The following is a 69,397-nucleotide window of genomic DNA, read 5'->3' as shown; positions in this document are numbered from 1 at the left end:
TGTTTGTTTATACTTAAAATATATATAATTTTATCATAAACGAATGACATATATATTATGAAGTATTGGAACATAATGAAAACATGGGGAACAAGCCTATAATGTATGTTCATTTAAGTATTCAATAAGTCTCTTACAATTTATTGAAAAAAATAAAATTCAAAATTAAAGTTATCTATTTTTTGTCTAAATGAGTTGCAACCTAGGTGGGTGCCTAGGCGGGTCTGGGCGGGTTAGGTGGTCTAGGTGGGTGCCTCAGCATCTGTAGGCGTCCTTTCTTAATTTTCAAAGGCTTAGGCATTAATTAGGATGGTGACCAGCTGTTTAGCGCCTAGGCGGCGCTAGGCGGGGATTTTTAGAACAGTGAGAGCTACACATGCACATCTTAGTGTCAATTCCTAATTTTCAATTGGTTTGCTTTATATCAAGTTTGGGTTGGAATGGATTTGACTGCATATCATATGCGAGTCGGGAGGTATTATGAAGCAACAAAAACAAATGCATATATAAAGTGGATGCCAATTGCTTTGTGATTTATACATAATAGCATATATGAATGAAATCTGTATATATATGAAGATAGCATTCGTGCATAGACGTTGTAATTATGGGCATGCGGTTTTATCTATATCAAATAGAACTTGCACAAGTTCTCTGCATATTGATGCATGCATGCATACAACAAAATATATGAACAGATTAATATATAAGGTAGATGTTTTATTGACCGCCTACAATAAGTCTTGCGACAATAAACTTTTAACCATTTACAAAATGTATATTCTATTATGAATCGGAAAGCAAATAATTCTTTTATCATCTTGTTGGAAATTCATAAGATTAATGATATGGGGCTATCATTATTTTCTCCAATGACTTGCTTACGAATATGTATATAATTGATGATGATGTTGACAATGAATTAAGGGCATGAAGATTTTTAATTTGGATTATTGTCGACTAATCTTATCATGTATATATCGATGCATGCTTATTGTATATGTATATTTGTGATTTCATGATGCATGCTTCCCACTATTATATTTTGGTTGAAATCACAAATAGGGAGGAAGATGAACTTTGAGTTCTCCAGAAGAAATAGTGGTCTTGATTATCTCGTTTTAATCAAGACATATTGTTGTGATATATATCCAGACATTATTAAGATTTGGTTGATCTTGCTCGATGGATATTGAACTAGTTAGGATCAAATTGAATGCAAATATATTGTGCTTGCTATTCTAATTTTGATCATTGTTGAAACTGGTGGTTTTGGGTTTATGTGAGATAAGTTTTTTCCGAATGGATTGTGACTATCTTTTGATACATAGACTGTTTGCATAATGGTTTAGGTATATATGACTAAACTGAGATTATGCAATTGGTGAGGAATCAGGAATCAATTGGTTCATATCTCTGGTTTCTTTATTGGTTATGCAGTACATTCGGCTTATGCTTAAGTGGAAGAATCGTATGTTCGAATGTAAGCATAAGGCTAAGAGTATTTAGGCCAGCCATTATAATTCATATGGATGCTTAAAAGCCAGTTTATGGTTTTATTGAAGCAATGGGTTGAATTATTTGTGTTACTTAATTTGTTTAAGTAATGAGAAGGATCCTATTATGTTAGCATTCAAAAGGAAACAAATTTGGTTTCCATATGGATTCTGATTAGTCATTCATTGTATTGGAATGATTTTTGGTTTATATAGTTGTACTTAACTTGTACTTAACTTGATTGTGTTAAGTATGGCCTAGTTAAGTGGGAGCAAAATGGTTTGGTTTTACTATTTTGGTTCACATAATTACAAAATGCAAATTAAGTATGTTGTGACTTTTGAGTTAATTCTGCAATGTAACAGAAAAGATTCTTAAGTTCAATACTTTAAAATGCATAGGTAAGTTGTATGTGAGGTTAAGCTTTTGTTATCCAAAAGATTTGGTGATCACTTTTATGAATATGATAAAGTTGCTGATTGGATCATAATTGTGTTATTTATATGAGTGGGAATAGACGTCTTGGTTTATATTTGAGCTTAGATACATTGCTATGAACATGAACTGGATATTGTGATTTGTAAATTAAATCTGTATTTTGTGTTGCAGAGGCAATTATAATCACATTGTTTTGGTTTATGTAAGCTGGTTGTGTCTATGTACTAGTGTGTTGATGAATGACTTATGTGATCACCTTTATATTGAATTTGAGATGATTATTTATTGTTGTGAATCATACTCAAGTGAGAGAATGTTAGAGTATGAGTGTGATTCTCACAGTTTAGGCCATCTCCAACTGAGGGCTGGCCAGAAAGCTCGTTTTAGCCCTCTGGGCGTTCATGATATTAATATTTTAATGAATAGTACATGGCCATATTTGCCTCCATCTCCAACCAAGGACCAAAGGGCCATAGGGCTCATTTTAGCCATGTCACAAAAAACCGTCTCCAACCGAGGGCCAAAGGGCCATAGGGCCAAACATAATTTATTATTTAAAAACTACAACTTAAATTCAAATCCAATAGCTAAGTGACGTCAGCTAGTTGTTGGATTTGAATTTTTTTTTCTATAAATAGGTTGGATATTGGGTTATAATTCACACAACTTTGAATTCAATCTCTTTCAATTCAAGTTTGCAATGAATTCCAACTTTGGATCCTCTTCGGATTCCAACCGGGGGTCCTCATCCAATTCCAAATTGGAAGAAAAATGGGCGCAAATGAGACGAGAAGATGAGGAGTCTGATAAAGAAGTTCAATTAAGACGCAACAAACAAAACAGAGCAGTAGTCATGGCTGCGGCCATGGTGTGTCAGCCAACTGAGGAACAACCTCAATGGGGTGGCTCTGTTACTGGTCACTCTTATAAACCACTAAATAAAGCAATGACGCATGTCAATTTTATGAACAACTTCAATCCCAACTCGGTGTACACAGAAGAGGATTTCAGACATCGCTTTCGGATGAGGCGTTATGTCTTCGAGCGTTTACATCGTGATGTTCAGCAGGTCAATCCATACTTTTGACAGAAGCGAGACAGAGCAGGCTACTCTGGTTTCTCACCTCATCAGAAGGTTATTGTTGCACTCTGAATGATGACCTATGGCTTCCCATTTGATTCGATGGATGAAACCCATGATATATCTGAGCCTACATGCCTTGACACTCTTGAACAATTTTGTGACATAATTGTTTAGGTTTACAAAGACGAGTACCTCTGCGAGCCAAATCAAGAAGATTTGAATTGGCTCATTTGCAAAGCTGAAGACCGTGGGTTTCCGGGCATGATAGGGTCATTAGATTGCATGCATTGGGATTGGAAGAATTGTCCCACCGGATGGCAAAGAGACTTTAGCGGAAGGTTGAGAAAGCAAACTATTGTGTTAGAGGTGGTTGCCTCATATGACACATGGATCTGGCATGCTTTCTTTGGAGTCCCTGGATCCCAAAATGACATTATAGTTCTTGGGCGTTCACCCCTCTTCAATCGCCTAAAGGAAGGTAAGGTAAAGCACCTCAACTTGACTATTATATCAACGACCGTCAATATAATATGGGGTATTAATTGGCAGATGACATCTACCCAAAGTGGGCGACACTTATCCAAGCAATTCCAAACCCTAGGAATGACGCGGAAAAGTTGTTTACCTTACACCAAGAGGCATACCAGAAAGATGTTGAGAGAGCTTTCGGTATTCTACAAGCACAATGGAAGATCATCAGTGAACCGGCAAAAGGGTGGAGTCGAAAAAAATTTGAACTCCATCATGATGTCTTGCATCATATTAGACAATATGATAGTGGAGGATGAGAGAGATAGGTATATTGATGGAGAGTCTGATGACAACCAAGAAGATCCAAATAGGTCAAGAAGGGCTCGTGCAAAAATATATGATGGGACTAATTTGCTTTTCAATCCAAGAACTAGTAGTATCTCTATAAATGAGTACATGAGTCGCTATACAATGATACGTTCTCGTGCCATAAACAACTACCTACAACAGGATCTTGTTGCATATCTTTGGGCCAAAAGAAGCATGGAGTAGGCGTTTAAGTTTTATATTGTTAAATGTTTTTAAAAATGTTGTTTAAGTTTCATGTTGTTAAATATTTTTTTATGTTGTATAATTTTTATGTTGGTTAATGTTATTTAATGATGTTTCATATTGTTTAATGTTGTTTCATGTTACTTAATTTAATTTAATGTTGTATAATGGCTTAGGAAGTTATAGGAAAAAACTAGAATTAAAAAAATAAAATGAAACAAATTTTGTAAAATAGAAGTTATATAGGAAAAAAAAATAGAATTTAAAAAAAATATATGAAACAAATTTTGTAAAATAGAAGTTATAGGAAAAAAACTAGAATTTAAAAAAAAATATATGAAACAAATTTTGTAAAATAGAAGTTATAGGAAAAAAATAGAATTAAAAAATATATATATATGAAACAAATTTTGTAAAATATAAGTTATAGGAAAAAAATAGAATTTAAAAAAAAATATAAAACAAATTTTGTGAAATAGAAGTTATAGGAAAAAAATGAAATTTAAAAAAAAATAGGAAACAAATTTTGCAAAATAGAAGTTATAGAAAAAAATAGAAGTTATAGGAAAATTTTTGTAAATAAAAATAAATAAATAAAACTGTAAAAAAAAAAAAATCTAAAATAACGGCTAGCTAACGTCAGCTAGCCGTTATATTCAAAATTTTCCATGCTATTGTATCGGTTATAACCTACACTATTTCTTTTATTTTTGTCAGTTATAGCCGACAGCAAAACCGACAGTTTTAAGGGCTGGCTGGCTGCATGTGGCCAGCCCTTTGGCCCTTTCAGATTTCGTGGGGCCCACGAGCCCTCTGGCCTAGCTCTCGGTTGGAGATGGTTTTCAGGCTATTTTCGGCCCTCTGGCCCTCTAGACTCTTTGGTTGGAGATGACCTTAGTTATAATCATTGTTATTTCAGACTCGTATAAAGAGGTCTTAATGTGTTTATAAGAGTTCATTCAACTTTGGTTTGGATTGAGACTCTACTATTGGCTTGAGAATAGAACTCATACTTGTACAAGGATTTGGTCTTGTTTTCCTTGTAGAATTATTATAGGGTAATCTAGATTTTGTCGTATAAAAAACAAAAGCCCATGCTCTCACAAAGTACGCTCTTATTGTTCCAATTACCTATAACTTGGAGAGCATTGAGTTTTGCAGAGAAGAGAAGGTTGTGTGTAGATTCGTTCATGGCTTCTTCATCCATGAACATGTTAACATAGTTGAAAAGCTTGCTGAAATTATACAAAGATTGGAGTAAGGTGATCTGAAGCTTACAGTTCGGGCTTTGGAATTTGAAAGGGCATTCCAGTGGGTTGCAACTGCCCAGGAGACTATTGGGAATGCGAGTTGAACTTACTCATGACCTAATGGCATACACACATGGGAAAGACTTCGTCAAACAGTCTGCAGGTATGTGTTGCAGATATTATTTCAATATTTGCATATACAGAATATATTTGGAGTCATGATTGTGATTTAGTTGGTTAAATATTATATTCTTGGCTAGTTTGTTATAGAGCTTGTATAGTTGCTCTTACATGCTTATGGCGCAAGAATTAGAGTATCCAACCGATATACGATGTACATCAATTTAGTACAACTTATATTGATTGATGTGAAACATAATGTACCGTTGAACTTATCGGAAAAGTTATATCATTCAACTTAAAATTAAGGGAAAACTAATAAAAAAGGTTTAAAAATTTTAAGTTTTAACGATAAGGACAAAATAAAGGGTAAAGTGAATAGTACTAGGATTGACATTTTAGTGTAAAAATGTGGGTTTTCATTAAAATGAACAGTACCGGGAGCTTTTCATTAAAGTTCCCTAAAATTAATTGGTGTACATGATGTGGTGATGCTTGCGATATTATTATTCTAATTAAATGTATGCGTTGAGCTGAACCCTATACGAACAATCTCGTAGTTTCCTATATCATGTGTTTATTTGGTAACTAAAAAGTAATGATATCTCTTGGTGCATACCTCTAATGTTGTTGCTTCAGTCTAATTTGATGTTGAATTCGCAATTCATGAGATTCGAATATAAAACCTCTCACTTCTAAGTAAAGAGGAATACCATTAGACTGTAGTACTGAGTGACTGTAACATTGTTGTTTTTGTAAAATTGGTTCTAGCAAATAAGATGGTGACATGTATATGGACCTTGAAACTAAAGAAAGTTGAGGTTCCACCGTAAAGGTAATTAGCAATACGAGGAATAGTCCAACTTACTTTATTTATAAACTCATGCAAGATCTCTCATCTCATCCATATGGGACTCATGCTCAACAAAAACCACCTAGTGAAGAAATTTAGTGAATAAATTTTGATGAATCACAAGTATAGTACTGTTTGGTTTTCTTGCTTCTAAAGTTTGCATGCATTGTGCATATGCTTGCTTTTAAAAATCTAGATGCATGCATTATGCATATAAAGCATTCGGTTCAAAGCTTATGATTCCCACGGGCTGACCGGCACTCAGTGCTTAACAGATTCTTAATTTAATTCCGAGGAATGTTATTCATATCATATTTTTGTACCACATTTTCATATCATCGTAGATGACATTTGATGTGGAGAGCCACATCATTTGAATTAATCAGATTTTTTAAATTTAGTTCATTATTTAATAAACTAATAATTAAGAAAAACTAGTTAATTAAATGATGATTGTGGTATACAAGGAGTCTTTCTCCTTCATTTCCTTGGATTTTGTAAATTTTTCAAATGATGTGGCTGTTCACATCAGATGCCACTTAAAGTGGTATAAAAACATGATATGAATATCATTACTCTTTAATTCCATCTAAAATCAACTGAAGGTGATCAATCTTGGCAGGCTGCTTTCTAGGTAATAAAGTTTTGTCAACCGCACCTCCTTCATCTCAAATCAAAGCCATCAATACCAGATAATTACACTTAAGTACAGCACACATTACGAATATATTTTTGATACACATGCTTATAAATCCTTACTTCATAGATAATTAGTCGTCGACCTAATGTATAACTTCACTTTAACAACCATTCAAGCGATAAGAGAGATAGATACGCTAGTTGCATAGATATTTGTGCTTTTATATATCACTATAACAATAATTCACCTGATGGGAGAGATAAAACACGTTAGAACCCCACACATATTCACGTGATAAGAGAGATAGACACGTCAAAACCCGTAGTTGTATAGAAGTTTGTCTCATAGTTGCCATATGAAATAGGACTTTCAAAAGTTAAATTAGGGTTCTCGTGCATTAAAATTTGTAAGTTAGATGGTTAGTCGCCCCAATATAATTTAGAGACACTTACGTAAGAACCCGTAACACAGTTACATTAACGGAAGCTTTATCTCATAGTTGCTATTGGACTCTTTCACATGTTGAAGTAGGGTTTTCATGCATTACACTTTGTACTATAACACGGTGAGCATGGTTGTTAATTAAATATGTTTGTCCAACTTATGAAGAAAATTGGTGACTTGAAGTTGAACCGAGAAAATTGGTTGAATATAAGCAATATTGTCGGTTCCTTCCCTTCTTAAGTTCTTGCAGTACCTAAGCTGGATTTTCCTGCTAGGATACTAGAAATAAGTGCAATAATACATATATATTTTTTATTTTAAAAGAAATTAATTTGGGAATTTATGAACACACAAGAAAGTAGATATTCTGACACTTCATTCCTATATTGGGGAACTTGATTGAACCTTCATGAATAAATTTTCAGAGAGAGAGAGAGAGAGAGAGAGAGAGAGAGAGAGAGAGCATAAATGAATGGAAGAAGAGGTGGGTTGGGAGCATTTAACAGAAGGAAATAAAACCAGTGCTGGGTGCATGGTGAGAGTGACGATCGAAGTGAGGGTGGTTTCAATGGTCATCCTTGAATTCTGCATTTAAGTGAATTCAAGATGATTTAATGAAGGCAGGTGAACAATACTTGAAACCCTCTTCCCCTCAAATTCTTTGGGACCCTTTAGTATTTTTTTAATTAGATTTTTTTGGTAATTATGTATTGAGAAATCTAGAGTATGACTTCTACCTAATTCTGAGTATTGGTCCTTAAATTTGTGATAGTGTGAAGTAATGATACTTTTTTGGGCAACATCAATAAAACTTCCATCAAAATATGGACAAAAGTTCTAACATAATTAGTTACTCAAAAGACTATTATTTCATATTGTGACAAGTTTAGAAATCAATGCTCACAACTATTTAGTTCATGGACCAAAAATACAACTTGACTAAAATTCAAGGACTAATCCCATCTCTTATGTTGTTGTTATTAGCATTACATAAATCTCATTAGCACTCATTTGTTAAAAATTTGGAGTGCTAGATGACCTTTCTAGAGTGCCAATAGTAACCCTCTTTTCTTTTAAACAACGATACTCTACTCTAGAGAGAAAGTATTGGATTAAGTCAAACAATGTACCAGCCATAATTCAAATTCAACACAAACATTATGTTGAGAATGAATTCCACGTTGATGGGAGGAGGGACCTTGCATGAGCTTATAAGTAAGTTGAGCTACTTCCTATATTACTAATTAATTTTATGATAGAACCTCAACTTTCTTCACATTATACATTCTCGTCATCCATATGAATAGAACTCAGCATAATTTCTCTTCTAATTTTTCTTCTTCTCCACTTACATTCTTGTTTTCAATTTGGTGGCTACCTTACAAAAATACCCCTTTGTTAGGAAAACTAGTTTTTGTGTCCCAACTCTTTTGACTAGTAGCAAGAAACAAGCATGGTATTTATGTTATTAGTTGTCTAGTCTATTAAGGGTCCCTCTCCAATTTATATTTGGTTGGTGAATTTTGGCTAAGTACACCCTCCTCTCTAATGTCCTTATGGCTTCATCCTTCACGAGTATGCTTAGATCTTTCCCAAACAGAGGAACTTATTGCCCACCAAAACTTGCAATCTTGTTTTTTCTTTTGCTCTTTGCACTCAATCCCAAAATTGCACTCTGCTATCTATACCACATTCACGATAAATAATCAAGAAGTAGAAGAGAAAAGGCAAAACAAATAATAAAGAACCGGCAGTTAGATAGGGCCAATGAAAACTCAATTAACGTATGCTTTTTTTATGTTTTGTTAATATGAAGGATACGAACAACTTATATGACATGGGTACATCGCTACGTGACGTCTTGTATTAATGAAACAAAAACATGTGTATACAAAATTATACATATTTTTATTTCATTTGCACATGACGTCACTATAGTGATGAACTCGTGCCATATAAAGTAATAGGTACTTGTTCTTTTAAAGTAGGATTCAACTACCTAATCTATTAGAAGGAGTACAGATCCTCTTCGGATCTTAAAAAATGGAGCCTAAGGATCAAATAATCCGAGCCATTGAAATTTGATCTAACGGTTATAAACAGAGGGTCATTCTAAAAATTATAATAATTGTAACCGTTGGATCAAATTTCAACGGCCCTAATCATTTGATCATTGGACTCCCTTTTTTTAGATTCGAAGAGGATCTGTACTCCTATTAGAAGTACACCGATTTTAAAGTATTAGATAGTTGTTCTTTTAAAGTACGCTGATTTTTATGTCTTTTAAAGTGGTATTCCACCCAGGATACATAAGCTACGTACTTAAATGTTTAATGTAACATGAGGCTTATAATAAAAATATTTAATGTAACATGCACACAAATTTTATATATATCTGCTTAAACAATAATTAAAGTAAAGGCATTTGATTACTTGTTGGTCCAAGAATAAAAAGGGATTCTGATCTTAGGAGCAAATAGATACTTTTGGGTCATGAATGCAGGGTATGCTTTATAAAAACTAGCAAAGAGAGCATACATTTTTTGTATGTGAACAATTTCTCTTAATAAGTGTAAATTTATCAAAAACGAGGGTAAAATTGAAAAAATAAGTATATGATTGTCATTTTCTAAAAAAAAAAAAAAAAAGGTAAAATAAGGAAAATAGGGATATGATTGTCATTTTCTCAAAAGATACAAAATTACTATTTTGCCCTCTTCATGTTAATATTGTGTATCAAAAGTGAGGGCAAAATAGGAAAAAAGGGGCAAAAAGTTGACAAGGAACGAGTAGGGAAGGGCAACGGTTATCACAAGCTGCAATTCAAATCTTAACATGTAGTCCGTCTCACCTAATTCTTCATACATAAATCAAGTTTTCTCCTTTTCAGTTAGTAATCTCTTTACCATCATATTACATTTTTTTGAACAAGAAATATTATCTACACAAAAGGGCATGAGGGTGAGCTTAGCCTCACAATGGGCTGCAATAATGTGGTTCAAATTCGCCTTTAGCGAGAATCGTATATAAGATCTCTCACTTCCAAGCGAAACGAATACAACTAAACCATAGTACTAAGTGACTGATCAATATATTATTAACTTCCCTAAAAAAAGGCGGATGGTATTGAGAGCTTTAAAGGCAAAGTTAATTAGTTGCAGTGATTAGCTAGTTTCATGGCTTACGGCAAGGAAAGGTGGTGATCGAGAGAGAAAGAGAGAGAGAAGAGTTTGGGTGTTGAGAGCTTTAAAAGATTTTGTTGTTTGAGTAACCCAATCGTGGGAAGTTGGAGTTATTGTGTATATTAAACATCCATAGACATTCAAGACCTTCCTTCAACTGTATACAGACTCTCTTCATTTAATGACCACTCCAAACACACACCTCTTCCCACCTCTTTCCCATCACACCGCCTCTCATAAGTATCATAACTTGGTATTTGGTGTGCATTTGTTTCATCTATTGGCTTCTAACTTGGCTAGCTTACCTCACTTTTAATTAGGATTAAATTGCTGTTAGCACTTTAAAATAGGCATCATGAATTACCTTCTTGTAGAAACTAAGGGAGAAAATGGAATTGGAGGACTTGAATGAGTGCATGATGACTGTTTTATAATGCTTATTGAGCGTCTTACTTATTTCCAAGACATGGAAAACTCAATGAAATTGTTTATGTTGCGTGTTAGTGTTTAGTGACACATTTGGATAACTCTCTTCATTTTAGGGAATGAGTTACGTTAGGTTGTTCCTGCCATGTGAAAATGTTGCATGATGAGGTGCGTCGGCAAACAACAAAATGAGGATCCTTCAGGTGCATCGGCAACAAAAGGTTAGTAATGGGGATCCTTCAGGTTGGGTGAGACCTCCATTCGGGACTATGAAAGTGAATTGTAATGGTGTGTGGTTAAAGGTATCTGAACAAGGAGGGTATGGATGGGTGGCACGAAAATTCGTAGGTATTTTTCGGAGGGTGGGGGTAGTGGGGAATTTTTCATGCGAATCTAGTCTAATGATAGTGGCAGAATCGGTGCGGGCGGCTTTGTTGGCTTGTATTGATATGGGGCTTGATGCGTTTCAGATTGAAGCAAATTCTAAAAGACTTGTGGATATGATTAATTGCAAGGCTCAATCAAATGTTGCAATTGAATCATTCCTTCTTGATATTCAATATGTGAAGTAACGGCTGAGGTCAGTGGATGTCATTTTTGCTCCTCATATTTGCAATACAGCGGCACATCTAGTGGCTGTTTTCGCCTTACAGGATGGAGGCTCTTATGGATTAGACTATTTTGAACCAGGATGGTTGTTTAACATTTTGACTTCTGATGTACACATTTCAACTTGAATCTTATAAAATTCTTTCCTTTGATATATATAAAATAAAAAATAAAAAATAAATCAAGTTAAAACTTGGAATTTGGTGTACGTTTGGCTTTCAACTATTACCTTCTAGCTTGACTAGCTCAGCTCACTAAATTAATTCCCGAGACATTAAAAACTTATGTGATGTTGTTCCTGCCACAAGACACTACTAAGTGTCAGTTAGATTAGACTTACAATTAATGTGTTTTATAAATTAAAAAATCATTCACACATGTCATGTTTTAACTGAATCGTTGAGTTAGATAAAACTTAAAATTAAGGTGTTTTATAAATAAAAATGTCATGTTTTAACTAAATCGTTGTGCCACATTGTAATGCCACGTGGCCAAGTTATATATATGTATAATATTTTGTTCCCTCGTACAGTACGGTCCATGGGGAGCAAATTCATTGCTAAGATTTATATAGTTGGGTGTGTTGGGTGGCATCAGGATCGGGGGGGTTGGGGGGTATTAGATCAAGGAGTCGAGTTGGTTAGAAATTCACATCTTAGGCTTTAATAGAGAGCTGGCTTGGAGCTCTCTCTGCTATAATAATCAGAGTTAAAAGGGATCGCCAACTTGGAAAGCACGTCATGCATGGGTTAGGCCGGGTTTCTTTTAGTTGTACCTTCAAATTGTGCCCCTATTAGATTCTCCCGTGCAGTTGTGGCCAAACTCCACCAGCCCATATAACTACCAAAACTTTTTCCCAACCATTTGACGTATAAATCCATTCCAACTCTCTCAACCTCTCAACTCTCCCAGCTCTCAGCTCTGTGTGTTTGTTTGTATAACAGAGAGAGAGAGAGAGAGAGAGAGAGAGAGAGAGAGAGAGAGAGAGAGTAATACTACTACTTATCTCTGAGTGATTAAGCAGCTAGCTAAGCTAATAGCTATGCTTTCTTTTCAAGCTCATCCTCTTTCTCCAAACCAAAAGAAGACAATCCCAGATTCTGAGAATTCATCCAAGAAAAGGAAATGGGACGACGAGCCATACGTTAATATTGAGCAACTTTCCGAAAAACGTTCAAAAGTACCACAATGCAAACCAAATTCCTTGTTTGATATTGAGCTTCACCTAGAGACTCCATTGCCTTCGGAGTGGCAAAGATGCCTCGATATTCAGGTATATCACATATATGCGTGTTTCAATTATATAAACATAATTAACAAAGATATCACACCGTTTGATAACCATTTCAGTTCTCAGTTTTTAATATTTTTCCGAAATCAAAACAAATTTTTTCTATTGATTGTGTGCCTTCATTCTTGTGCAGTCGGGACAGATACATTTTTACAACACAAGGACTCAGATGAAGACTTCAAGGGACCCAAGGAGGAGCCCTGAGCCACCAACCAGTCCAGCTGCTGATCATCATCATCATCACATGAGCCTAGACCTGGAGCTCAACCTAAGATCATGTGATCAGTCTAGAGCTAATTCAGACATTTCAACACACAGCTTGAGTGATTTGTTCATGGAGTCCCATAGACCAATTCAAAAGAACCCTAATAATTTAGGGTTTCCAGTTGATCGCCACCACCACCAGCAGCAGGAGATGGTGGCAACTGTGTGCATCAAGTGCCACATGCTGGTGATGCTGTGCAGGTCTTCTCCTGCATGCCCTAATTGCAAGTACATGCACGCACCTGATCAGAGCCCCCCAACCCTATTCAATTTCAAGCCAAGGTGTACTAGTAGCTTCATGTGTTAATTAATTAGCTAGTAATTAAGCTTCAGTTAATTATATATGATTTCTGTGCTATAGAGCTAGTCATCCTTGGAGGCTTTAAAGTGCTCAGTGTATTAAATCTTCATCCTCCTCTATCAGAAAAATGACTGCTGAGAGAGAGACCCACACTTTTTACCTAAGGTCAATATAAATGAAGCTTAATTATCCTACTACTAAATTTGTTTAAACCATGGGTGTCGGTAATCATGGTATGCTACTGATTAAAATGCTCTACTTTTCTTAATCCGTCTCAAGATTTTTTTTTTTTTTTTTTCTATGCTTATTAATTATTTTGCGAGATATCGAACTCTCAACCGTTGCAAATTAAAGACGGTTTATAGTGGAGGTCCACACTTTACTATCGTAGGTATCGCCATCGCATTTATTATTATTTTATGGATTAGTAAGTTTTTTTATATGATTATTGTGGTTAGGCTGAAATTGGTGTCAGCATAAAAGTACACACATATCTTATTCTTTTTGCCTTTTTATTTCTGATAAAATCTCACCACATACGTTTCCCTGACCAAACAAGTTACCGTTTTACTTTTGGACGAGTTATACATAAAGCTTACCCAAATGTTTTATAAGCAATTTAGGTTTAAAGTGCGATCGAAGTAAAAAAAGCTAACAAAAGAGATGAAGTTCTGGCCAAAAGAAAATACCAAGAGCAAATGCTGCTCATGCAGCCAGCTGATCACTTTAGAAGATTTTTTTCATGGTAAAGATCATAAAAAGTAAATTATGACCATTGATCAAAGAAAATCATGTTTGTACGAGTGGCTATCATTCACCGCCAAAACATTACATGTCGATATCCAAAAATCCATTTAAATCCATTAAAAGAAAGAACATTCTAAACACGATTCCATACGCCTCATCATGTAATACATCTCGCTCTGAACAGCGAAAAGTAATGATTAACAGGAATGGAAAATTTTCACCTATAGAGCAGCATTCAAGATAATCTGACAAAGAGATGAGGTCCCTGAAAAGTTACCATGGTAGAAAAGAAAAAAGAGATGAATTGTCACTGTGTATAAGGAAGAAAGTTTGAATGATAATCTTCCCTTCTGTCTTCTTCTGTGTATGTAAACTTGACCTAAGTCGACCAAACTGTAGAGATCGATGCTAATCTTACATCTTCTGTGTATTTTCATGTATCCTATGTAAGTAACTTTGTGAGCTGCTGGTTTTCTGCAAAAGTTTTGAATAGAATTTGAATCCATTCTGTAGTGAGTACCGGACTAATCTCTCAATCATCTTCAGCTTTCCTGTAAAACCTTAATGTTGTGCAAATGTGGGTGCTGCCCTAGGCTTTCCGGAAGAGGTTCTGAGCTCCGATTGTAGGCGCTCACCTCAAGAGAAAAACTCGCCATGAGGGCAATATGGTCTGATGACCATTTATCTGATGGAAGGCAACCTTCTATGTCAAGAAGCTCCAATACACTGTCAAGCCTGAGGCTAGCAGCTGCAGAAAAGCATTAGACATACAGTCAACAAAAATGATGAGTAAACAAAATTCAGAATTGGAACAAACTCAGAAAGCCTAAACAGCAAATCCATATGCTTATTGCTCATACATCACGAAAAATGCAATTACTCTCATAATGTAGTCCACTATGCACTATAACAAAAATGTTAGATTAGCAATGCCTTGGAAGCCAAATAAGGAAGAAATACATCGTCCAACAAAATGAACCGATGAGAAGTTTTCACAAGATTTTAAATTCATCCAATTAGATATAGTCTTTGCTAGAAACGTCTAACTGAACTAGGAGCGGCAATGCAAAGACTAAAACATCATAAGAAAAGTAACCAAGCTTAAGGGCCAAGTTCTACATAAGCAACCATGGGAGGTCAAAATATTCTTTTTCTGAAGTTTACCCCATAAGTTTCGTGAATCAATTAAACAAATTGTCGAGCAATAATTTTAGGAGAGACACGAAACCTACTTAGATTTTACTTAGAAAATGTTTGCAAGTAAAGCTATCCTTTTTCTCTCAAAAGTCCTTGGCTACTAAATACATCAAGGCACAATCCATATTACTGCATCTCACATACCATTGTAAGTAATGCAACTTTCCTGATACGATTGTCTGATTATCATACCAGTATTTTGGTAGAACTTAATCAATATATACATCAAAGTACGCTTTTGGAAAATAATTTAAGCCTCCCTTAAGACGCCTGGATCTCTCTTAGGGGAAAAAAGAGAAAATACCTAGCTCTCAACTCTCAAGTGACAGACATATAAGTAGAGCACAGAAACCTATGTGGTCCTTCAAAAGTACAAGTTGTTAATACAGATCCATATTGAACTTTCAAGGACTCATAATACACGTTTCGCTCAAAGAAAACATATATTAGGCTGAACTTTATCAGAAAAAATCTGATACATAATAAAAGTCATGAATGGTACCTGTGTAGAATATATAATCTATAGTTCCAAAAAAGGATGGTGTAAAGTTGGTGAACACAGGCTCCTTGGTTCCAGGATTCATCATCTTCTCACGCTGGTGATCCTTGACCCCATCGGATTGAAAAAAAGTTGCATATGCGCTTACCTGGAAAGGAAAAAAAACTTTTCTGCACTTGAAAATGACCACAAAAACCATAAGCTCTCCAGATTCCAAATTCTTGCAAGAAGTAACCAACTCAGTAGCAATGCAAAATGTTCAGTAGGAGCTAAGAATTAAAAAAGGAGCAGAGAATCAGTCAGTAGGGATACATTGGCCTTACCAGATTCAATGAATGAGAAAGCTTGAGTGTCTGCAATATGCCCGATTGATCAGTTTCTTTGCTGGGAAGAATCTTAACTCTGCCCTTGCTTATGAACGTATAAGGATCACTACAATGTTGGATGCGAATATCAGTCTAACCTTCATTTCTCATCCCAAATAGAAATCGATATTCACCAAAGTTAAGAAGAAAAATATATTGGATAGAGGAGGGTTGGTTTGCTAGGAATAGTACCAAAAATCAATACAGTAATATTAATATTTCTAGTTGGATATATTAGTTCAAGAGAAACATGGATCAATAAAGGAGTACAAAATCGTAAATGGAAAATCAGGGAATCTATCAATTCTTTCACTATAGTCTCAGAAGCCAGTCAGTAACAGCAGATGGCTAACCTTTGAGGCACAGAGTTCAAATCTGCACAAATCAACAGGGGAATCTTCAACTTGGCAATTTTCTCAAGTGCATGGATGAGTGTTACAACCTTGTATCAGAAAAGAAGCGAATTAAGTCAATTCTACTCTTTAAGCTAAAAACCAATAGAAGGAAGAGTTGCATTTTACACGCAGCACCTGCAGTAATTTTATGTCTGGATTTTTTACATTTGCATGTAAATGGGTATTTGACTGTGGCCGAAAGGGACAACTATGTCAGCGGTCAGCACTTGAGAATTTATGATATAAGGCTGTAGAATTTGAAATAGACATAGTACCACACAAATTCTAGGTCGATTTCCATCAGAGGAGTCCTCATTTTCCACCATTTCTAATATAACAACAAGTGCAACATTGTCCTGAAAAATTGCATACAAGAAGCTGATATAACAAACAGATGGGAAGCAGAAATAAGAAACCCACTGGAACAGAATGCACAGTAAAAACTATACGAGAGTTAAGAGATGTAAACCTTCAGCAGACGGCGAGCTTCACTTTTCTGTTTACCAACCAATGAATCAACAAAGGGCTTTGCTGAATTATTAAACTCAAGCTGCAAAAGAAAATCAGAACCATTAAATACTGGCAGCATACATTTACTCACATAGATTTCCTCACTTTTTCTCCATTTTCGTGGTAAGTACAAGCAAGAGCTTCCTCACCTCATATGTTGCAATCTCTTTGAATCGTTGACAGCGGTAAAATGTAGCACATCCATCAGTTGTATGATGGGACTTAAACGAATATGTCTGAAAGACATCCATTAAACTCATATTACCATGATATAATGCCATCGATTATTTGTTAAGTGATTGCCTTTAGACCACATAAAGCAAAAGATGTGCTCCCAACTTTTATAGATAAATTTATATATCATATTCTGTTGAAAACAATTTGCAGAATGCACATAACATTTGGGCAGGGAGCTAATTAATATGATTAAAGAATTAAAATGGACAAAACTTATATTGTCAAAAATATTATTTTCATTATCTGCAGCGCAAAGCAATGCAAAAATCAATATTACTTGGGCGAATGAATTGAATGTTTTAAAAATTGGCTATAGAGTATCAGCAAGTTATATAGAACTGACATCCTGTTACCGAAAAACTTATATTGAACAACCTCAAGGATGCTTTGTCCAAGTCTTAGACGAAAAGGACAATAGGAAGGTGGCTATTCTAATGTGTCAAAGTATTGTGGACACAATTAACTAGGGCAATGAGAGGACTACAGGGCCTTTTACCAGAATTTTTTACCAGTCCTGCCTTGTAGCATGACATTGTTCATACAGGATTCAATATGAAACTCAACCTACTTACCAAATGCTGATGAATACAATCACAGTGCAAAGCAAGCAAACCAATATTTATCGAACTATTCAAATAAATTTTAAACGTTAATTACTCCAGATGAGCAGTTCATACTGTATAGTAATGCTTTATTACAAGTGAGGCTAATGTTGGTTAACAGAAACTCAAGACCAACTCGATCTATATACAAAAACAGGTCAAGCTCAAAATTTTATCACAGGCGCCCTAAAATTTTGACTTTCAACCTACTATTGTGAAGTTCCATACACCTTGCAATTCCTCTAACAGTAGGAATTGGAGGTTTCAAACTGCAGGCTCATACCATGTTAGAAAAGCATTGAACTCCAAGAGCTTAAGTTGTTGAGGGGTGGACCGACAATGTATAATACGAGGCAACAATTTTCTGGTTTTTCTACTGATAAAAAATAAGGACAATAAAGTAACAACTCAGAACAAAAATAAAAAAATCTAAGCTACGCTCCATAGAACCATCTTAACTCATTCTTCTCTGTGATTCTATCCGTGGATGCAAGGGTGCATACGTTAGGCAAAGGGATACTATTCTAAGCCGAAAAGTACATCCTGGAAGTGCATGTATTTCTATTAAACATGCCATATCACCTTACCTCGAACTTTTTCTTCTTGTATATAACTGAGTATCCATATTTTGCCAACTCAGGTTTGAGGAAATTCTCAAAATGATCTTTCTGTAGCCGCCCATAGATGAGGAAAAGTATAAAAACTAAAACAGTCTTGGGCAATGATCTCATAAAAACATATGCGTTTAAGAACTAGTAGTTACCTCTTGAAGACATAGGATATCTGCGTCATATTCAATGATCTCATAAAGTAAATTTTGCAGACGATATTCCCATGAAAGAGCCCAATCTGGGCAGTAAAAGTGCCAGTTACTACCACTAGTAGCAAGATGATCAGCGAGGATATTATAGGACAGTACCCTAAAGGTTACATCGTTAGAAGAGTGTTCTTTGAGGTCAGCGTTGCAAGAGTTCCACATTGTACAACACGGTGGATGAGGAGGAGGATAAATCATAGGATCCGTCACTTTGATTCTTGCTGGGAACAATTGTGTAAACGTTGAAGAATCAACAACTTCAAATTTGAGCCTCAGACAAAATCCAATATCATTCTCTGTGGGTACATAATATTCAGAAGAACCCACCTCAATCCATGTTTTCCCATCTTGTTCCACCGTCTCATCAGGCTGCGAACCATCATCCTGATAGTAAGGTAAATCAGGATAGGAGCCATAAGGCCCAAAACTCTTGATAATTTTCACTGCTTGTGGATCAGGATTTGGAGCTGCAAAATGATGATGCACCTTGTGCTTGTCCCAGGCAGCCTTATAACAACTTATAGAGCAATAGTAACTTATCTTGCCAAGTCGATTTTGACTTACACAAACTGTACACTGAATTGTGGCCAGCCCTTCATGGTGGACAATACAGCGAACCTTCTCTTGATTGGGAGACAAGCAAACATCCTCTCGGTACCTACATATATAATAATGAGAGATTTTAGTAAGACTACTTATGATAACAGCAGTACTACCATGTATTGGAACTAGTATTGAACAGGAACCCGCCGTAACAGGTTCTGCGATTCAACGTACACCATTTCACGTTGGATGCACGAAAAACTCCATATATCTTGTTTTATATTGTTTCAAAATAAACCGTCTTCTACTTCATTTGCAGGTGGAATTATTTTGGGTACAACAAAATTATTGTTATTACTAAGTTGTTGTTACTTAAAGGTTTTTCTATAATTCTTCCTAATAGACCATCTTTTACTTCATATAGTTATTATTCTTGTTATTTTGTGTTGTTATTGTTCTTCTCAATATTGTTGTTATTTTTATTGTTTTTTGCACTCCAAACTTTTTATATTTAGGAAGAAATATACATTTATAAGAAGTGCACAATAAGTTTTTTGGAGTGCCAATAACAGTTGCTTTACAATATGGCTAATATTTTTATTATTGCTGTAACTTTTTATTTGTTTTGATCGAAATTACTCCTATAGTTTATAGTTATTCATTGGTATTATTGTTGTTGCACAAAGAAGAAAATAACATCAATATATGTGCATGCCTAAGAGCATCTCCAAATGAAAAGTCAAAAAGTCCACATCAGCAATAACAATAAAAAAACAGACAGCTTCAGTGTTTTCCAACCAAAATGCCAATTTCTATGTAGATTGAACCAAAGTTGGTTGTAGTCAAATTTGATAGCAACATGAAATCTACTTTTAGTGATTAATAAATGTTTATTATCATTTTTATTATTATTTTTGTTCTATAAATACTTATTACAATTATAAAAATAAATGATGAATAAATAATAGTTTAAATTTAACATATCAGGTCGAAAACAAAATTTTTAAAAATATCAAAGTGCCAAATAAGCTTTCAAATTTAGATTTTCTATTTAAAATTTAACATCTACTTTGAATATGGTCTAAGTGTTTGAAATTTGAATACCCAGTTTTCCACAACAAAAATCAAACCTTATTTATAATTATATCATTGTTATACATGGAAGCCTCTTACAAGCGCAGCCTACCTTTAATGAAAAGGAGTATAATTTTCTTCTCTCATAATCTCTCTCTACTAATATTTGAACGGTTACCATTAAATCATATTATCATCTTATATTAATTTATTTATAGAGAGGTAAGACAAAAAAGAAAGTATAAGAGAAGGGGAGGGAATGAGAGGGAATTAAAAATACATTCGGACAAATGAATAAAAGACATTTTATCAAAGTGGTATCTAAGACTAGCATAATTACTCATTTTGGTCTTAAGATTTAAAATCGATAGAAGTAGTTCTTAAGTTTGTCCATTGTTAGTTATTTTAAATCTTCCATGAAAAACCTACCTTAAATTAGGAATATTTTTGTCACATCAATCCCTCATTTGAACTGGTTGTTTCTTCAATTTAACGAAGATTTTTTTACAGAATAATCAAAATGATTGACGTCGAACAATTCCACAGACCACTTCTGTTGATTTTAAATCTCGAGACCAAAAAATGAAGAATTATGTCATAGATCATTTTGGCTAAAATGTCTGAATAGAATTATCCATTTTTGTCAACAAAAAACAGAGCAATGATATTCAATAGACCTAACAATTTCATAAGGAATAAAAAAAAAGAATTTTTATTACAGTTGATTCATTTGAGCAAAACTGAACAATGTAAAACTTGATTTGGTTCAAAAGACCAAAACCCAACTCTCCAAATTAGGATAAAAATTCCTATTTGTCCTTATTGGGACTAAATTTCACCAAAATTTTACTGAACAAAAAAAAGAGTAAACTTTTCCTCTGCTTCTTTGGCCACCAAAAGTTTACTTAAAACCCCATTTACATGCCATGCATTGTGATTAACACCCACACAAAGAAACAAGAATATATTCATACATTCATCAAGAAATTAAAATCCAGAAAGACTAAGAGAGGAGAGAGAGAGAGAGAGAGAGAGAGAGAGAGAGAGAGTGAGTGAGGCTAACCATGTGAAAGAATACTTGTGAGGCGGGAACTGAAACGAGTCATCGATTATGAGCATGTGAATGTGGGGCTGGAATCTGCAGCCGAACGCAGGAGCCTTGGAAGGAAAATACAGATTCAGTCTCCATTTGGGGGACTTAGACGACCCAGATTCTTGAGCCATTGAAACCCAAATGGCATTACCACAAGACCAAATGGGATTTCGGTGGAGAACGGGAGGTGGGTTTTGGGGGAAACGGGATTTTGATCTCTTTGAAGCCAAAGATTGAAGCTTTGTGAGAGAGTAATTAATGGGGTTTTGGGGTTTTTGTGAGAGGGTTTACGCGGTGGAAGATGGAGAGGCCTCTCCCCCTCTCTCCTCTATTTATAATGTAAATAGGGAGTGAGAGGGACTGCTTGTTTTTGTGTCTTACCGCTATTTTTTGTCTGCAACAAATTATGAATGAAAAATGACAGTAAAGGAAAAAATTATTTATTTTAGTATTGTAAAATCAAGAAATAATTTTCTTTTTTGTCTTAAAAGAAATTAGTTGAACTCTTAAATGAAAAAGAAAATAAATTTGTTTATTTAAGGAAAAATGATAATGTCTTACTTTCATGAGCCAAAATTTTCTTCATTGTAGTTACTTTTTAGAGTCGAATTATTTATTTTTTTATATTCAAATAATCTTACATGTTTTTCGTTGTAGTTACTTCTTAAGTCGAATTTGATTTATTCATGTTTTTCACTGTACAAATAATCTAAAGTGCTCTTCGTTGTAGATACCTGAAAGGAATTTCCAACCATAATTTCCTAGCTAGGTTATGGGACGACAATTAAATAAATCGTAGAAATTTATATTTAGAAAACAATCTGGCATAGTATTCTTCTAGGCTAAGTTATTAGCACGTGATGAATTTTTTGGCCAATATAAAAGAGTTTACAATTGCGCAGTAGTATATATTCTTCGTTGTACGTACTCACTGAGTTGAATGTTCTAAACAAAATTTATTAGTATATCTAGATGTACAAAAAATATTTTACACGTAGTTTCATGTATGTATTTTGTTTGTTGTAGTTACCAGATACATCCAATTTTTGACAAAATAATTTTTGGTATCGCTCTACCTACGTCGCATGTGATACAATCTAAGGTTATGAACCGGTATTTTGAGATCGTCGTTTTTGGCTTTTAGATTGTTGGTGGTCTCTATATTTCTGGCAGACTGGTTGTGAGGTTAAGTATTAGCAAATTTCTTTTCTTTTTGTTTTAAACTTTGTTTATAAATGTTGCATAAAGAAATCCTTGCTCATGTGCATAGGCAGCATCTTGTTGTATATTAAGACATTTTTTAAATCAAATGAATCCCCAATTTCTTTTAATTTATCTACAAAACTTGGTTTATACGGATAATTGTGGCTCTCCTGCTCCCGGTTTATAGGAAGGGTAATACTACAGAGACCAAAATTTTAAATTAAATAATTTGTCACCAATAAAAAAATAAGCATGTTAATTAAAACTTAAGTAATAATTTAATCATTAACGAACATATTATTTAATTTACAAATTTAATTTTAAAAATTTGATTTCTATAACATTATTCTATCCGGAATGCGTCCAGATTGACCTGAATTGATTCGTTCTGATGACGTGGCACGACACTTGCAAAGAGCGGGATCCCAAAACTATTTAAAACTCAAAATTTCAATTCAAAATAAACACACAAAAACAGTGAAGCAGGATTCGATCGAGAGAGAGTTATGGAGGGTGCAGGAGGAGAGACCCAAACCAAAAACGGAGGCGGCGGAGTTGTGAGATCGGGCGTCGCAATTCGCAGTGCAAAAGCCGCTCTTCTTCTCTCGTCGCTAAAATCATCGCCCAATCGCCGCTTCAGCACCGCAATCGACGAAGACGACGAAATCGCCGTACTTATTCGTTTAATTTCTAGCTCATCACTGCTTAATTTGGTATTAATAACTGAATAATCTTAATTTTGATCGGAATTTGAAATTTTGATATAGCAGGAGGAGAAGGAGATGCTGAAGAAGGAGATCGGAGATCTGAAGGTGACGGTTGCGAGGGAGCGACTCAGGAACAAGAGGATTAAGGTCTGTGGCTTGCTCGAGATTCTTCTTCAGCTGGCGTTGCTCTTTGCAATTTCCGCTTTCCTTTTCATGCTCGTGATTGAAGATGGAGAATCGTAATTACTCTTTCCTCTCTGAAAAAGTGAAGTCGCAGCAGAAAACGAGTAAATAATTAGAGGTGGGAACAGCTGATTAGTCTTAATTTTTCATTAATTTCTTAAATTTTTAGTTTGTTTTGGTTTGTTAATGGAACTGATTGCACCTTATAGTGAGAAAGTTTTACTATTATTTTCTTCTTGATGGTTCTTATCGGGTTTAAATTTCATATATAATAAAGTCAAATCATGTATTTCTCGTGAGGATAGCAATTTATGAGGCACGAGTATAACGTTATTATGGTGTGTCGTCCATAATATAATGTAACCTTTTAGTTTACATGAAATTATATTATTGTCGTGCCAAGTTATCTTGCTGTGTGAGTCACATTACTGTAACAAGGTTAAAAGGGGAAAGAAAGATAAGCAAATTTCATTAGCACTTGTCTAGTGATATTAGTTTGGTCTTGTAAATGAGAAGTCGGCTGAATCCGATTATAAAAAAGGTTGTAAGAACTTAAGTTATGAAGCTCCTTGATGCAAGTATGATTTATACAATTTCTGACAATAACTGATAGGAAACACAATGCAAGTACTAGGAAATATCACTTCTCGTTGCCTTTTATTGACCAAATGTTGGAAAGACTGGTTGGCATGCTTTTTATTGCTTCCCAAACGAGTATGCAAGGTACAATCAAATTCCAATTGCACCCGTGAGGATCAAGAGAAAACGACTTTCACTTGTCCTTTTGGAACATTTGCGTTTTTTAGGGATACATTTGATCATTGTTTTTAGAAATTGTCGTTAGCTCTTGAATGAGGAGATGAATTTGGTGTTAAATTGGGAAAAGTGTCACTTCATGGTCAAGCAGGGTATTGGTTTGGGGCACTTGGTTTCAAGCAAAGGCATTGAAGTTGACAAGGCAATGATTGATGTTATAGCCAAATTGCCTCCCCTACCACTGTGAAGAGTGTACATCGTTTCTTGGACATGTTGGTTTTTACAGACGGTTTATCAATGATTTCTCCAAGATTAGTCGACCTTTATGCAATCTGTTGGCTAAGGACACCCCATTTAATTTTGCCGAAAATTGTTTAGAGGCATTCAACAAGTTGAAGACACTCTTAACTTCAACTCCTATCATTGCCTCACCTAACTGGAATTTTCCCTTTGAGTTGATATGGTTCAAACTATGCAATTGGGGCAGTTCTTGGGTAGAGGAAAAACAAGCTTCTGCAAGTGATCTACCATGCCACTAAAACATTAAATGATGCACAGTTGAACTATGCAACCATGAAGAATGAATTATTGGCAGTTGTATTTGCATTGGAAAAGTTTCAATCTTACTTGGTTGGGGCTAAATTTTTGTCTATACTGATCATGCCGCCGTAAAGTACTCGTTATCTAAGAAGGATGCTAAGCCATGGTTCATTCATTCGTTTCTGCTTTTGCAAGAATTTGATTTAGAAATTCTAGACAAAAGAGGTAGCGAGAACGTTGTGGCTGATCACTTGTCGAGGTTAGTTACTACCAACACAGCATAAGAAAACTTGCTTTTGTTGAATGAGAGCTTCCTAGATGAACTCTGAGCCACTCAAAGTAGTACTCCTTGGTTCTCCGACATTGTTAATTATTTAGCGAGGAGGGTGTTGCAACTAGATTTGACTTTCTAGCAGAAGAAAAAGTTCTTGGCGGCTATGAAACATTGTTTTTAGGATGAGCCTTACTTATACAAGTATTGCGTAGACCAATTATTTGAAGACGCTTTCTAGAAGAGAAGCAAGAAAGTGTTTTGACATTCGCGTATCAACATGCTTATGGAGGACACTTTGGGCCGAACGAACAGCAGCGAAGATATTGTAAAATGGGTGTACAGACCATCTCTTTTTAAGGATGCATACACCTGATGCCAGGCTTGTGACTGATGCCAGCGAGTTGGAAATCAGTCCAAGCGGAATGAAATGCCGCAACAAAGCACATTGGTAGTTGAGCTATTTGATATTTGGGGGATTGACTTTACGGGAGCATTCCCATCATCCATTGGGAATCAATATATCGATATATTTGGGTATTTACCCAATCTGCATCTGTAAACCTGTGGGTACTCTTGTGGTAGAAAAGCATCACTTGGGTATTTACCCACATTAGGTTCCTGTTGATAAGAGTCGATATCAAAGACTTATGGGCATATTAACTTATTTATTTCATACTCGTCCTGAACTTGCATATGATGTGAGAGTTGTGAGTCAGTTTATGCACTCACCCAGTGAAGATCACATGGCTACGGTTAATACAAATTTTGGCATATCTAAAGTCTGCATCTGGTAAGGGAATACTTTATGGAAAACATGGACATCTAAAGGTTGAGAAGTTTATAGATGCAGATTGGGCTGGCAATGTTACTGACAGACGTTCTACATCTGGGTGTTTTACAGTTGTTAGAGATAATTTGGTTACGTAGCGTAGTAAAAAGCAGAAAGTGGTGTCAAGGTTTGATGCTAAAGCTGATTATAGAGGCATGGCACAAGGAATATTTGAACTCCTTTGGTTACGTAAACTTTTGAGATGTCTTGGTTTTGAACCAGATGAGGCTATGAAGTTGTATTGTGATAATAAATCTGCAAGGGAGATAGCAGATAATCCGATACAACATGATCGAACAAAGCATGTAGAGGTTCATCAACACTTTGTCAAGGAAAATCTTGAAATGAAGATTGTGCTTATACCATTTGTGAATTTAGAGGAGAAGCTAACTAATCTTACTCATGAGGTAAGTAGTACAGTTTTTTAGGACTTAAGTATCAAGTTGGGCATGTATGTTATCTATGCATCAACATGAGGAAGACTGTTGATTTGAGTCTTAAATTGTAAATATTCTAGGAGTCCTTTTTGAGGTAGGATTAGGATTTGTAATCTCTTGTATTGTATCCTTGTAATTATATTCCTTGTAATAATAAGGCTTATATGCCTATATATTGTAAACCCTAGAGGATGAATAAAGTAACAAAGTATTTTAATGTATTTCTTCTTTTACTTGGCGCAAAACGAAATGATAGGGTTTTGGAGAATTTATCATTGGAGTAGATTCACAAGTCGCTCAAGAAGGTTGAAACGAGATTTCAACATTTAATTCCAGGTGAATTAATTTAGGCCCAATGCGCAGTGCTAGCAAATTGACGTTCCAGGCTTAATTGTGATTTTTGAAAGAGGATGTCGTTTTCTGGAGTTAGGCCCTTCTACAAAGTTGTAGAGGACATCCTGATTTTTTTAAAAAAAAAAATACACCTTTTGGAGCCAGTTTTGGAGCTGGTTTGGCTCAAAAACGTGAAGGATTTCCGATTGGGCAGATTGCCTAGTTAGATTATGATTGTGATTTTAAGATATCATTTTGTTATTTTGTTTCTTAATCTCTAGAAGACCTTATTTAGGTAGGATTATGAATTAGGGGCTGTTTATAAGCAGCCAATCGCCCATTAGAGTTTTTTACGCAACATTGAGAGAACTCGGCGAAACTCTGACGATTTGCAAACTTCAAACTACAAGGGTGTTTTTCTTATACTTAATTCTAATAATATATCCTTTGACTTTTATTATGAATATGCATAACTAATTCCGTTTGCTAGGACAAGACCACGAGCCTTGGCATGAATATGTGATTCATATCCAATTGCTTATGAATTTATGCACGCTTGCTTTGAATGATTAATCTATTATACTTAAGTTGTCTAATTATCTTAGTGATTGACCACCATTAAGCTAATTAGACAAGTAATTTGATGCAATTTCAATTGGAACATCACCCTAATATGGAGGTGAGCTTCTTGTGGTTAATAATTGTAACTTCGTGTAAGGTGAACATCACGCTCTTAAGGGTTGCATGTTTTTCACCCAACTTAATGAGTTTTTTATGTTTATATTTGATATGAACATCACGTATGAATTACATGTTAGATATAAATTTTCGCTTGAACATCACGAGGAAAATATGTATTAGGAAAACCTACCCTTCAAAGCATGTATATGGAAATTCAAGAGTAATTGGTTGAATTGCATAGAATTTCTTAGAATTGCAAAGCACTGTTAATGGTTATGGCTAAACCCTAGTTTTTTTCACAAGTGATTTGTTAAAATGTGTTTTAGTATTTTCTGTTTTTGCCAAATTGTCTTTTAGTTTTAAATTGTTTATGGGTTGTTTTATTAACACCCCACGTATTGAAAACACCCCACATTTACTTTTTAAATTAAAAATTATCTTAATCCACCCCACGTAATTTCTTACCCTACCCTTACACCCCACAAGAAAATAATAAAGGGGGTTGCTGCCTTGCTGGGAGATTTATCCAGTGTTAGAAAGAAGTGCTTTTGTTTGTCGAATTCTAGGAAATAAAATGCGCCTAGCTTCTAGTGTACTGATATCAATGTTCTAAAAAACGGTCTAGGCGACGCCTAGGTGCTGGACGGTGGTGAGCTAAGGCGTTTTCTTGCAAATCGGTGGGAAAAATCGGATGGGCTCTAGGCGGCTAGGCGGTGTTTTTTTTTTTTTTAATGAAATTGAAAAATAAAATAAAAAAACTCCTATCTAAGTCTAAGTGGTTTAAATTTGTGAACTTGTTGTACATATGTCATCCTACAATAATCCTCACTATGGTTATATGGCATATATGCTTAATGTGTTTTTAAATTTTGGACTTCTTGGATACTCTTTTTGCATTTTATCATTTTTTTTATTATCTTATCCATGGCCGCCTAGGCGCCTGCCTAGACCCCGTCTAGCCGTCTAGAGGCTAGGGGCCAACCCGCCACCCGACTAACGCCTAGCATTTTTTAGAACCTTGACTGATATATAATTTAGCTATTTTTGTTTGGTTCTTGCTGTAGTCTCTGACTTATCCTCTTACATTTTCATCCTATTTTGCTCTGGGATTTCAAACTTCAGCTAGCTTTTCTCTTCCTTAAGTCTCTCGTTTCAACCGAAAAAAATGAGAAATGAAACTCTCTTCCAAACATTCTTAACTGCCTAATGGAATCAGTTTCTGATTCATAATAAATGATTATGCATGTATCAACATCAATATATTTCCCTTACGAAAAATCTCATGGGTTCCTTGCAGCATTTGCAATTGCAATCGCGATTACACCCCCAGCTTATGAAAATCATCTTTTAAAAAAGTGAGATCAGAATTTGCAGAAATGTTTTCAAATTTGAACTCTTAAACTGCAACACAAAAACAAGAAAAATCTCAACATGTTCTTGAATTATTATTAGGTTTTGCTGTTAAAAGAACCTAGGGAGTGTACTATTTAGAGCAACTCCAGCGTTGGAGCCCTCCCCCTGGCAATACACTATTCAATCCACCTAATGAACAGTAACTGCCCTTAATGAACAGTAAGTAGCCCTGGCAATAGAATTTGTATCTCCACCGTTACACTTCAATAGCCCTGGCAATAGGCAATAAAATATTAGTATTTTTTTTATTTATAAAATAATACAAAATAATTTATATTGTAATATCGGATAAGATTTTTAATCGTTCTCGTTGCGCCACGTGTCATTATCCGAAGTATTTTTTTCAGATTTTTCAAATATTTTTTTGAATTTTTTACAATTTTTTTAAAATTTTTATTCAATTAATTAATCTCTGCTGTTGGATATAAAAAAATTTGAATTCCAACACTCCAGATTGTGCCACGTGTCACAACGGTAACTTTTCAGATTTTTAAAACTATTTTTTCATTTATTTTTTAATTTATAAAGCATTTTAATATCCACCGTTGATCTCAGATCGAACGGTGGATATTAAATCTGACTTTTTTTTTTTTTTTACCGTTGAGATCTAACGGTCCACATTAAGTGACCGTTAAGATCTAACGCACCGTGGGAAGCCATGTGGCTTCCCAACGGTAAATGACACTTTCTTTTTTTTTTTCTGATTTTTGTGTCGGGACGCGCCCCCACGCGCGGGTGGGGTGCACGCGCCTGACACAAAAAAAAATAAATAATGCGCTGACGCCACCCTGGCGTCAGCCTTGCGTCACCCCCACCTCGGGCTCAAGGGCTGGCAATCCCTCACGGGCCCTTTGCTCGGGCCTCCCCCTTCCATCGGGCTACCCCACGCTGGAGGCCTCCCACCGGCCCTCGGGCCATTGTTTTGGACCCTGTCCCCCGAGCAATACCCAACGGTGGGAATGCTCTTAGGGCTTAAATACTCATTTTATATCAAGATATGAGTTATTTAATATTAAATTTTATGTGAAGTGTAGTCAACAAAATGTGAGGTGTCAATAAAAAAACCCATTGTTTATTTCTTATTCTTATCTTCTAAATTTCACTCACTTTTTCCAAAAATCTGTTTTAAATAGTTAATTTAAGGATTAGGAAATTACAAAAAAAAAATCATTCAATTTCTGTGGAAGAACAACTTTGCTTGAGCGTTTATACTACAATTATCTTGTACTCTTGCAAGTATTTATGTGTGATTGCAAACCTATTTGCGCAGGTGGAAAAACCCTTTCACATTCTGTAAAAGCTTATTGTTGTGCAAATGTTGGGTGCTGCCCTAGGCTCCTTGGAAGAGGTTCTGAGCTCCAATTGTAAGCGCTCGCCTCAAGAGAAAAACTTGCCATGAGGGCAATATGGTCTGATGACCATTTAGCGGATGGAAGGCGGCCTTCTTTGTCAGGAAGCTCCAATACACTGTCAAGCCTCAAACTAGCAGCTGCAGGAAAGCATTATACATACAGTCAACGAAACTGATGAATAAACAAAATTCAGAATTGGACCGAGCTGGTAATTATATTCTTCGGAAAGCCTAACAGCAAAGCCATTAATGGTACCTGTGTAGAATATATAATCTATAGTTCCAAAGAAGGAAGGTGTGAAGTAGGTGAACAAAGCCTCCTTGGTTTCAGGATCCAGCTTCTCACGTTGGTGATCCTCGACCCCATTGGAATGAAAAAAAGTTGCATATGCACTTACCTAGAAAGGGGGAAAAAAAAAAAAAAAAAAAAAAAAAAAAAAAAAAAAAACACTTTTCAGCACTTGAAAATGATGACAAAAACAATAAGCTCTCCCAAATTCAAATTCTTGCAAGAAGTAAGCAACTAAGTAGCAATGCAAAATGTTCAATAGGAGCTAAGAATTAAAAAAGGAGCAGAGAATCGGTCAGTAGGGATATATTGGACTTACCAGATTCAATGAATGAGAAAGCTTGAGTGTCTGCAATATGCCCGATTGATCAGTTTCCTTGCTGGGAAGAATCTCAACTCTGCCCTTGCTTATGAACGTATAAGGATCACTACAATGTTGGATGCCAAATAGAAATAAATATTCACCAAAATAAAGAAGAAAAATATATTGGAAAGAGGAGGGTTGGTTTGCTAGTAACAATACCAAAAATCAATAAAGGAGTACACAAAGTCATAAATGGAAAATCAGGGAATTTATCAATTCTTCCACCATAGTCTCAGAAGCCAGTCAGTAACAGCAGAAGGCTAACCTCTGAGGCAGAGAGTTCAAATCTGCACAAATCAGTAGGGGAATCTTCAACTGGGCAATTTTCTCGAGTGCATGGATGAGGGTTACAACCTTGTATCAGAAAGAAGCAAATTAAGCCAATTCTGCTCTTTAAACTCAAAACTAATAGAAGGAAGTGTTCCATTTTACACACTGCACCTGCAACAATTTTATGTCTGGATCTTTTCCATTTGCATGTAAATGGGTATTTGACTGTAGGTGAAAGGGACAACAGCAGCAGTCAGCACTCAAGAATTTAGGATAAAGGGCTGTAGAAATTGAAATAGACATTAGTACCACACAAATTCTAGGTCGATTGCCATCAGAGGAGACCTCATTTTCCACCATTTCTAATATAACAACAAGTGCAACATTGCCCTGAAAAATTGCATACAAGAAGCTGATATAACAAACAGATGTGAAGCGAAACAAGAGCCCCACTAGAACAGAATGCACAGTAAAACCAATATGAGAGTCGAGATGTAAACCTTCAGCAGACGGTAAGCTTCACTTTTCTGTTTACCATCCAATGAATCTACAAAGGGCTTTGCTGAATTATTAAACTCAAGCTGCAAAAGATAACCAGAACCATTAAATACTGGAAGCATATGTATATTCACATAGATAGATTTCCTCAGCTTTTTCTACATTTTAGTGGTAAGTACAAGCAAGAGCTTCCTCACCTCATATGTTGCGATTTCTTTGAATCGTTGACTGCGGTAAAATGTAGCGCATCCATCAGTTGTCTGCTGGGACTTACATGTAAACATCTGAAAGACATCCATTAAACTCATATTACCATGATATAATGCCATCAATTTTCTGTTAAGTGATTGCCTTTAGACCACATAAAGCAAAAGATGCGCCCAACTTTTATAGAAGAATTTATATATCATATTCTGTTGAAATCAAATTGCAGAATGCACAGAACTTTTGGGCAGGGAGGTAATTAATATGATTAAGAATTCAAATGCACAAAACTTAAATTGTCAAAAATATTATTTTCATTATTTGTAACACAAAGCTATGCAAAAATCAATATTACGTGGGTGAATTAATTGAAAGTTTTAAAAATTGTATTTAGAGCATCAGCAAGTTACGTAGAACTGACACCGTGTTACCTAAAAACTTATATTGAACAATCTCAAAGATGTTTGGTCCAAGTCTTTGACGAAAAGGACCATAGGAAGGTGAATATACTAATGCATCAAAGTATCGTGGACACAATTAACTAGGGCAATGAGACGACTATAGGGCCTTTTACCAGATTTTTTACAAGTCCCGCCTTGTTGCAGGACATTGTTCATACGGGATTCTGTATGAAACTCAACCTACTTACCAAATGCTGATGAATACAATCACAGTGCAAAGCAAGCAAACCAATATTTATCCAACAATTCATATAATTTTAAACATTAGTTATTCCAATTGAGCATTTCACACTGTATAGTAATGCTTTATTACAAGTGAGGCTAATGTTGGGGAACAGAAAGTGAAGACCAACTCTATCTATAAACAAAACAGGTCAAGCTCAAAATTTTATCACAGTTGCCCTAAAATTTTGACTTTCAACCTAGTAACATGGAGTTCCATACACCTTGCAATTCCTCTAAACAGTAGGAATTGGTGGTTTCAAACCGCAGGCTCATAGCGTGTTAGACAAGCATTGGACTCCAAGAGCTTAAGTTGTTGAGGGGTGGCCAACAATGTATACTACAAGGCAACAATTTTCTGGTTTTTCTACTGATATATATAATAAGGAAAATAAAGTAACAACTCGGAAAAAAACAAGCTAAGCTACATTCCATAGAACCATCTTAACCCATTCTTCTCTGTGATTCTATCTGTGGATGCAAGGGTGCATACGTTAGGCAAAGTAATACTATTCTAAGCCGAAAAGTAAATTCTGGAAGTGCATGTAATTCTATTAAACAGGCCATATCACCTTACCTCGATCTTTTTCTTCTTGTATATAGCCGAGTATCCATATTTTGCCAACTGAGGTTTGAGGAAATTCTCAAAATGATCCTTCTGTACCTGCCCGTAGATATAAAAACTAAAACAGTCTTGGGCAATGATCTCAGAATAACATATGCATTTAAGAACTGAGTAGTTACCTCTTGAAGACATAGGATATCTGCATCATATTCAATGATCTCATAAAGTAAATTTTGCTGACGATATTCCCATGAAAGAGCCCAATCTGGGCAGTAGGAATGCCGGTTACTACCACTAGTAGCAAGATAATCAGCGAGGATATTATAGGACAGCACCCTAAATCTTACATCGTTAGAAGAGTGTTCTTTGAGGTCACCGCTGCAAGAGTTCCACATTGTACAACGCGGTGGATGAGGAAGAGGATAAATCACAGGATCTGTCACTTCGATTCTTGCTGGACACAATTGCATACGCGTTGAAGAATCAATAACTTCAAATTTTAGCCTCAGACAAAATCCAATATTATTTTCTGTGGGTACATAATATTCTGAAGATCCCACCTGAATCCATGTTTTCCCATCTTCTTCCACTGTCACATCAGGTTGCGAACCATCATACTGATAGTAAGGTAAATCAGGATAGGAGCCATAAGGCCCAAAACTCTTGATAATGTTCACTGCTTGTGGATCAGGATTGGGAGCTGCAAAATGATGGTGCACCTTGTGCTTGTCCCAGGCAGCCTTATAACAACTTACAGAGCAATAATAACTTATCTTGCCAAGTCGACTTTGACTTACACAAACTGTACACTGAATTGTGGCCAGCTTGTCATGGTGGACAAAACAGCGAATCTTCTCTTGATTGGAAGATAAGCAAACATCCTCTTGGTACCTACATATATAATAATGAGAGATTTTAGTAAGACTACTCATGATAACAGTAGTACTACCACATATTGGGACTAGTATTGAACAGGAACCCGCCATAACAAGTTTTGCGATTCAACATACAACAATTTCAACACGTTGGATGCATGAAAACTCCATATTTCTTGTTTTATATTTTTTCAAAATAAACCATCTACTTAATTTGCATGTGAAATTATTTTGGGTACAACGAAACTACTGTTATTACTAAGTTGTTGTTACTTAATGGTTTTTCTGTAATTCTTAATAAACCATCTTTTACTTCATATAGTTATTATTCTGGATATTTTGTATTGTCTTGTTGTTTTCACTATAGTTGTTATTTTTACTGTTTATGGCACTCCAAACCTTCAATATTTAAAACAAAAAAATACACTTGTGAGGAGTGAAAAATGATTACGCTAGACAATTTCAGGGACCGCTTTTATCAATTTTAATCTTAGGGACCAAAGTGAAGAGTTATGTCAATCTCAGGACCGTTTTGGCTAAAATGTCTTCTAATTATACCAGTAACATTTTATTTAGTTCGATCAAAATTACTCCTATAGCTAATAGTTATTCGTTAGTACTATTGTTGTTGCAGACACAGACGAAAAATAACATTGAATATGATTACCTATTTCACAAGAACAAAACAAATTTTTGATGTATAAAACTTAACTTTGGCTCAAGAAACTAAAATCCAACTCTCCAAAATAGGACAAAAATCTTATTATTGGGACTAAATTTCACCAAAATTTCACTGCACAAAAAAAAAGAGTAATCTTTTCCTCTGTTTCTTTAGCAACCATAGGCTTACTAAAAACCCCATTTACAAGCCATGCATTGTGACTAAAACCCACATAAAGAAACAAGAATATATTCATACATTCATCAAGAAATTAAAACCCAGAAAGATTAAGAGAGAGAGAGGCTAACCATGTGAAAGAATACTCGTGACACGGGAATTCAAGGGAGTTGTCGATTATTTGCATGCGAATGTGGGGCTGGAATCTGCAGCCGAACACAGGAGTCTTCGAAGGAAAATCTAGATCGAGTCTCCATTTAGGGGACTCAGACGACCCAGATTCTTGAGCCATTGAAACCCAAATGGCATTACCAGTAAAAATGGGATTTTGGTGGGGAAATGGGTTTTTTTGATCTTTTTGAAGCCAAAGACTGAAGCTTTGTGATGGACAATTTGGAAAAACAACTAAAATTTGAAACCCATATAGAATTATAGCCACTTTTCTAAGTTTATGATAATTATAAACAAAAGTTGATATGAAATTACTAATCTACTAAGACTAAAAACTTCCTCTTTTGCTCTTAACCGTGAAAAAACTCGTCGGCGACGTCGACCCGCAAGCCACTGAACGCAGACCATGGCTGCTGCCATGAGTCTCCGTCTACCTAAATCTCGCGGTTCTTCCTCCCTGATACCTCGCCGACGTTGAAACAGCTTGGAGACAAAAGGAAGAAGATGATGAAGAAGCAAGTCCAGCAGCTATCCAATACCAGAAATGATAATCAGGGATAAAACCCAGATAGAAGAATTTGACAAATTTAGAAGAAAACCCAATACAACTCAACAATCATTGAATTTAGATAGAAGTTAAAGAAGTTAAATTGATAATCATATGTTGTAATTCTACCTATTTCTTCCTCCTCCTCTTTGTTCTTCTTCTTCTTCCCTTGAATACCCAGAAGCCAAAAGTTGTAGCTTTTTAAAACTAACAGAGAGGGAAAAAGGAAGAGAGAGAAAGGCAAAAAGGCCTGTCTGAAGTCAATAATCGACGGCTCAGCATTTCAGTCGCAATTTCCCTTCGACGTTGACTGGGATGGAGATCAGACCAGGATGTATTCAGGTGGGCTTAGGAAAAGACGAGACGGGGAAGTATTCAGTCTATTATACGCTTTTTGGCCAATATGTTTTGCATAACTCATCATTTTGATCAATGAATCTGAGTTTGTTTACCATCAATTATTTTGATCATCATATGAAAAATTATATTAAATAAGAATCAAAATGATAAAATTATTCTCAATTTAATAAACAATTAGTCAAATAATTTGACAAAAATTGAAGATATTTTTGTCATTTTAATCTTTTTTAATAAAGAAATGATCAAAATGATTGATGGTGAACAAACTTAAAGATTATTTCTATTGATTCAAATCTCAGGAATCAAACCATATATGAGTCTCAAATTTGGTTTCTTCAAATTTCTCATAATTAATGGGTTTTTTGGTTTTTTGTGAGAGGTTAGAAAGACAGAGAGGCCACTCTCTCTCCCACCCTGCTGTATTTAGAATGAGGATGCACTTCGAATCTTCTTTGTGAAAATCTTGGAGATACATTCGTTCATCGTATATCGTATGGTCATAAATCATTGTAAATTTTTTTATTTAAAATTAAATATAAAGAGTACCTGACAAAAATTGACCGCATAATGTACGATGACTGATGTGATTAAAAGATCTCCGAGATCCTCACAAAGAAGATCCGAAGAGAATCCTCATTCCTTATTTATATGAAGATAGTGTCAGTCTTACCCCTATGTTTAGTCTACAACAAATTTATATATACTAAAGGCGAATGAGAAAAACACTATTTCAACGGAGTATTTATTAAATATAGTCAAAAATTAACTCTTAATTTTAAAAATGTCACTTTTTATAAAAAAAAAATTCAAATATATTCAAAATTTCACTCAAATGAACACAAATACCCTCAAATTTAACAATGAAATAAATTAAAGGTTTTTTAGCTACTATTGCCTTAAGCTCCGGTCCAATTTCACATTTGCTTCTACATTCCACCACCACAACCCTATCCCCTTCGACCCCTTCATCACCGACATTGAGCACTGACGTGGTTACCGCAAGTGGGAGCAGCAGAATTTCAATCACTCTCTCAACGCCTTTTTTCTTACTAATATCATTTTTAGTTTTAAATATAAAAATAGTTTTTAAAGTTAATCCACATGTAGTTATATGATTGTATTTGTGAGATCCACATCGCGCCACATCATGACACTAACAGAGCAATTGACATATTTTTCACGAAAAAAACTAAAATGATCACGATGGACAAATTCAAAGAAAAACTAAAATAATTCATGATACACAAATTCAAGAACACTATATGGATTATCATTAATTGTTAAGGACCAGATTAAGGAGTTATGTCAATGTCACGAATCATTTTGGCTAAAAAGGCTTTAATTTATTTGATTGTTAAATTTGAGGGTATTTGTGTCTATTTAGGTGGAATTTTGGATATATTTGAAAGATTTTACAAAAAAATGATATTTTTGAAATTAAGGGTTAATTTTTTGCTATAGTTGTTAAATATTCGTTCCAATGTACAGTGTAAAGACGGAAATGCCCCCGATTTTACTGTCCAGTTCAATTTTATTTTCTCGCCTGCACAGTTGAATGATTAAATTGTCCATGGGACACGTGTGGTTTTTCTGTGTTCATGAGCTATCAATCGCTTTTTTTGACAGCCTTCCTCCTCTATCAACAGCTCCTTAGATCATCTTCAAAGGAGATGTTAAATTTTGATCCTAAAATTTAAATTTGAAGGCTTAAGTGACACTTTAACATTTTTTAAACTTTTAATCTCCAATCGATATGTCAAATTTTAAACATAAAATAATAATTTATATGTATTTTCTTTGCATTGGAAATGAAAAGAAACAAAAAGATAATGGTTTAAACCAATAAAAAATTAATAAAAAGCATTTAATAATTGATTAAACAAATCTCAAGGTGCTGTCAAATTTAGCAGCAAGGAGAAGAGATGTCAATCTATGTCACATCACATCAGATTTAGCTTCTCGGTTGAAAAACATTAATGTTGTCTTTTATTACCGTTATTACTCATTTGGACATTTTAACATCTCATTTGGAAGATGCTACAACAAAACCACCGCCTTTTCACCCAGACTACCGCCACCACCAGTTCACCAAAATCCGACGCAGCGGTGGCAGTGGGTTTCATGAAGGGTTGTTAGCGTTGGGGTTGAGCTTGGAGCAGGGGAAAGCTGGGTTTCGGAAGCACGAGGGGCTTCTGGGAGCGGGGAGCGGGGAGCGGTTTCAAGACGACGTCGTTGATAATCGAACCTCATATGTGAAAAATGTAAGATTTTGTCTGGGTGGTTTTGTTTTGTTAATTCGAAAGTTTAACACTTCAGATACTTTAATTATAAGTTAATCAATGTTTTTAAATTAGCTGTTTTATTTGTTTGCTTAATAAGCAAGAAGACAAAGGAAGCAAACAAGGAAAACTGGAAACTTATAAGAAATTGGGTGCGATTCAAGTAATTCTTTCTGACAAGAAGTGGGTTATAAGAGGATGTTTTTGGGTTCCTTGACAGAAAACTCACAATTTTGAGTCATATAAACCGATTTCCTTAAGCATTCTGCATGTCAGAGAAAATGGAAGCATGTGAAAAGTGATGGGTTTGCATGTGATTTGAGAGAGAGAGAGAGAGAATCTAACCGTGGTGATTAAATGTTTCTCAATTGAGTACAATTCCGGCAGGCCTTCGAAACTTTGAGACCAAATCGAATGCCGGCGCTTTCTAAGCCCTATGCAATCAAGGTAAGCAATTTAAACTTTTGGGGTTATTGAAATCGGATATTCGATTTAGAGTTTTATATATGTTTGATAATTTGGCATTTTGGGTATGCTCTGTTTGGACGCGAGCGGATGGACTTGAGAAAGATGAGATTTTTTGTTGGGGGAGATTGTGATGGAGTGGAAAGAAGCATCCCCTTCTGTGATCTGGCCAGCAGAAAGTGCACAAAGAGAGAGAGAGCTGATAGATACAGACCAACCACTACAACCCATCTCATCTTTGCTGCGTTATATGATATTGAGGGCATAGCTTTTTTTTTTCACTGCCATCCAAAGGTTGGAAAAGCAAAGTCAATAACCCAAATTATCATCACACAAAGAAATAAAGTGCAAAATCCAAAATTAACCGATTGGAAAAACGACTCCAAAGGCATAAAATATAAGAAATCCAATTAAGATTAGAGTCCAAAAATTCAAACAAAAAAAATGCTAATAAACAATAATATTATCTCAAAAAATTTAAAAATCCACAGCAGAGCGCGTGCATTTTTGCTAATTATGAATGAAAATTGATAGGGGTAATTGATAACTCTCTGTGTCAGGATGTACTTTTGATGTAGAACCAATGGCTTATGTTTTCAAAGATTGTCGAGAGAAGTTTGTCAAAGGTTGGGAATGTATAATCAACGGTCAGACTACATTGATTTTCATGATTGATTTCATTTTATTCTTACTAATAAATCTTTCATATTTGGGGTTCAAGGTGGAGGTTAGTTTTTTCCCTTGCTTGTTGATTTATTTGGTATTGACGAAATAAATTTATTTTTGAGTAGGACTTTACAATGGCTAATGAGCCTATAATTGTTATTTGTATTTATCTTCTTGAATGGTTGAAGGCAAATACTCACAAGATTGATAAACCACATAGGATTGAATCTTTGCTCGTTCCTCATTTGGATTGGCTTAAGCTTAATGTTGATGGTTGCAAGAAGGGAAGTAATAATTCTATTGTAGCAAGTGGTGTTTTGAAAGATTCTAATGGTAAATTAAATTTTAGGTTTCGCGCCAATTTGGGCACATGTGATATTCTCACTGCTGAGCTATAGGGTCTTACCTTGGGCTTACAATTGTCATAGAGGTTATAGATTGAAGAATCATTGGTGGAATCAGCCTTTGCAGTTACAGTTCATTTAATGTTGCAAGCTGCTGGCAATAAACATCGTCTAGGTCCCCTTGTTTTGGCTTGTCGAGATTTGCTTTCAAGACTTTGGCAATGCGTATTTGACATGTCTACGGAGAAAATAATTTTGTGCCGAACAGTTTAGCGACCTATAGTTTTGATTTAAATTTAGGTAATTTTTATTTTAATAGTCCTCCCTGTTCAGTTAGTTTTATTCGTGAGGATCCACTTGAGATGTCCCAATTTAGATTTATTATCTAGTAGGCTTGTTTGAGTTTTTGCTTTTAGCCCCATTTTTCAGCCCAAAAAAAAAAAATGATACGAAAGGATTTTTTTTTTCTTCTAAAATCAAGAAATAATTTTCTTTTGCTTCTTAAAGGAAATTAGTTGAACTGTGAAATGAAAAAAAAATATTTATTTATTTAAGGAAAATTGATAATTTTTTAACTTCATGAGCCAAAATTTTATTCGTTGTAGTTACTTCTTAAGTCATCTAATTTATTATTGTTTCTTTCAAATACAAATAATCTTATGTGTTATTCGTTGTAGTATTTCTTACGTCAAATTTGATTTATCAGTATTTTTCACTATACAAATAATCTAGCTAGTGCACTCTTCATTGTAGGCACCTAAAAGGAAATTTCAAACCATAATTTCCTAGCTAGGTTTTTAGACGACAATTAAATGAATCATAGAAATGTATACTTAGAAAACAATCTGGTGTATTCCTTGTAGTTTACCTAATAAGTTGTTTTCTTCTAGGTTAAGTTAGTGGTTTAAGATTAACCATTTAGACAATGCAGAAGAATTTACAACAGTGTAGTAGTATGTATTGTTCGTTGTAGTCACCCACTTAGTCGAATGTTGTAAACAACACTTATTAGTTTATCTAGATGTACATAAATTTCTTTACAACTGATTAAATAGTGTGATCAAGCTCACAACTAGTTTCAACACAATCAAACAAAAGTGCTTTTTCTTGCAACGGACGGCAAGATCCCAAGTTAGGGCCTTACCAAGGCTAGAAAGTTTCCCTTCACCTGAATCGTAAGTGTTATATAACCAATCCAACAGGGCCAACGGATTATTAGCATTTACAGATGATATCCGGGATTTGAAGTCCAAACTTGTCTTGCACGATTACGGAGATGACCTTGATCCTCTTCCTCTGTACTACAGAAAGAACAATTACACCATGACATTGCCTAATTTGCGAACCCTCTTGCGTTCATTGCTGCTCTTTCCTCTTCTACTTCCCGACCATGTCATCAGTACTGCTAACCTTGCGCGGCTTGGATTGCACCGCAAGCACCATAAGCCAAGGTTCACCGCCGGTCCTTAGAAGCGCGCTCGCGCCATGTTCTACGGAGGAGGCTGTAGAACATTTGGTATGAAAATTGACGTACTTTAAACACCAAACCCAATACCCCAAAACCCTCAAGCCTCAATACTTTTCCTAGAACTTCTTTTATTAAATTCAAGTTGAAATTTTTTTATTAAAAATCCGAGCTGAAGCGACGCGAGGCACTGGTCCTCGTGGCATGTGGGAGTAGCCTCAAGAATTGACAGCACGGACAGGCCTTCAAAGGCAAGAAAATCAGGTACGAATGAACATAAACAGCGACTCTACACTCAAACTTCCCTAATATGCGAAGCCTTGTGTCAAAATTTCCCAACTCCACGCGTAAGGTACACATTATTGGGTTTGCAGCTCTGTTATGAACATTGTGGTCAAAATGTTTGCTACCGTTTACCGGTCATATGATATTGTTTGTTCTCAATGTTGTCCAAATTTCACTTGTTTGAGTCTAAAGTCAATTGATTGTATTGTGTGAGATTATTGAGACATCAAGCTGAACTTGCTTTAAGATATTTTGAGCGGTGGCTTTATGCCAAAAGCCTACACAATGGGTAGCTTAATTTGGTATCGAATTCGCCATCCACGAGATTCGAACCTAAGACCTCTCACTTCCAAGTGAAGTGGAATACCACCAGACCATAGTACTGAGTGGCTCCAAACCCATTATTATATGTATATGTTTGCAATCCATTTCCATTGCACGTGGAAATGGGCAGGGAATGATCAACTTGCAGCTCTTTAGTTCCTTATATAAAGTATGCAATGGCAAAGGGAAGGGGACACTCAAACAACTTAACAAATTACGTTCTTCAAATATAGCCTCTTAGCATATAAACAAAGGCCTCTCGAAAAGCAACTTTAACGCAAGTTTTCTCCAAGCATTTCCAAGAGATGGTTCTCTAAGGTCATCTCAAATATCAAGTAGTTTTACTTTCTTTCAACTCTCACAATCAAAGCAAAGCCTCCTATGACAAAGCTCTTGATTTCATTCTCTTGTTTTATGTAGCTTTTCTCTTATGAATTCCTCTTGTCATAGCTCCTAGGTCAATACAATATCCCTCTGAATTATTATTGTCATTTCAGGACAAGCTTTGACTCAACATTCACATATTTTGATTTAAATTATCTACATAAGAGAAGTCCTTATCATATCAGGCAAGTAGTAGGAACCTAAGTTGAACCTCTCCCACTCAATGACAATCTTTTGTTATAAGTCAATTAAGCATAATCTTTATCACTCAAATCCCGTTTGCTAGCGGTAACTAGCACACGCTTGCAATCACCAAATTCATGTTCAAGTAAATTTTCAGCCTACATGGAAGGCCCATGGTGAATTTTGGGGATCAATTTAACATCTATTTACAGAGCGCAAATGCAATTAATCCAATACTGACAAGAGTTCAGCAGTGACAAAGCAATCCAAACAGAACCAGAAAATCAGTAAAATGCCATAGTTTCTATCTACATATATACAAGAGGAAGCCGCTGGTACAACAGAAACCCTGTACATCGATCAGATCATATGCCAGCCTGCTGTGACTGATGCAGTTGGGAGGAACCACAGAAATCTCATCCCTGAACCGAAACAAAACAAGAAGACTGCAGTTAGGCTTCGATTATTTGTAGTATCGACACTGTAATTAGGCTTTGATTATTTGTAGTATCGACACTGTAACTGTATTGCAGATTCCCTTTGAAAGTTTTTAAAGCATTTGCAGCTGCATGAGCAAATCAAACTCACATCGACTATAAACTGAGAGAAAAAATAGATGTTTGGTTCTGGCCTATTCAATATCTTCCAATTAAAGTTAATCTAGAAATATCGAACAATTGAGCAGAGAAGAAGACATGATGTGCTAACTGATATAATGACTGCATTAAGAACATAGTTTCCACGGAGTCATAAGATAGATGGTGAATAATAACGAGGTGAAAGCAATTGTGATAATTCACATTACATCTTATTTTATAACAAAGAAGCTCTTAATCTAACACATGCAACATTGATCAGATATCAGCCAAGATGACAAGGCGTAGGAGAATAATTTGATAATCGCATAAAAGAGCTTACAAGGACTTACTAAAAACCAAAATCCACTAAATTGAAGAGGGTCTTTTGTTCCAAAAATGAAATAAAACAACGCAATAATCAGTTGAAAAAGTACCTTAATCAAATGCATAGGGATCATCTGCATATGGATTTAGAGACCCTTCTGAAAACAAGTCACCAATGGTTGATGGATGTGGTTGACCTCCTGCCTTAGATCCCTACAAAACAAGTATAACAAATTGCACTTTCTCAAATGCGATTCAAAAGGAACATCACAGTAGTATAATTTTACATGCAAATCCAGGTTTTCAAATAGCTCAATACATTATAGAACTTCTAAATTATCATCGCATGTTTCCAATCGATAACTTTTGTTTCCCTTCATATATTCATCTTCGTGCTATTAATACCATTATATAAGCCAAGCCAAAACAAATTGGGAAGGAAAAACATGAAAAAAAAAGTATCTGGATTTCTAATTTTTAGAGGATGAGGAATCTCGCAGAAATCTCTTAAAAAGACTTAAAATGAAGCAAAATGAACTCAATTCCAACATTAGACAGCCAGCCAAACCCTGCCCTGCCCCTGTGTCCTCTATTAACTATCTAAACCTCATCTTGTCTCTGTTCCAAGGAAGAGCCATAATGAGTTCATCAGGCATTGCCTTCGTGCTATAAAGAGGTTCCGAGCAATATTGAGGTATGACAAAGTGGAAGCATCACCAGGGATTATAAAAACTGAAATAGATAAGTAATCAGTTTAACTTCTGTTACCTTAAAAACAATCCTGGGAGTAGCAACTTTTGGTGTTCTCGTCCTTTTATGTTTTGTTGGATCCTGGTGTTACATATATATATAATTCAGTACAAGATAATGTCCACACAAAAGATATGAAATTCGAGAGGTTTATTGATTTCATATACAAAACATAGCTGTTATATATTCACTGAAATAATCAGGTACATACTTCAAACATTACTGTGCTTCTTGTTTTCCTTCGTTTTGTGATTGTTCTTCCATTACTAGTTTCAACTTCATACTCCCGATGAGTTACCTGGCATGAAGTAAGTTGAGGAGGTAGAGGGAATAATGCATGAATTGATCAAACAATATCGGTAGGCAACATTAAACTCTTCAAACAACCACCAGTGCAACTGCAGATAAGTTTTATATGATATCTTCTTTTTCAGTACTGAGATGCATTTATAAGTTTATAACCTACAGAACAGAGTTGTTTTACCATTTAAGAATACACTAGAAGGCAAACCTAGTACAGAAGTTATATACCTTTTTGTGATTCTGTGGAATACTCATTACACTTCGTGTGTTTATGTTCTCTACTTTCTTCAACAACTTTGACACTGGTGTTTGTGTTACTTCCAGTAAAGGCGACTCCTATCAATGAAATAGAATGACACATAACACATATCATAATCCTTCATATCTTTATGTTGCAGGGATGAAAAATAAAGTAACGTGATTTTTTCATTATTGTGCCAACCTTTCCGTCGTTCTCTGGTCTTACAAGAGAATGCTGACTTCTTTTTCTACTAACCGTGTTTCTCATCTGCCTTGAAGAAATGGAGTAATCCTGAGACAGAATGAAGTCATTAAGATCATAGAATTTCTGATTAGTTTCTCTTTTTGTGCATATACTCCCGATAAGATAATTTACGCTTCAACCACAAAAAAAAAAAAAAAAAAATTCTTAACAATATGCTTTCCAAGTCCTACCTGCCATGATCACTATGTTAACCATAGTCCTCACTGTTTCAGACCACAATGTTTCCCAGTTCCCAACTCCCCCCATCCCTCTCCCTGTGTGTGTGTGTGTGTGTGAGAGAGAGAGAGAGAGAGAGAGAGAGAGAGGGAGGGAGAGAGAGGGACAACTAAGGATGCACATGAAAAATCATTGTGAGAAACATAAGCAGATGACATTGCTACATCCGCACATACAGAAAATATTGCAGATGATGCAAACAGAATGCCCATAGAAGATACCAGCACTAAAATTACTATGAGACTTGAATCACGTGTAACCTATTGTGATAGGGATAAAACCAAAATTGAACACTGGTGTAGTAATCTTAACTAAATCAATGCCATACAGTTTAAACAACATTTTAGTTCAATTTCCACAGCCACAGTATCTATCTGGACAAAAATTAAGATTAACCCAATACATCCAACAATTGCACCTAAATAACTTAAACTAAATTTATCTGTGTTAGTGGATATGAGAGAGAGAGCGATCGATTTTTAAGCCAACCTTCTTTGAATTCACTTCTTGGTCCTCTTGTGGCTTATTACCCATAACTCTCCACTGCATTTGCAGTAATGCCCTCTGCTTCTCCTCCTGTAATAATTATCATTCCGTAAGTAAAAGGTTCAAAAAATCAATTATTTAAAGAATTTGTGGTAGATATGTACTTTGGACTTTTGAAGATCCAATTCACCCTGCAGCTTTCTAGACTCATCTTCATGCTGAAGCCTCAAACCTCTCAGCTCGGCTTCATGTTCGCTCCTCGTTGAAGTTATTTTCTATGAAAATAATAAACTGGTCAGTAAAGTAAGCATATAAAACTCTATTTAAATTAGCAGTTCCAACTTAATTCAGAGCTATTTGAACCTCTCTTAATTCGTTTTCAGCTTGCAGTTGGAAATGCTTTAGCTCTTCGCTGTGTTCAGATTTTAGACTCAGTTCCTTCCTATCATGTTCCTGCTGAATGCGACTGACCTAAACAGCATCAAGTATGAAAGTCAATATTGTTCTAAACCAAATATGCTAAATTAGACCTTGAAGTAGAAACGTAGTCAGAAGCATCAATGGTAACACCTTATCAAATATGTAACTCCCATATTAAATTTGGATTAATTCCTTGTAAAATTTCACATTCATCAATAAATTGCGGATAATCTTTTTTAATAGGTTAGCTATTAATCCAAAGAGACTGAGCAATAAAATAATTTTTTATTTTTTTCCAAACTACAGTCGACAGATGCTGAGAAGAATTAAGGGTGAATGCCAAGAACGAAATTTCTGTATAATCTGATACAAGTTCAGAGGTATTTACTAGTTAACATAAGCAAAAGAATTACAACTCTTAACTGAAAGTAAATGTTTCATAATGTCAGAAATGGGTTAGAAACCAAAAAATGTGATTTGGTAGTAAGATACCGAACAAATGCATCATAGGAAAAAAATTATTATCAATTTGATATTTATAGCAAGCACCACTTTCCCTCACTTACCAGAGTAGCGTGTTCCTCCTGAACGCGCATCAAGTACTGCCTCGATTCTTCTTTGCATTCTTCAAGTTTTTTCTCACATTCTTTCTCCCTTTCTCCAACAAGTTTTTCAGCCTGAAGTTTCAAATGGATTACTATTGAAGAACATGATTTATTTCTTAACAATTGCAACAGATGATAACAATGAGCTAACCTTTTCCTTTTCCATGTTAACTATCTCCAGCTTCTCGACCTCATACTTCTTCCGGATGTCATTAATTGCCTAATTAAATCCCTCTTACTGTCAGTACTTTGTTACTAAAACTACCTATGAGGTATCCATATAAGTTTATTGCAAGAGATAACACCTGATCATTCCTCTGAGAGATATCTTTCAAATGCCTTGATAATTCCAGTTGTTTACTCTCTAGCATGAGATCATATTGCTTCTTATCTTCCACAAGTCTACTTTCAGCAGCAGTCAACAATGCCTTGTTCTGCAACAAATTACAGAATCATAAATAAATGCAGAATTGTATTATGCACTCCACATATTCTCAATCTCTCACTGAATTCAAACCTCTGAAATCTGTTCTTCAAGATTCTTCTCTCGTTCCTTATATTCCAGAATAAGTTGCTCCTTTTCCTCTAGCGTGCTCTGGAGCTGGTTGACTTGTTTATCCATCAGATCCACTTGCTCTTCATGTTTTTCACCTTCCCTTAGTAGACCGTCTATTTGTTCATCTTTTTTCTGTATCTCTGCTTGTAATTTCTCTGTATTATCTTTATTCTCAGTTTCTAAAGCTGACATTTTCAGCAACAGATCTTGCTGCAATATGGTATAAAAACAAAGCTTAATATGGAAAAATTGCATCTCTAGTAATAAAATGAATGTGTGGGAACTTGCTAACCATTTTATTCTCCGACAATCTTAAACTTTCTGACAGAGAATGAATTTGCAGTTCTAATTTGGAGACCACCATCTCTGTTTCAATCTTCTTTGAGACCTGAATCTCTGCTTCAGACTCCAAATTCTCTATCCTCTCTCTGGCTATACTGCATTCCTCTGATAGTTGTGCCATAACAGACTCCTGAACTTTCTGAAGTTCGATGACCTTATTGTTCAACTCCTGATTTAGCAATTGTATAGCATCTTTTTCTGATGTTATGTTCAGAAATGCATCATGCAGTTGATCATACTGTCTCTGAGCAAGCTTGGCACAAAGGTCTCTCTCCTGCTGGACCATCTTGAAGCAAGTGTCGTAGAGAGAGTTTAGCTTATCAAACTTGTCAAGAAAATCCAAACTTTGTTTATCCAATTCAGCCAGGTGTGCGGCCAACACATGAACGAACCCTTCAAGGTTTCTTATCTCAAGGACTGACATATCTAATCTCTTAACAAGGTCATCGTTGCTCAACTGAACATTGTGTTTTTCCATTTCCAAGTTCTCCTGAGCAGTTATCAAACGTTTAATTTCATCCTCTTTTAACTTTAACTCAAGCTGCACCTCACCCAACTTAGAGTTCAAACTCTCTGTTGCCAACCTATTAGTTGCTAGAGTTGCCTCAAAGTTCTTAAGCATGGCATCTGCAAGGAAAATACAAGAATGACTGCCTTTATAAAAACAATTCCATGACAATTTGAAGTACGTATTTTTGTATTGCGTTCAACTTGCTCAAGGTGCAATTGTTTTCTCAATGACTGCAACATGGAGGTAAGACTAAACATATTGTCAAACATCTCTCTCTTTTTTTCGTTGTCAGCAGTGCATGCTATTATACTTAGACAGTAGATTATTGACTATTAAAAATGTACTGCCTGATCTAAAACAAGTTTTAAGAGAAAATTTCTAGGTTCAAGTGGAAAAGAGTTTCATCTTCATCTGCCGATGAAGTAGAGAACGGTGAACATTTAAGACTAGTAGAATGTTATAAGCATACTCTTTAAGAGGCTTCAGGGGTAAGAGGAACATTGATAGAATTGCCTAACTTGAGTTTATATCTGTTTTCACCAGTACGAATCAGAATGTTGAAAGTTACAAGGTGAAGTCTATACACCAATGTATTTGACTATCACTTAAGGGTATTTAACCATATATAAAATCAACTTATGTTGAAGGCTCCCCAGATCGTAAGGGAAAACTAATGCATGAGAGGTATTCCATATGCCAGATTGATGCCCTTTTGGATGATTCCATCTCCCTTTTGGAGGTAGGATGTAAGTTATTCAATGAACGTAAAATGCTTTCTAAGAATGAGCTTCAACCATCTTCAAAATCACTGAACAAACAAATTGATCCCCTGGTAAAGTTCCATGACTATAATCTAAAATTCAGAAAACTTGTCTGGTTCAATTAAGTGATAACATCACCTCTAATCTTAATGCATTAGATGTTTACCTTTTTCATCTATGAGATTTGCATTTCTTCTTCGCTCATCTTGATAAGATCTATCCCTTTCTTCATTATCAATTTTGAGTTCCTCAAGCTCCTTTTCACCTACAATTATGATTTAGAAACATCACAGAACAGCAGATGAACCTTTATCCAGTCATACAATACATCATCCATAGATTCTAAAGTTCAATATTCTCTCAGAAAAACTGAAATCTAAATGAATTGGGGGAAACAGCTTACGGTTCCTTATAAGTTCCTCTGCAGACTCTAATTTTAGAGATAGACCATCCATCTGCTGATTTAAACCGTCAAGAGCTATGGAACTTGCAGAGAGTTTGCATTCAAAGGACTCTTTATCTTTCTCAGCTGTTAAAGAAAGTTAACGATAAATACAGCTGCGATCAAAAGCAAAAATGAAAGGTCAGGGAGCTCAAAATTATACTTACCATCCTGAACCTGACCAGCTAAAAGCTGCAAAGTTTCAGTCAGTTGATCGCACAGAGTTTTCGTTGAAGAAAACTTAGACTCCAATCCTTTCCACATCTTTTCGTCTTCCTTCTGCTTCACCTTAAGCTTAGCATTTTCATTGAAAGCATTCTGCAATTTTTCCTCTAATGCACGAATATGCTCCACTGATTTTTTCAGCTTATTGTTCTGAATTTATCATTTAATTAGTTGATCAGATAACTTCGAATTTGTATTCTTACATATATCTATCTGTATTGACAAGAAATTGAAACCCTAACTAATCGAAGCAGATTGTGAGACACAAAAATCAAACCGCACAAATGCACAATCATACATTCACACGCACAGGTAGAGAGAGAGTGATCGATAGAGAGAGAAACACAGAGAGAGAGAGAGAGAGAGAGAGAGAGAGATACCGCCATTTCGAGATCAGTTTTCACTGAAGCTTGCTCTTTCACTAATTTCTCTGTAATCGAAATAAACAACAACGGATCGTCAACAAAAACTCCGTGATTCCGAAAAAATAAACCAAAAATTCAAGATTTTCAGTTCAAAACCTGCAGTGAGCTTCAAATTTGCGAAGCTTCCCGAAGCGATCGAATCTGGAGGACGCGAAGAGTAAGAGAATATCTTCGGAGCTCCTGAAACCGATTTGGAGAGGGACTTGAATTGATCCAAGTTCCTCATGCCCGGAAACCCTAGCTTTTGCATTTTCGAAACCTAAATTTGATCGCGCAGAGAAAACCCTAGAAATTTGTCTAACGATTTCTCTTTCTCTCTGGAGCTCTGCGAGTTCTGGAGTTTCAAATGTACAGTGAAATGAAATGTATTTGGCGCCAAAGTAATGTTACAATATATATAGTTTTTTTTTTTTTTTTTTTGGGATTAAACGTCGTACAAGTTTGATGCAAACGGCGAAGTGATTTTATTTTGGAAGTTTTAACAAAATGTTTTCTGTATGTAAAATAATATTTTTATTTAAAAAAGTTATTCTGGTATTATTCACTTATAACATTTTTTTTATTTTTTTTATTAAAATTCAAAATTTTCAAACTCTTTTCATTAGTTTTTATTTTTATTTTTTGTGATAACTAAAAAATAGACAAGATAATGCTTAATTCAAATGTCAGTGGTCTAGTGATAATATTAAGTCGGTCTTGTAAATGAGAAGTCTTTATTTGTGGATGATGAATTCCTCGAATACGAATTCGATACTAAAATTTATAAATTTGTGTTTACCAAGAAATTTTAAGACTTATATTTTTCTCGATGTTAGATATAATACTTTTTGTTTTGTTATTTCACCAAGAAATTTAAAGTCATTCGCATCTTGTGTTTGTATTCAAAACCATGTTGTTTATAGTTTTGTTGGTGTTAAAATCAAACCAAGTCGCACTTGTGTCTACGCGTGATTTATCTCAACTGTTATTTTCATTCTCAATGCCAAGAGATGGCTTGAGATAAAGTATGAGAATACGTGTGCCACTGTTGGAGACTACCCACAGACAATGTGTATGCGGTGATTTGTAAGTTTGCGTTTAGATCTGACTTCTTAACCAAACAACATAACACCAAATGAAATGCTAATTCGGTTAGGTTTGTTTATGCCTGTAAAACCGAGAACTTGAAATCTTGTGTATTATGCTTTGCCTAATAACGTAAATGGATGAAAAGTATAAATGAAAATTTGAATGTAATCATTTCATTGGTCGAAGCAAGATTACAATTATTTAAGGGAAAACTTATGGCTAATTAAACTTGGTACTTTCTTGCATGATTCGGTAACCAAACACTAAACAATACTACCATAACGGGTTTCAGGTCATGTTAAGTAATCGGGTCGTTATGGGTCCTTCGTTAATAATGGACTCTTAGCTGGTCTATCCGTCGATAACCTGTTTCAACCCATTAAAAAATGTTAGTTTGGTAATTTTAAACTACTAAAAATAAATTTACTACAGTAGTCCTAGGATAAGTGAGAAACTGACATTAAAAATCTCACTTATCCTATAGCTACTGTAGTAAATTTTTTTAATAGTTTAAAATTATCAAACTAACATTTTTTTAATGTTGGTTAACGTGGGTTGCAGTGCTCAACATCAGTCAACCGTCAAGGGTAGCCAACTTTGACCGCTCGTTATGGAATTTTTAATGTAATTTTTTTTTCCTAAAAACACCGATGAACATTAAAAAATTCATAATAATTAATTTATAAGTGTGAAAAATGTGAAATAATATGCAAATGCTTATGATCGTATCTTCTACACTTTGACAAGGGGTTCATTGTTGTTTAGCTTCTTAAAACCCTCTAAACTCTCATGAACGGTGTTTTTAGGGAGATTTCAATATAATTATTTACATTCATAATAATTAATGTGTGAAATGAATACACAAACACTCGTGATTGCATCCTCTACGATGGTTACATCGTAGTTTAGATTTTTACAACCCTCCATGCCTCATGAATAGTGTTTTTTCTTTGAGCGAAAAATTAATAATAATTAATGTACAAGTGTGAAAATGCAAAAAATAAAAATACTCGTAGTGACAAGCTCTATAACTTTCATGAAGGAGTCAACTCTGAAATTCGACATCATAATCCATAAAATCCTAGATTTATATTTAACTGTCGTTTACGTTTACACTCATTCTTCTCACCTAGATTTATATTTAACTGTCGTTTTCTTTTTTGAAAACATGATCTTTTTGTGAAAGCAGAAAGTTAAAAAAATGTAAAAAAAAAGTGAAAAATTATACCGACGTTCATGATCTTTTTGTGTCGTTTTCTTTTTTGAAAATTGATAATAATTAATATAAAAGTTAAAAAAATGTGAAAAATTATACCAACGTTCATGATCGCAACCTCTATGCTTTGATGACGGTTACGTTGTCGTTTGAATTTTTAGGATAGGGTATGTAGATACTAATTCAACATGACAATTTTTATTTAATTATTATTGAAGTAAACAATTTTTTTTTTTTAACTGGTAGCAAGTTAGGTACACATTAACTACACAATTTATTAAAATATCGAATATATCACAAATATGACATAATCGATAGGTCTAATGATGTAGACTGTACGACTAAGCGACAATATTTGTCTTAATTTATTCAGAACATAGACATAGGCGCCTGATAGACAAAAAATAAAAACTGACTAAACAAGAAAAACGCACTTGGCTGTGTGTGGAGTGAGAGAGCACAGCCATAGGCCATCGGACTGATAGGACATAGGAGGGAACTGAATTATACTATGCATGTTTGGCGATGGAAGCAAAGCTGCTGCTATCGAATCCGCCATTGTTTTCCCCAACCCTTCTTCCCATTCGCATTTCCATCCCATTCCCCCCTCGTACTCTCCAATCCCACAATCCCATTCCCACCGCACTCTGACTCTACCACCGTCCACACCCTCCAAATCCAATTCCATTCCCGCGCCTAACCAAATGGACGACCCAAGTCCCGCCCTTTTCATCACCGGCGGCCTCTTCTTGGAACCCACGATTCCCAATTCCCTGCTCAATTCCGTTGTGTCGTTTAAGAAGAACTCTCCGTCTTCGGCTGTCGTTTCCGGGGCGGGTTCGTCGTACTGGTGTAGGCTGAGGGCGGTGGCCGGCGGTGGGTTCTTGTCCGTGAGCTTGAATGGCGATGGTGTTGTTCGGGAGTCTAAAGGGTGTTTGGTGCAGAACGGAGATGAAAGTTCGGAGGAGACAGCGCCGGCGGTGGTTACAGAGAGGAAGAGAGAGAAAGTTGGGGTTAGGAGTCGTAGGGCCATGAATACCACCAACCATTTGTGGGCTGGTGCTATAGCGGCCATGGTTTCCAGGTCTGTTTTTTTGCCTTTTTTCATATTTTTCATTCCAATTTTTTTTTGGGTAATTTGTGTAAATTGCATTTGAGATGGGTATTCACACACCCTTTTATCTCTCAAACACCCTGTTAATTTTTGTTCGTTGATATTCTTGAATTCATTCGATTCGACGGCTGAAAATTGAGAGCGTGAGAAGTAAAAATAGAGGTGTGAATAACACCATCCTTGATAATATATATTGTTTAGAAGAATTATGGAATTGATTTTCCCACTAATATTATTTTAGTTGATTGTATAAATTTGTTGATTTAAGTAAGTTGATTTCCTATTACTTTATTTAGAATGGGAATTTTATGATTAGATGAATTGAACGAAACACGTAAATCGAAATTCAGAGAATTATGTTTCATTTACAATGTGGTTTTAGATATTATCATATCGAACTCTAGAGTTTCTTTTTCGTTCTTTGTATGTTGCTGACTGAATGTTATTGTATCAGAACTTTTGTTGCACCTCTTGAGAGACTAAAGCTGGAGTATATAGTGCGCGGCGAACAGAGGCATCTATTTGAGCTCGTTAAGACAATTGCGGCTAATCAGGGGTTGAGGGGCTTTTGGAAGGGGAACCTAGTCAATATTCTTCGTACAGCTCCATTTAAAGCAATCAATTTCTATGCTTATGATACTTACAGAAAACAATTGCTCCGCTTCTCCGGAAATAAGGAGACCACAAATTTTGAGAGGTTCGTTGCTGGCGCTGCAGCTGGAATTACTGCTGCCACACTCTGCTTACCTCTTGACACAGTAAGTGAGTTTAGAATTCGTCCATTTGATCAATCACTAGCTGAAATGGGGTCGTTCTTCCAGGTAGAAATGAATATTCAAGTATATGTTTAATTCCCTAATGTGATGATACAGCTAAATGATATAATTTCTCCTTTTCCCTTCCATAACCTAGGCTAGTGTAAAGTACCTGTAATTGGGAGTGTTTAAAGAGGGTATGCTGTTTAACTTGGAATACCTTTGGGCAGAGAGATAGATTATAAGATCTTCTGAAATAACATATGATTTACTAGGAAAATGTTGGTCTTTTCCTCTTTTTGAATGCACTTTCTTAAAGCAGATTAGGATATTACTTGGTGGTACGTGAGATATCTTTAGTATATGTAAGCAATTGTCATGTCGGTTCTAGAAATTGTTGTAGTTCTGACTCCCTCTGGATATCCAGCAATAGACTAAAACTTAGTAAAATAGAGAAAACTAGAAACATAAGATTTATACTGGTCCGGCAGGACTTTTGCCTACGTCCAGTTGTGATTTCCCTGGGTAGAGAAATCACGGCTTCTTTGATTAATAATAGAGTTACAGTACTTTTGCAAAACCCTAGAACTAATCACCCATAAACTCTCTCGGCTTTCTGACCTATTCCAGTTATCTTCTAGGATTCCCAATCTAATTGTACAAGGAAACTTTGATTCTTTCCTAGTCCTTTTAGGAGAAGAATCGGTGCACCTATATTTTCCCTAATACAATCCTAAACAAAATAAGACACTAACTTTGACGAGCCAAAATCCTAACAGAAATTACCTGTAGCATTGTATTATAGCAATAATTTGAGTCTAAAATCGCTTTTCTAAATTCTTCTGTATAGCCTTAATTCCGCTTGAATATAAAATTGGGCATTGTGGATCTTGGAAAAGTATTTGATATGTCAAATGCCCAGAAGAAAACTCATAAAAGTTCCGTAATTCAGATGCTGTGTTGAATCCCTTCCTTGCTGAATGTTGTAATTTATGCACACTCTACACAACTTGTGCCACTGATATTTCCTGTGGTCATGCATAAATTGTTTGATATTTTCGGGTATGATGTTGCATAGATAAAGGATTTCTTTCGCATGTTGAAAATGAGGTCTTCCTTTTGCAGCTTAGTCTTTTTTTAAGGAAAAAAAAATCATGGTTTGCCCTTCTAATTGAATACAAAGATTTCCTACCTGTAAGCCAAGCACATTGCGGATCAAATTGGCATTGATTTTACCTTCTGAACTTCTGAGGCAGATCTAACTCCTAGGTTATGCCTGATGAAAATATGTAAAGTAAAAGAGAGTTTATGATGCTATTGATTGTACCCTACTATGTACTATCACACACAAATACTAACCCTAATGCCTTATATCTAACTTAATTGTTGTGTGTTTCAGATTCGGACTCAGTTGGTGGCTCCTGGTGGGGAAGCCTTGGGTGGTGTGATTGGTGCTTTTCGCCACATGATCCAAACTGAAGGGTTCTTTTCGCTTTATAAGGGCTTAGTACCCTCCATTGCAAGCATGGCACCTGCAGGTGCAATTTTCTATGGTGTCTATGATATATTAAAATCAACATACCTGCACTCCCATGATGGAAGGAAAAAAATTCACAAGATGAGCCAACAGGGGCGGGGTCGGAGTGCTTTGGACCAACTGGAGTTGGGACCGGTTCGGACTTTATTATATGGAGCTATTTCTGGTGCTTGTGCAGAAGCCGCCACATATCCATTTGAAGTGGTGAGGAGACAGCTACAACTACAAGTCCAGGCAACTAAAATGAATGCCTTTGCAACTGGTATTAAAATAGTTGAACACGGAGGTGTCCCAGCTCTCTATGCAGGACTTATCCCCAGCTTGTTGCAGGTATGTCATTACAAGGATCACCATTTACTTAGCCATTTGTAGTGTTTTATGGAAGTTAATATAGTCAATTTGACGCTTCTGGAATCATAAACATGGTCATAGCTTCTGCATATAAATTCAATCAATTTAGCAAATTGGTTGTCATATTCTCTTTTAAATGTCTTGGTTTCAACAGCTTTGAAATTTTGGTAAACAACATGGATTCATAAGTTCTGCTATTTGATTTTATCCTTTTTGTTTTTATCATGTCTTTGCTCTTCCTATGTGATATGCTTTATAGGCTTTATGGGATGGTACGTGGCTCCCAAACTGAGTATTTCTTTCCAAATTTCGCCTTTCTGTGTTAGCCCCGAAGAAAAACAACATTCTTTTGTTGGCCATACTAAGATTTGATGTGCTTGTTTGGACTCATTTATTCCATTTCCGTAATATTCTCCATTCATTTCCCATGTAGCATTTCTCTCAAAATTCAAGCATTAAGTCTATGCATTTGCTCTCATCTTCGGTGTTTTGCATTCTCAGGTACTTCCTTCGGCCGCAATAAGTTACTTTGTCTATGAGTTTATGAAGATTGTTCTCAAGGTAGAATGAAGAGATAAAATGAGTACGTCCGAAGGAATACAATTGGAGGTTTCACGGGGAACTCAGTGAGGAGCAGCAGCTATATATTCAGAATCCCACAAGATTCTTGTATTGTGAAAGCAAGGAAAATACTCAAATCTGAATCTTCTCTCAATTCATGCTAACTCATTTGCAAATCTAATTCTTTGGTCACTGCCGAAATTTGAGTTTCATTCCCAAGAAACAAGTTCATACAGATCCCGTCCGATTTTCGCCCGTGCAGCGCGTGCCTACTAATGGGAGGTGATCTGCTGTTTGCTGCCCTCATTTACTTGCCTATAGATGGGATGGGATTTTAATTTTATGGTATATCCTTGTACACTGTAGTTAGTACTGAATAAAGAATTTGTGGCACACTGTACAAAATTTACTATTCCCAAATGCTCTGCAGGGGCGTGCTTATTCTAAGGAGCAGATTGTCTGCCCTTTTATTTGGGTGTTCTTCCCATCCTCTTCTATTTGTACGGTTACGCGGTTAAACCACGTCAATATTTTATATTCTTATTATTTTTTGTCTTATTATCTCTATAGTTTTTTGTTACACGGGTGGCGGATGTATCATAATTCTAACTCATTACCGTCGCCCTGTCGATAATCGCAAAGCCCTCCTTTCGAGTAGCAGTCCCATCTGCTCCGAATCGTCTTCGCAACCCCATTCCTGCATTTAAAATATGCCGCCGGACGGCGACCTCTGCACGTGCTTCGCCTGCGAAAATGGTGGCGGCAACGGTGACCACGTATCCCCTGACCCGAACTGTACGCATTGCAGGAAGTCCGATCCCTCACCCTCGTCGCTTTAATATTCTTCCTCGCTCGGATACGTTTCTGCGCCGCTGAGCGACTTGGAGAAGCTGCGGCGAGTCGTGACTGCTTCAATTAAGGGCTTCACCATCGGCGCCGGCCTCAAGGGCGGCCTCGCCATTTTCTCCATCCTAGCTCGGCTGAGACGACTGAAGCTCTTAGCATCTCTCAGGCGACAACCTCACCTAGCTTTGAATTTTCAGTGGCGGATCCTGGAAATAAATTCATTTCTCAGGTCTGCTTACATATTGAAGCAGGAAAGTTTACCTCCATCATACAAATCCTTTCTCAATAAACACGGATGAAAGGTGATACAGTAATATTGCAAGGTGTCAAAGAGATTGCAAGTGGCATACCTTTTACTAATTGGGAGCAATAGAAAAACATTGCAAATCGATTGGAACAAATATTAAACTCGATCCAGGCATGGAAGTTCCCTGCTTGGTATGCATCCTTCAATTATCATATTACTTTCTTTTCCTAACATGTGAAAACAATTTGAGTCTTTTTGTCATTCTTATCAAACTAATTTAATTTAAACATTATTACTTTGGTTGATGCATCAACAGCTTTTATGTCTTAAGCTTTCACAATTCACGCAGATTGTACACGGAGATCGGTCATATAGTGGACATATTTTTTCTTTCCTTAAGCCTATAAGAGAGCATTGCCAGTTTATCTTCCAGTGTATCTGATTCCTGCCCTTATAGTTCATCGGCAAGATCTCTTGAAAAGGTGATTCATCATGTGATTTACTTTCTTGATTATCTTATTTTCTATACCGGTGATGCTTTACGAAGATGTGATCAAGTGCTATCATCTTCTGGTTTGAATTTCCATGAAAGCAGAATTGATTTGACTGGGAAGAAGTTTTGAGATTTAAATATGTGGCTTTCGGATTCACCACAAGTCATTTTGTTGGTAAGCTTAGATAGCAGCCTATGCATTACTAATTTAGGAACTGTCTTATTGTTAATCAATATACGACAGGTTTTGTGTAGCACGTATTTGACTGGAATAGGAATTTAAATCACTAGTAAATTTCTGGTGTTATTATGTATTACAAAGTGGAGCAACAGAAACATGTTGATCTATGATTGTTGATTCCCTTCGTATTTCTGTTGAAGAACTCCTAATTTTGTCTTGTTTTTTCTCTGCTGTCTTCTTAGCGGTTGGCTATGCTGAGTACTGAGACTCTATCACCATCACCATTCTTTCTTATGATACTAAACTTCGTGTGTACGTATATGCATGTTGGATTCCTATAATGTTGTCATGATTAAGCTACTTACAAAATATACAAATTGGATATGTGCGTATAAGTTAGTGTAATCTTGGTTTTTGTTTCTGCTCCCTATGTGTTTATATATGCAGGCATTACTCTGTACTACTAAAGGCCCTTCTTGGTACTGCAAAATCAAGCTTGTTTCTTTCCGTATATTGCTCATCTGCATGGTTAGCAGCTATTTTCTTCTATCTTACGTTCTGATGGTACCATTTACATGAATACTGCTATTGGGAAAGATGTAGATGAGAACCCGGGAAGTGTCTTGATTTGGTTATTAAAACTGCCCTTCCTTTTATAACCTTGTGATAAGTGTTCAATATTATTTCTCCTTCGAAAATTTATTTCCATGGGGCATGAAGACCAGACGTAGGGACTGATGGAACTGGAACTGAAACACGGTACAAATTCTTTTAGAGAACATAGGAAGCCAATGGACATAGGATATAAAATGGACCCAAGACCAGGCCAGAGACTTACTTGAAACATAGTTGCCAAGGTGGCAATATTCCAAAACAATCGTGCAACGCCATGTGGGAAACTTAAAACATGTGGCGTCGTGTTAGAGATTGATTATAATTTATACCAGATGGGATGTAATGGATCCTCAAAAACTTGGAGACTAGATTAATAAGACCGGTTTGTTCATGTTTCGTTTTATCTTCTGTGGGATAATAGTCCCCTGAACCATCGGCTACAGGACAGATTAGAGAATCTGATATTTCAAGGCATAAATAGGTTGCCATAATCTAGTGATGTTGGACAATTTACTGAAATAGCGCTAATCGTCTGGGTTCACTTCCTCAAGGTACCCTGGAGGAGGGCAGTTGGTTTTTTTTCTTATCTTTTAAGTTGTTTTTACCCTGAAATCCCTCAACCCGCTTCACGAACATGGATTCAGTTCTTGTTATCAATTCAAAGTGTTGAATCAATGTAGTTTAACCGTATTGTTACTTGTTATCCCTTCTAGTTTTGTTGAGAAAATTGATCTTTCATTATTCAGAAGGCGCTTCTCTTGTTGTTCTTCAGGGCATGGACATGCTTTCTGTTTAGGATTTTCAGGAGGTGTAACATACCAATGGTTGCAATGGGGACGGTATGAACTTTCTTCAACTCTTTTAATTCGGTTCCAAGATAAATTTAATATCTTTGCTCAAGGAGTCTCAATCGTATTGGGCAGTTCCCGACTGGTCTAGCCTTGGCCATTGAGAAGAAGAGCAGACGATTTGAGATTTCACTCTACTGTTTTATCCACAGCAATCATAATGCATTGTTATGCACAAGAGAGGGACGCGTTCAGTTCGAAATACTTGAAAAAGTAGTTAGGAAGTAGTGTCTACAGCGTTTTCGGTTTAGACTCAATTTGTTAGAGATTTCCTTTCGTGCCATAACTATCACATTTTGTTACTAAAGTTGAAGGGAATTAATATACCAGGCGAGTTTGACACACTGTTGCGTCTCCTTCCGCACGAATACAAGCGATATTTTTTTTAATCTGATCTAAATTGCTGGGAGGGAGATTTAAACTCGGGTGCATGTACTCTATTGTCAATGCTAGTTCTACGTGATTCTTCGACTACTATATTCAACGATCCTCAATGCTACGAATTAATGGTAAGACCAAAAGAAAACATAAAAACTAAACAAAACCAAAGCATTCCTATTCATAATGCCAAAATCTGCAGTACAAATACCCTAAGTACAAGATGAACAAGAGCAAGTCCGATCCACCATATGACCCGAATCACACTTCGTCTTCATGAAGCAGCATATTGGGTATTCCCTTGCTAACCGGAAAGCGGCGACCAGTCTCGGGGCAAACAAGCGCACCCTCCTCGAGATGAAGCTCCAAAAGGGCATGGTGGAACTTGTGGAGGAAATCTTCAGAATAAAGCGTAGAAGGCTCAACCTCCTCAGGGAGCTCAACATAGCCCATACTACGAGCGGCATTGACAAGGGCCTTCCACTCGATCTTAGGGAACATGTTCCTGAGGAATTCAGGGTTGAAATCGACCGGCTTTTCAACCACCTTCTCTATTTCAATGCGCAGAGGGAAGCCGTTGGTCACACCTTTGATGTTCGACGACAGCATGTTGTGGGTTAGCAGCCTCATCTTTCTTACTATCTAGCCTAAAATGCAGAGTCAGTTCGCTTCGAGGACCTCAAGTCATAGATTAATACCAAAATTTACTAACTCAAACATTGGCTAAAAACATCTAAAGAGGAGGCTAAGGAGACAAATGAACATCAAATTCACCAAAATTTACAAGGTTTATCAATACAATACAATACAATACAATACTACAAATTAATTAAACAATCCCAAAGCTAATTAAACAATGCAGATTTCATCCAAACACAGAGCTACAGACAGAGTGCATAAACAGGGCAGAATCGATTCTCCTAAAAGCACCTAACTTTGGCAATTCATAAACCTAAATTATGTGCTTCTGATTCTCCGAGAAGTAGAAAGGGGAAAATGGGGAAGTTGGGTAAGCAAAATACCTGTGATTCTCCGAAGTGGGGTCCGCAATTTCTGGACGCCGGGAACTGAGAGAGAGAAGGGCAGAGAGTGCAGAGAGTCTAAGAGGGAGGTGAGCGCTTACGACTGTGGAAGGAGAAAAGAATTAGGGTTTATTTCATGGTAGAGTTACCTAAATAACCTTACCTTAATTTTTCTAGGAGTTTCTTTTTCTTTTCTTTTGGCTTCTAGGAATTAAATTTTTATTGGTTTGCATTGACTGTTGAACCAGACGCATGTAGTTCGATTCTTCACTCATACACTATCGCTTGTACACAAAAACATGTATTTTGAGGTTGAATTCATTTTAGGCAAAATTGTTTACACGGCTTTTAGCTTTAGTTAGTTAAAAGTATTTTTCTTTGCATTTGAGTTCGTAAGTTTGATTATTCCTCTTCTAACATCGCTTCTCAAAATTTGAAATTATATTAGAATTTATTTAAACTTTCACTTTTTGTCTGCAGAGCTTTTTACTTGCACGTTGAAATAAAGATTGAAAGTTTATGTTCGTTCGTGGTTATTCTTGTTGGAAAGCTAGAATACTCTTTATATATTGTTGTAGTTTCCCCTGAATTCTGTTGTACATCACACATTTTAAGTCAACCTGCAACTAGAATACTCTTGATTCCATCTCTGTGAATCTTCCTGGATTCGGGAGGATGAACTGTTGTGGCGAAGCCACCAGTTGATCCAATTTTTTTTTTTAAAAAGGGAGTTGTTATTGGCACTCCAACAATCTCATTCTACACTCTAAACTTTCTATATTAGGAAAGAAAAATACACTTGTGAGAAGTGTAGAATGAGATTTTTGGAGTGCCAATAACACTTCTCAAAAAAAAAAACCTATACTACATTAGGAGATAAAGAATTTAAAAGTTTAAGTGCTATTGTCAAATTTATAAGCATATAGAACTAGCAGCTGGGTTCAGGTGTGGTTGCTGATGCCGAACCTTACACTTGAAAATTGATATCAAACTTTGACAAATCGTTGATTATTAGTCTTTGATACTAACTTCGTGAGACTTCCATCAAAACTAACCACGTGACATGAACATAATTAAAATGGGTTTGTAAGATGTGGCCCATTGGTTACAATTTAGTCCTAGAACCAATATGTGGCCCATTGGTATAATACCACATTTTGTGGGTTTGTAAGATGAAATTTAGTTTTGTAAACAACAAAATTAATTGATTTCTACTCACAACAAATTACAATTGTGCTTATAGTCACTTAAATACAATTAAATAAAATAAAAGTAGACCATCAATCTTGATTGGGTTGATGTTAGCTTGATATGAACACCACCACTTGTACAGAGCAAACCCATAAACTGTGGCATAAGCGACCAATCTCAGAGGATACTTTTTAAATCTGCAAAAGGATATAATGCTCTTACAAGTCAGAACTCAGGGACTGCCTTATAAACCACTAATCTTTCTCTGCAATCTGATAATTGTTATTTGCATTCCAAAAATTTAATTGTGCGCCCCAAACTTTCAATATTAAAAAAAAAATACTCTTACAAAAAATGCACAGTTAAATTTTTAGAGTACCAATGATAATTACTTTAGTTAATTTACATTATGATTTTCTTGAAGGTCTATGAATTGAGAACATATGAACCCATGAACACGAAATCTAGTTCGATATATCCGAGTCATGCAAAAATTATGTACAAAGAGCCACTTAATGATATTCTTCTTTATTTGTAAGTGAGAGATTTTAGGTTCGATTCTCGTCAAATGTGAATTTGAACCACATTATTGCTAGCCCATTATGAGGCTTAGCCCACTCATTCACCCCCTTAGTGTAGATAATATCGTTTGTTAAAAAAAAAAAAAAATGATAGATACCATATTGATCAACCACGAGTTCAAAAGTTTAAAATGTCAAGAAATGAACTGAGAGTATAGCAACCATAGGGAAGCAATCCTAAAAAAGCAAATATGCAAAACAACATGCTCATGAACCAAAAGAGCGAGTCTTATTTATTTATTTATTTACTTTTTAATACAATGATATATTTAGACTAAAAAGTAGGGTAATACATTGTTTTCAAACTCGTCATTTATGAGATTCGAACATAAGACATCTCTTGTAAAAGTGAAAAGAATATAACTAGACCATAATATTAAGTGATACAACAACCAGTCTTATTAAATACATACAACTCTAACATTTAAAAGGTTAGATAACTAAAAGTTGTTTGTATTATAATTAAAAGATTTTCGACGTGAAAGTATACAATTCACTTTGGAGTGGGTCAAAACGATTGGTTAAATAAGTACAACATAATACAATAAAAGAGAAAATTGGTTGAATTTAGGGTTGTAAACAAGTCGAGTCAAATTGAATATCATTCTACTTAAGCCTTGTTTTTTAAATTTTTTCGAGCTCAAGCAAGGTTTGGCTTAGTTCTTAGACAAGTCAAGCTCAAGTGAGCTTAAAATTTTCAAGCTTGATACCAATTTTGAGCTATTTCCTATAATATGTTACTCCCATCTTGTAACAAAAAAATTCAACTTGATAGCACATTTTCATACTAGAATTCATATTAAACATAAACAAGTTAACACAAAATCTTCAAACATAATATAGGGCATAACGCATGAAGTTTATTTAAAAACAAAAGAAAACGGCGGGACTTAATGTCAATCTCCATCTTTAAAAAAGTCAGATTGAAGATATACTTAGAAAGACATAAACATTAATATTGAAAAACAAAATCTCAATCATGGTCTTTCATTTCAAGTAAACTTCTTGTATAGAGGCCACTTAGTACTACGGTCTAGTGATATTTTTCTTCACTTATAAGTGAGAGGTCTTAAGTTCGATTATTGCCAAAAACGAATTTGAAACACATTATTGCTAGCCTATTGTGAGGTTTATCTCAAACCTCACCCCGGCCTTTAGTGTAGATAATATCGTTTGTTTAAAAAAAAAAAAAAAAAACCTTCTTGTATAGAGAATCTAGTTCGATCTGTCTCATGAAAACATACTAGCTAGTTACGAGCTTTATAAGCGAACATATCAATGTTTAAGCTTGACGTGTTCCTATCAAGCCGAACATAGGCTTGACTTACTTCCTTCACGAGCCGAGCTTCAATAAGCCAACACGAGCCAAACCTAATGCAAGCTTGGTTTGCTTTACAACTCTAGCCAGGCGATTTCCCGTTTAGCATGGAGATTAACTCTAGCCTGAATTTTCCTTAACCAACTAGTTCTTAATTTAATAATACCTTAATACAATTCGCTCACGACCTCAATTCAGTCTAAGACCATCTTCAATGGTGACTTAAAACCTAAAAATATTTAGCCCAGAAAATTTAGGTTTTAGCCCAGAAACAACTTTTCTGCTCCAACCCTTCTGGCCTAAAATTTTAGCCTGAGATTATCTGTGACAGCCAGTTTCGAAAATTTTAAAACGTACACGTGAAAAGACGTTTTTGCCCCTAGTGTGATTTTTCGTTGTGTGGTTGTTTTTGGGGCTTTGTTGGCAGGTTTTGGGCCACACACACACTCTCCCACATCCCACACCCTTTTCCCCTGCCCTGCACCCTGTCCCGAGCTCCCTCTCCCTCTCATTTCCATCCCATACGTACGGACACACTCCAAAACCACCCAAACCTTCACAGATCGAAGAAACAAAGTACACATTCATGCTCGTGAGGTCCATTGGAGTCCAACCATACCTATTTCAGGTAAGGATACCTTCGTTTTCACGTCGAACCCGGGATACCAGATTTTTGATACTGTTCATGCACAAGTAAATTCTTATGTTTTTGGGAATTTCAAGCTTGTAGGAAGCTTGGTGAGGTCCTTAAGAGGCTCGGGGTGGTTCGTTTGAAGGTTTTGGACGTCGAGATCACGAGTTTCGAGGTTGGCTGGAGTTGGGGGTATTTTCCCGGCGAGATTTCGTGGATTTTAGCACTTGAAAGTGGTATGATTTTGTTCCTCTCGTTGTAAGCTTCAACTTGGTACCAATTTTGTGAAATTTGGTTGAAAAACGAAGAAGATATCACGATTTGAATTTTTCCCGATTTTCCGGCGGCGGCGACGGCGCCGGAGCCTCGCCGGAGAAGACAACCGAATATTCTGTCAGTTTGGACGGAATATTCCTAACGCCGTTGATGGAATCCATTAAAGTTAACGGAATATTCCTGATGGCGTTAATTGACGCCGTCAGCGTGCCAGGCACGTGCCTACGCGTGGTCGGCGCGTGGGGGCGAGTGCGGCGGTGGAAAATTTTTCTAAAAATATGGGGATGTTCCTGAGGTTGAGTAGATCATGTTGGTGTATTCATACACCCCATTTGAGCATTGTATGAGAAGTTATTTCTTAAGTTTGGTTATGTGCTTTAAAATTAACGTTTTTGTAGTTGTTTCGCATATAGGTGATACCTATCCCGAGGACGAGCGTGGTCACTCGAGGCAGGGGGGTTACGACCCTTCCACATACCAGTGAGTGAGCTTTTGGTTTTCCGTATATACCTATATACTTATACTTTTCCCAGAAATTGATTTTGAAACGTTTATTCGTTATATGCCATATATTATATTGCCGTTTGTTATGCATGGTTAGTTACATTTATATGTGTGTGTGTATTGATGTTGTGGACGCACAGGTAAGTGTCAGGTAAGTGTAATTCATGTTTACATTCAGTAGCGATTTGAGACACATAGAGAGCTCATAACCTGCACCCCCAGTGTTAGTGCTCCCGCCCAGAGTTGGGCACAGTCCTTCACGTGATGTTCACCTCCCGCACCACGCACTCAGCTTGGATCCAAGTTAGGTGCACAGTCCTGTCGTACAGACCACTCTAGGTGGTTCCGACTTGTAGGTGACCCGCGATTATTCGCCCAGCCTTCACGTGATCGTAGCACTTGAGCATATATATATGTTACACCCAGGCTTGTCGTACAAACCACTCTAGGTGGTTCCAACTCGTGTGCAGGTCTAGTTAGTGAGATGGAGATTTGAGCTCTAGATTCAGCCGTACAGGTCACGTTAGGTGACTCCGGCTGACAGATTATATGATATTGATGCGTTATTACCTGAGCACTTGCATTTTTCTTTGAGGTTTTGGCATAGCATATTCCTGAGCATGACTTATATATATATATATATATATATATATATTCTATTTTCTGGGAAGTATACAGGTTTTACGGCGAGGGATTAGAGCTTATTTATTAAATGGTTTTCGAAAAGCTTTGTTTTTGCCCACTCACGCTTTTGTTTTGCGCCCCTTCAGGTTCTAGTTGGCTAGCACGTTTGGTGGTTTCCCTGAGGATTTCCCCGGCATATCTGACAGACGATCACCAGTGTAGGACCACCTTCGGGTGTGCTTTTGTTTCGTCGTTTTCTTCTGGACTGTATTAGGCTTTCATGCTCTGAACTTAGTGTCGCACTTGTTATTATTACTTTGTGTAAAGCTAGTTTTATTTATTCGCACTATTTATATTACTATTTTATTAGCTTCCGCACTGTGCACATGGTTACTTCACTTCCACGTGACGACCAGCATTTCCTGGTCTCGATCGGGTTGTATCATTATCAAAGAATGAATTAAGGCTAATTTTTTTTAAATTAACTTTTTAAAAAAAAAAAAATTATGTAGACTATCCTAAATTAATTATATGAACATTTTAACCCAAAAATACTTAAATTCCAATAAATTTTGAAAAATCACTAAATCAATACATGAAAATATTTAAATATTTTTTTAACTTATTTTAGCCGTTGGATTTTAATTTGGACCGTTAGATCTTTTTTTTTACCGTTAGATTTGATTATATTTGATCTAAGTCGTTGGATTCAATAAATATATAAATATAAAACTAAAAAAAAAAATTTGAATGTGGACCGTTGGATTGACCAACGGTCCAATTACCACCACCACCTGATGAAGAAAAGTAGCCGTTGGCTACAGACAAAACTTGACAAACCGGGGGACACACCCACGTGGGTGGGGTCCACCTCAGTTGAATGCAGGTTGAAGGCCTTGCGTGCTGCGCGTGGAGCAAGTGACAGAGGGCAATTGGGCTTCACAGCCCAGGTTTCAGTCACAGAAGCTGGGGTCCACTCCAATTTGTGGCCTAAACTTGGGCTGGTATTTGACATTCATTTGGGTTTTAGGTTTTAGGGTAATTTTAGGTCATGGGTTAGAGTGAATTTTGGAGGGTAAAAAAGGGGGAATCATAGGTTTTAGCTCATTGTTGGAGTTGGTCTAACGAACTGAATTGTTCGGGTCAAATAATTTTTCTTTTTATAGGAGCGATATTTTTACCAACTTCAAATACAAGGCCTTGCATCAATCAATCAACATAGAATACAAATACGTATGCATTAGTGAATTCGAGGAAATCCAAGCATTATTAATTGGAAAATACCACCCCACAAAAATCCCATAATTCTAAACGACTAACCTTGTTATTAGTCCAGATCTTTGAGCAATTTCAGAGGCTCTTTCCTCGAATGAAACCGGAGAGGTCCACCGCGAGAAGTCGCGGTCAAAGTAAGCCCAATCAGGCAAAAGCAGCCCAGCAATTCCCAGCACACCAACCACGTACGTTAACTTCATCTTCTTCAAGGAATGAGTACATATTCCAACTACCACTATTACCACTGCTAACCAAACAAGTGAAGACCTGAAAACGGCGTCGTTTGCCATGGAAGTACTTCAGAGACAGAGACCAGAGGAAAGCTTAGTGAAGGCGATAGAGACGAAGGTGGAGAAGATGGATGGGAGTATAATAGGAAGGACTAGTGTGCGGGTGGGGATGGAGGAAATGGGCATGGTTGGGTGGTGGTAGCGGCCATGCCACAGCAAAGTTCTGAGGATTTGCTTCACAAAATTAAAGGTAGAGAAGTGGTTAGAAAATGCTTTCAATGCAAACCCAACTGTTGTTATAAATGCATTTTATATTGTCAACACTCTTTCTGGGCATGTATGCTTTTGCTTAGCTGTGAAATGCATGGGGAACGCCACGTAATCCCCAAGTTTTACACCTTTTTTGGGTGCAATTTGATCTCTTTTTTTATTTTTTTATATTTTAATGTGGGCATGGTTGTCACTTAATACTATAGTTAAGTGATGTTTCTCTTTATCTATAAGTGAAATATTTTTAGTTTAAATCTTATAGATGATGAATTTGATATTAATTTATTTCCCTGCTTATTGGTTAATGTCAAAGTGGGCAGGGTTTTCGATTTTGGCCTAGACAAGTTTGGGTTGTCGGTTTTGTAATTTAAAAACTAAATCAGATAATTATGTGCCACTTATTATTATAGTCTAGTGATATTCATCTTCACATTAAGTAGAAGATCTTGGTTCGAATTCTATGAATGATGAGTTCAAAACCAATTTATTATAGCTGATCCATTGTGCAGTTTAGCCCAAATATCCTACCTCTTGGTGTAAATACATCGTTATGTAAATTGAATAAACCATTTTGTTTTTAATTTTCAATTTTTTTTAAACTAAAAACTTGTTTGTAATAGTTTTCTATTTCAGAAAAGTAAAAACCAAAAAAAAAAATTTCGTTTGAAAAATTGATTGATTTTGATTTAAAAAAAAAAAGTTATTTGATAACCATTTCGTTTTCCGTTCACTTTTATGAAAATTGAAATCTTGTTTGATAACTATTTTTAGTTTTTAGTCTAAAAAGTGAAAACTCATGCCCAAATTTTAAAAACTCAAAAATCCTAACATATCTATTATCTAGGATATCCTTATGAGATTCTACCATATCTCTTAGACTATATATTATCCTATTAGAGTTGTAATCCTATTAAGGTAAGGAATTAACCTTTCCTACTACTATAAATAAAGGCACAATGGGGTGGAATGGAATACACCTCACAATTACACATCTCTCTTCTCTCTCTATGCGCCGCACCCCCTCTCTTTATGGCCTTCATAATTGTTCAGTAAATTATGCCTACAACACATTATCAACATGCTCTTAACGCTGCGCTAAAGAGAGTTTGATATTTAATTAGGGGAGTATTACATTTTAATCATTCTTTTTATGATTAATTTATTATTTTATTGAATTGATCTACATGCTATTGATTCAATTTAATTTTTCTTTATTGAACGTGATACAACGCATTGGAGATGCAATTTCGGCTTTCTGAGAAGGATCTTCTACAAATTCAAAGGCTTTTATCGTTTTCTGCCAATTAGGTATGCTTAAAATAAAAGAAGATATTTGAAACGACCATGAAGCATGAAAACATTCCCCATGATGCATGAACCCCCTACATTTATATTTACCTTCCTATATATATTGTATATGTTTCATATATTTGTCAATATATATATATATATATATATATATATATACACGTTTCATGCATTACGCAATTTTTGCTATGTGGAATTTGTGAGTCAAAGAATTTAAAGAAATTAGAAGCAATTAGAGTTT

General features: G+C 35.8%; 8 protein-coding genes and 1 pseudogene across 13 annotated transcripts; 4 read left to right on the top strand and 5 right to left on the bottom strand.

The window, feature by feature from the left end:
• Positions 1-12,245: 12,245 nt before the first annotated feature.
• Positions 12,246-13,616, top strand: LOC137726208 (uncharacterized). Its single transcript, XM_068465098.2, has 2 exons — positions 12,246-12,839; positions 12,991-13,616. Exons 1-2 carry the CDS (start codon positions 12,609-12,611, stop codon positions 13,426-13,428), a joined length of 669 nt encoding a protein of 222 aa, XP_068321199.2. The 5' UTR covers positions 12,246-12,608; the 3' UTR covers positions 13,429-13,616.
• Positions 13,617-14,261: 645 nt separating this feature from the next.
• Positions 14,262-21,787, bottom strand: LOC137730946 (carbon catabolite repressor protein 4 homolog 1-like). The gene is made up of 11 exons (XM_088685241.1): positions 21,472-21,787; positions 18,728-19,449; positions 18,562-18,638; positions 17,285-17,371; positions 17,095-17,175; positions 16,901-16,981; positions 16,761-16,814; positions 16,584-16,672; positions 16,189-16,297; positions 15,869-16,013; positions 14,262-14,917 (listed from the first exon to the last, which is right to left on the bottom strand). Exons 1-11 carry the CDS (start codon positions 21,630-21,632, stop codon positions 14,712-14,714), a joined length of 1,812 nt encoding a protein of 603 aa, XP_088541367.1. The 5' UTR covers positions 21,633-21,787; the 3' UTR covers positions 14,262-14,711.
• Positions 21,788-23,151: 1,364 nt separating this feature from the next.
• Positions 23,152-23,822, top strand: LOC148690448 (uncharacterized). Of its 2 annotated transcripts, none has more exons than XM_088686920.1 (2): positions 23,152-23,375; positions 23,475-23,822. In XM_088686920.1, the coding sequence occupies exons 1-2, from the start codon at positions 23,211-23,213 to the stop codon at positions 23,652-23,654; spliced, it is 345 nt and encodes a 114-aa protein (XP_088543046.1). In that variant the 5' UTR covers positions 23,152-23,210; the 3' UTR covers positions 23,655-23,822. The 2 variants fall into 2 exon arrangements, with proteins under 2 accessions (XP_088543046.1, XP_088543045.1); XM_088686919.1 differs by having other exon boundaries at positions 23,472-23,822.
• A 6,188-nt stretch (positions 23,823-30,010) lies between these two features.
• LOC137748888 (carbon catabolite repressor protein 4 homolog 1) lies at positions 30,011-35,786 on the bottom strand. 3 transcript variants are annotated; one of them, XM_068489084.2, is made up of 12 exons: positions 35,642-35,786; positions 34,926-35,493; positions 33,261-33,972; positions 33,094-33,180; positions 31,827-31,913; positions 31,632-31,712; positions 31,441-31,521; positions 31,303-31,356; positions 31,127-31,215; positions 30,817-30,925; positions 30,465-30,606; positions 30,011-30,346 (listed from the first exon to the last, which is right to left on the bottom strand). In XM_068489084.2, exons 2-12 carry the CDS (start codon positions 35,084-35,086, stop codon positions 30,159-30,161), a joined length of 1,791 nt encoding a protein of 596 aa, XP_068345185.2. In that variant the 5' UTR covers positions 35,087-35,493; positions 35,642-35,786; the 3' UTR covers positions 30,011-30,158. The 3 variants fall into 3 exon arrangements, with proteins under 3 accessions (XP_068345185.2, XP_088543134.1, XP_088543135.1); XM_088687008.1 differs by having other exon boundaries at positions 33,094-33,174; XM_088687009.1 differs by lacking the exons at positions 34,926-35,493; positions 35,642-35,786 and having other exon boundaries at positions 33,261-33,535; positions 33,642-33,785.
• A 6,686-nt stretch (positions 35,787-42,472) lies between these two features.
• On the bottom strand, positions 42,473-50,083 carry LOC137717852 (synaptonemal complex protein 1). Its single transcript, XM_068457350.2, has 19 exons — positions 49,813-50,083; positions 49,672-49,721; positions 49,234-49,441; positions 49,028-49,153; positions 48,791-48,889; positions 47,303-47,979; positions 46,972-47,220; positions 46,760-46,888; positions 46,606-46,674; positions 46,416-46,526; positions 45,793-45,900; positions 45,594-45,704; positions 45,433-45,519; positions 44,665-44,754; positions 44,451-44,558; positions 44,131-44,217; positions 43,938-44,000; positions 43,280-43,382; positions 42,473-42,689 (listed from the first exon to the last, which is right to left on the bottom strand). The coding sequence occupies exons 1-18, from the start codon at positions 49,964-49,966 to the stop codon at positions 43,281-43,283; spliced, it is 2,628 nt and encodes an 875-aa protein (XP_068313451.2). The 5' UTR covers positions 49,967-50,083; the 3' UTR covers positions 42,473-42,689; position 43,280.
• Positions 50,084-52,390: 2,307 nt separating this feature from the next.
• On the top strand, positions 52,391-56,864 carry LOC137742738 (putative mitochondrial adenine nucleotide transporter BTL2). The gene is made up of 4 exons (XM_088686087.1): positions 52,391-53,084; positions 53,569-53,872; positions 55,269-55,736; positions 56,259-56,864. The coding sequence occupies exons 1-4, from the start codon at positions 52,516-52,518 to the stop codon at positions 56,325-56,327; spliced, it is 1,410 nt and encodes a 469-aa protein (XP_088542213.1). The 5' UTR covers positions 52,391-52,515; the 3' UTR covers positions 56,328-56,864.
• Positions 56,865-57,028: 164 nt separating this feature from the next.
• On the top strand, positions 57,029-59,892 carry LOC137742749 (uncharacterized; annotated as a pseudogene). The gene is made up of 6 exons (XR_015956118.1): positions 57,029-57,094; positions 57,209-57,602; positions 57,761-57,893; positions 58,533-58,613; positions 59,473-59,539; positions 59,624-59,892. The product of XR_015956118.1 is annotated as an uncharacterized LOC137742749 (transcript).
• Positions 59,893-60,083: 191 nt separating this feature from the next.
• On the bottom strand, positions 60,084-61,101 carry LOC137714193 (multifunctional methyltransferase subunit TRM112 homolog A). 2 transcript variants are annotated; one of them, XM_068453469.2, is made up of 2 exons: positions 60,949-61,101; positions 60,084-60,573 (listed from the first exon to the last, which is right to left on the bottom strand). In XM_068453469.2, exon 2 carries the CDS (start codon positions 60,554-60,556, stop codon positions 60,188-60,190), a length of 369 nt encoding a protein of 122 aa, XP_068309570.2. In that variant the 5' UTR covers positions 60,557-60,573; positions 60,949-61,101; the 3' UTR covers positions 60,084-60,187. The 2 variants fall into 2 exon arrangements, with proteins under 2 accessions (XP_068309570.2, XP_088542214.1); XM_088686088.1 differs by having other exon boundaries at positions 60,084-60,568.
• Positions 61,102-61,992: 891 nt separating this feature from the next.
• On the bottom strand, positions 61,993-67,873 carry LOC137728967 (signal peptidase complex-like protein DTM1). Its single transcript, XM_068467787.2, has 2 exons — positions 67,394-67,873; positions 61,993-62,336 (listed from the first exon to the last, which is right to left on the bottom strand). The coding sequence occupies exons 1-2, from the start codon at positions 67,636-67,638 to the stop codon at positions 62,192-62,194; spliced, it is 390 nt and encodes a 129-aa protein (XP_068323888.2). The 5' UTR covers positions 67,639-67,873; the 3' UTR covers positions 61,993-62,191.
• Between the last annotated feature and the right edge of the window lie 1,524 nt (positions 67,874-69,397).

The sequence above is a fragment of the Pyrus communis genome, chromosome 15 (genome assembly GCF_041283825.1).
Source record: "Pyrus communis isolate YQ-2024b chromosome 15, ASM4128382v1, whole genome shotgun sequence".
NCBI classification, from domain to species: Eukaryota; Viridiplantae; Streptophyta; class Magnoliopsida; order Rosales; family Rosaceae; genus Pyrus; species Pyrus communis.
The sequence above is the reverse complement of the archived record's forward strand: the minus strand, read 5'-3'. Positions and strand labels throughout refer to the sequence as shown.

Excerpts from the sequence above, each read along its gene's own strand:
- LOC137726208 (XM_068465098.2), top strand. The coding sequence starts at position 12,609 with ATGCTTTCTTTTCAAGCTCATCCTCTTTCTCCAAACCAAAAGAAGACA. Across the intron at positions 12,840-12,990 it reads AAAGATGCCTCGATATTCAG|TCGGGACAGATACATTTTTA; the intron begins GTATATCACATA and ends ATTCTTGTGCAG.
- LOC137728967 (XM_068467787.2), bottom strand. The coding sequence starts at position 67,638 with ATGGCAAACGACGCCGTTTTCAGGTCTTCACTTGTTTGGTTAGCAGTG. Across the intron at positions 62,337-67,393 it reads AGATCTGGACTAATAACAAG|ATTTAAAAAGTATCCTCTGA; the intron begins GTTAGTCGTTTA and ends ATCCTTTTGCAG.
- LOC137730946 (XM_088685241.1), bottom strand. The coding sequence starts at position 21,632 with ATGGCTCAAGAATCTGGGTCGTCTAAGTCCCCCAAATGGAGACTGAAT. Across the intron at positions 17,176-17,284 it reads AAGAGATTGCAACATATGAG|CTTGAGTTTAATAATTCAGC; the intron begins GTGAGGAAGCTC and ends TTTCTTTTGCAG. Across the intron at positions 16,298-16,583 it reads TTGAACTCTGTGCCTCAAAG|TGATCCTTATACGTTCATAA; the intron begins GTTAGCCATCTG and ends CCAACATTGTAG.
- LOC148690448 (XM_088686919.1), top strand. The coding sequence starts at position 23,211 with ATGGAGGGTGCAGGAGGAGAGACCCAAACCAAAAACGGAGGCGGCGGA. Across the intron at positions 23,376-23,471 it reads ACGAAGACGACGAAATCGCC|CAGGAGGAGAAGGAGATGCT; the intron begins GTACTTATTCGT and ends ATTTTGATATAG.
- LOC137742738 (XM_088686087.1), top strand. The coding sequence starts at position 52,516 with ATGTTTGGCGATGGAAGCAAAGCTGCTGCTATCGAATCCGCCATTGTT. Across the intron at positions 53,873-55,268 it reads TCTGCTTACCTCTTGACACA|ATTCGGACTCAGTTGGTGGC; the intron begins GTAAGTGAGTTT and ends TGTGTGTTTCAG. Across the intron at positions 55,737-56,258 it reads TTATCCCCAGCTTGTTGCAG|GTACTTCCTTCGGCCGCAAT; the intron begins GTATGTCATTAC and ends TTGCATTCTCAG.
- LOC137717852 (XM_068457350.2), bottom strand. The coding sequence starts at position 49,966 with ATGCAAAAGCTAGGGTTTCCGGGCATGAGGAACTTGGATCAATTCAAG. Across the intron at positions 47,980-48,790 it reads AAATCTCATAGATGAAAAAG|ATGCCATGCTTAAGAACTTT; the intron begins GTAAACATCTAA and ends TTTTCCTTGCAG. Across the intron at positions 46,889-46,971 it reads TTGAAGAACAGATTTCAGAG|AACAAGGCATTGTTGACTGC; the intron begins GTTTGAATTCAG and ends AATTTGTTGCAG.
- LOC137714193 (XM_068453469.2), bottom strand. The coding sequence starts at position 60,556 with ATGAGGCTGCTAACCCACAACATGCTGTCGTCGAACATCAAAGGTGTG.
- LOC137748888 (XM_068489084.2), bottom strand. The coding sequence starts at position 35,086 with ATGGCTCAAGAATCTGGGTCGTCTGAGTCCCCTAAATGGAGACTCGAT. Across the intron at positions 33,181-33,260 it reads ATATCCTATGTCTTCAAGAG|GTACAGAAGGATCATTTTGA; the intron begins GTAACTACTCAG and ends ATCTACGGGCAG. Across the intron at positions 31,713-31,826 it reads AAGAAATCGCAACATATGAG|CTTGAGTTTAATAATTCAGC; the intron begins GTGAGGAAGCTC and ends TATCTTTTGCAG.